The sequence below is a fragment of the Trachurus trachurus genome, assembly GCF_905171665.1.
Source record: "Trachurus trachurus genome assembly, chromosome: 13".
Taxonomy (NCBI): Eukaryota; Metazoa; Chordata; class Actinopteri; order Carangiformes; family Carangidae; genus Trachurus; species Trachurus trachurus.
The window spans coordinates 22,728,987-22,789,048 of NC_139892.1; the positions used below are offsets into that span (position 1 = coordinate 22,728,987).

Below are 60,062 nucleotides of genomic sequence, written 5' to 3' on the forward strand. Positions count from 1 at the left end.
CCTCAAAGAACCTCATATTATGATTCTTACTTTTCTCTTTGTGCTGATTAACCAAAAACACTACATATTATAATCTGTGATTTTTAGGTGTTGACAGGTGTGTTTTTTTTGTTGGGGCTAGCCGTTCCCCTTTTTCCAGTGTTAATGCTAATCAAAGATTTACAGATCATGACTCCGGCTCTGTTCTGAACCCTTCAGCAGTATTTACAAAAACAACTTGTGTTGTTTGCATTTACATTAGCTCAGGCTTCAAGTCTTAAAAACAGCCTCAAAAAGTCTCAACATGAAGAGTTCAAAAGATCCATAACAGAATATGTTTCCTCTGTAAAAAGTGTTTCTTTTTTATCTTATAAGGGCTTAAAAAGAGAATAGAAAAACATAATATTCTTTTAAAACCAGCAGACACCTGCTTGCGTTGTTTTCGCGTGAATAACAGCTTCCTGTCAGCAGCATGAGAAGCAGCAGGTTCAGGTTCTTACGAGTGCTGCATCAGCACATCACTGGGACCTGAAGCATGTAGAAGATTTACAGGCTGGTGGTGTGTGTGAGTGTTGGCTGCGACACACTGGTGCAGTGGAAAAGGTTTCCTGTTGATCCTTTGTTCCTGTTGATGTTCAGTCCTGTGCACCGACTGTTTAAATGCTTCTTACTGCGTAATGTTTGAATGTGCATAATAAAAAGAGTAAATGATCACTGTGCTGAGACTGTTCTGTTCTTAGGGTCAGGCGTTGGCAAATGTCTTTACTTTGACACAAAGAACTCTGTCAAGAAAACGCAGCATTCATCTGTCCATTACTGCATATTTAAAAAATTGACATGAATTGACATAGTGACACATTGGAGGGTAAAGACCTTGCTTCAACTAGTCTCAATTAATACTGGACATTTAAAATATACAGCATCAATTACAAAATCGATCTTTCTAAGGTTTTTGAGATAAAGAATGTTTGTGTTCCCTATAGGTAAGAATAATTTCAGTCACTCTTGATACTCTATAAACTAAATCAAAGAAATTGAAGGGCTCAGATTTTCCTACCAGTCAAACTCAGGCCATCTTGTGTATGATGTGTTCACAAATCAGTGTCGTCACAGAACCATGACGCTGGTATAGTAGCTGCAGAACTGAATCCATCAGAATCTTTTTGTTTTAAGTTTCCCTCTGTTTCACAACGATCCAGTGATGGTACATCCATACATCATTATACATAGCAGCCAGGAACAGATGACTAAACTGCCACTTTTCTGGAGAGTTGACAGGTGTCAGGTACAATAAAATGCAGCTTTTCTTTGTCTCATGTGACAGTAAACTAAATATCTGGGGGCGTGGGGTGAAAAAATGTAAGATATCACCTTTGTTTCGAGGAAACTAATGGTAATTTGTTGCCATTTTTTAGAGAAACACAATCTTAATGACATTTTCTAGATACAAACATGAATTGATCATGTAAATCACTATTGGTGCAGCTCTAAATCATTAGTGCCCATAATTTGCACCCTGACAGCAAAGATTGTAGTTTAGAGAAGATCAATGGAAAAGTAGATTTTTATTTCCACTGAACTTCAACAGAACAAAAGAGTTCAGAGAGCAGAGGTAAGTTTGTGTCGAGTCTTTAATACGAAAACTATTATCTGATCCAGAACAGTGCAGACAGATGGGCTGATTCACACAGTCAGTAAAACTGACTCGGATGAATCAGATCTCACATTTTCACTACAAAGTCCTGGTGTCTGTTTAATGTAGAGACTGATCCAAATCAAACAGCAACAGTGTGACCTGTGTGAACACAGTCCTAGAGAGATTACACCTGTACAGGAGCAACAGGAGCAGAGAGGGCACAAAACAGACTGAGGGGTAGTTCTGGCCGGCCTGTTAGCAAAATACAAACACCTTCACATTCAGAGTCAAAGAGGGTTATGGGGGAATTTTGTTCTTATATCCAGTATCAGAATGAACCTGGGAATTTCATTCATCTCAAACTACCAGGACCATCACAGGGCAACCTGATGTTTAGTATTACCTCCTTCTATCTGTCATTGTTCTTTTCATTTTCACCGTTACTGGTGTTGGCTGGTTAATCTTACCTTTACCTGCATATTGGTGGCACTACTGAAGTCATGTTGTCTGGTTGTGAATAACATTGAGTCCTGTGTACTCAGAGACCGCTTTTGATCTTCATGGAAAACAACAGCTGCGAGAAAACCTTACATTGGCTATATAAATTAGCTGCAGTCTTAATATTCAGAGTTTGGTTTTTACAGTTTTATTTTCTTAAAACAAAAAGAGAAAACTGCCAATAAAGTGAGAATTGTAATTCAATTTTGATATTCAATATGACCAAAGCACATAAACATGATTAAATCGTTTTGTATCGAGACAAATTCTTAGAAATGTCTAAGTGGGTGAGCAGATCTTTGTCTTCAGCTGAAAAATATTTCAAGGAATCAATGGTCAGAAATTAAGATGAGTGTGTAATGTGTAATGGTTTGCAGAAAATTTAGCCACCTGCTTATTTGAACTAATGTTCCAGACCTTGATAAACATATAAAGATCATTTAACTGAACAATAAGCAGAAATTATGAATATTAGTTACATTAGTTTTCACTCCAATACACTAACCAAGCTAACTAATGTAACTGTAGTTAACCTAGTTGGCTAGAAGGTAAAGCTAACGCACTGCTAAACCAGTCATTTCTGTGATAGAGCTGAACATTGGCTAACTTAACTAGCTTATTGGGAAAGCCACCATAGTGTTCATTAGTTAATTATCAACACTTTATAACCAGTTAGCAGGTTAGCTTGCATGCCCTCACTTCTGGCATTATTTCATATTATTGACTTGACTATAGCACAAAGGCTAATTAGCTGGCTTGGGGTAAAACTAGCATTGTGCTAACATTCATTGACATGGAGGATTCAGTTGGTTTTGGAGCAAATGTAGAGGTAGTTGATTGCCAACACAAGTTTATGTTATGGATCCGGCTTGTTCTGCAAGACCTGGATAGCTCCGAGATATTGCTAACAAAGCTAAGTGATAACATAAGCTAATGTTATAGATTTTGCAAAGTTTGGGATAACTAATCTAGCTGACAGCTAACATTAGCTAATATGATGGAGATCAATGTTAGTTTATTCCTGATTTGTGACTTTTAGGTAAAGCAGAAATGCCAGCACCATGGATACAGTTAGTTTTGAGTTAAAGCTAATGTAACTAATGTTTGGAGATACAATGACCAAAGCTGACTGCCAACTTTAGTCCAAGGATGATTCTTGATCATGTTAATGTGTTTTGGCCAGGCACAGGTGTGTGTCTCTGTAGATGTTCACACTTTGACCTCGGCTCTTAGTAAGCCAGAGCTGGACCTGAGGAGGGGGGAGGGGGGGTTGTTCAGGAACAAAACATTAAAAAAGAAAAAAGTGAATAAATCCTATGGAGGTTAAAATCAGAGTGGCATCCGGTTGCCTTCAACACTGATTTTAACAGCGTGACCCGTCTTCGTCAGGCGGCGGATGTCAGCAAATCTACGCATCTGTTTATCAACGCGGGACATTCCTTTCTTGACTGGACCCTGAGGGAAGAAACAGACACAGAAACAATAAATTAGAAACACATTGATTAGAGTATAATTTCTTTATGCATCTCTGCTTTAGACATTCTATTGAATTTGACACATGACATCTTTTAAAATTTGGAAGCAGTGATGAAAAGCAGTGTACTTTCTACCCAGTGTTTCATCACTCTTAAGCCCATGTTACTTCTCCAGAGACATGCAGTGGGAGTTGCATCCTCAACGAAGCCTCCGAGCTTCCTGTCATCTCTCTGTTACATGATCAATCATCACTGGAAAATATTCTGGTTTCCCAAAATATATAAACTCAATTAAACCTTAAAATGTCAAATAAAATCACAGAACTTCAAACAACAACAAAAAGGCCAGGTATAAAAACATGGAACTGTGATCACATGATAAATTCATTACACAATGGATTGAGTGATTATTGCAGGTCTGCTGCTCAAATTTGTCTGTTTTTGTTAAAAGTTTTGGTTTCATCCTCTCAAACATGAACGGCTTTTTAAAATGTGTTTTCTTTAACAGTTCAAGAACTGTTAAAAGAAGAAAGAAAGAAAAAGCAACATTTCCTCATACTGGAGAAGCTGAAACCTTCCAATGCACTTTTTCCACAGAAATGATTGATTGATCTTCAGCTCTAGCATCATCCCTTTCAACGGCCGTGTCAGTTGAGCTGTTAGATGATTGATCATTCCAAAACAAACCAGGCTGATGGCTCAGGGAAACCTCTCGTCACCTGGACACTCAGAATTATAGGTAAAACGTGTAACGTGTCCTGCTTCATAACATGAACAAGGGGTCTCCATCAGACTCATCACAGGTTCATGACTCCACACCGTGCCGTGTGATCACAGGTGAGTCATGTTACTGGCTAAAACGGCTGCTTCCCCCACAGTCAGATGCACCACTCTGACTTTTATCTGGAAACTTTTTTCAAGGGAAACACCACACACAGCTGCACCATCACTGCACACCATGCAGAAGGACTTACTGCCCCCCACAGGCCAGCTGCAGGAACTACAGGGGCATTCTGTTTCCCTCTATGCTGATCTTGACAGCTCCCTGTGGGCGACCCATTTTCCTCTCCTCAGCAAAGCGCCGCTTGTGCTTCTCCAGCAGGCTGAGGCCTTTCTTATAGCCGCTCTACAGAGGACCAATCACAGCTAAGCTCCTGAACACAAACCTCCACCGACAGAAAGTAACTGATCATCAAGACCATTCTTACCATTTTTACTAGGGGTGTCATGATTTCGATTTTTTATCGAAATCGATCGAAATTACGTCATGGTCTCGAGCATCGAAGTCAAAGAGAGGATCGACGACTTTTTGTCCATGTATTATTTGCGGGGGCTTTCGGAGGATCTGGTGACGGTGGAGGATCCGGGACTGATTGACTGTGGGCCACCGCCAGTCTGATCAGGTCCTCTGTCTGTCACATGACTCTCCGTATCAGCGCAATCTCGTTTACATTACAGTACATTAAGTCGACATCAGGAGTTGACGCAACGGTAAATTAATGAAAATAAAATGATGATAATGTACAGATATAAATATATTTGTTTCAAAACCTTGGGGGCAATTTTGGCCCCTGGATCATGATTTTTGGGGGCATTCTTGGTAAAATTGTTACCTTTATATTGTAACTAAATTATTTAAATGTGACCATAGTGCCTAATGTGATACATTATGGAAATTGGTGAATAAAACCAATGATCGTAGACTAGACTAGTCTGAAAATGGCATAGGCCTCTGTGCTGTAAGAAAAAGAAAAAAAAAATCGAAAATCAAATCGAATCGAGGATTTGGAGAATCGTGACACCCCTAATTTTTACCCAGTTTACTGTGTTTTCAGCCTAAAACCACTCCCAGCTGCTTCATCGTCATCATAAAAACTCAGAACTCAATGTGGTTAAAATGTGATGTGTGACAACCAATGTTATGTAAATTATTCTAGTAATAAAATTGTTTTTTATGCTACAACTGTCAACCATAATTTACTAAAAAGTCATACTAGTTATACTTTGACAGTGTATTTGTTATGACATGCCTGCATAAACAAACATAAGAGCTCTGAAAAACATTACATAACATTTTACTTGACAATCGTGTACTATTGTCAGGTATTCTCTGATGATGTTGACGTCCCTTACACTCTGATGATTTTTTAATCTTATTTTTTAATGACTGTCACCTTCTACAGGTGACTGAGCACCTGGTGGGCTTCCCCTTCAGACTCTTGAACATGAAAACTGAGTCAACTCGACAACCCTCCCTCCATGTACTCACTCTGCTGGACTCCATCTCTACATTCCACTTGGGTCGTACAACGTAGTCTTTGTTGGAGGGCATCGGGACTCGGGCCCTGGCACAGAACCCGGGATCACCGGGTCTCAGAGCTCTGCAGGGAGAAGGACCCAGTAACAGCGGAGTTAAGTGTTTGTCTTATCTTTATTGTTAAAGTTCATATTTTCATCTGCAGCCTCAATTTATATAAGCATGATCATATTGCCATTATTTTAAGAATCAGCAGCTCTGACAGCACCACATCTGTCTCTTTAGGCAGAATCCAGACAGAAGATCCACACGTCCATAACTTTTCATTAATAATATGTATCATAATTATTGCCATGATGAACAATGTACTTGTGTATCTCTTAGAGCATTTGCAACACCAGTAGCAGAGTCAACATGTCTTCTGCGTTTTTTTCTATGACATCTGGGCTTTGGTTTGGATCCAACTCCTAGTTGTCAATTCCCTAGATAATACACTTAGACCATTTTAAATGACTAATTAATGACCAATTAATGTTAATTCAAACAACCAGGTTGTGTAACTCTGACACTTACTTTTCCTCTCCAGTCAGCTGCTTCTCCAGGTCTCTGCGAGGCGTCTGACCCCCTGAACTAAGGAGGGGAGGTGAAAGAGAGAGAGAGGGAGAGAGAGAGAGAGAGAGAGAGAGACAGTGGGTTTATATCACAGTGAATGAGCAGGAAATGACTGACCAGGGTGGCAAACAGGCAGATTACACACCTGAATGTTTTAGCACAGCAGGACGTCCAGTCTGCCGACATGCAGGATGAACGTCCTGCTGAGCAGCACCACCAGCAGAGTCTCCATGCTATTGTTAGAGTTGTCCACCTCACAGCAGTTAGTCGACGGGTCAGTGCTACAATCTGTGACCTGTGGCCCTCGAGCCATCTTGGGAACCTTACCTGAGTTTCTACCAGAGTCCAATTTTAGTTCCTGATGCCTGAACATTCGTATGGCACAGGAATAAGCTGCTACATGGTGTGTACAGTGTCACTCACACAGTAAACTGGTAGCTCTTTATGTGTACCAATGCTGGGACAATGCTCAGACAGCCCTGCTATGATGTGTAAAAAAAAAAACGTTTGTCATCAACTTGGTCCCTTACACGGCTGTGTAAGGAAGTTCAGTCCCTCTCTGTGTTTGGATTCACACTTTGAATTCCTGGCAAAATCTCAGCCTAGAGGCTTTGCAGTGAAACCATGCAATTGTATGACTGAACCTGATTGGTGGAGAGAAGACATCAGGTTCCTCCGCCCTCTCCACCTTCTGAGGCTGACTGGGGGAGGCGGAAGTGGGGGGTTGGGGTGATATGGAAGGATGAAGAGGAGTAAAAGAGGAAAACTGAGTAAAGAACCAAAAAAAAAAAAAAAGACAGGACAGGACAGGAGAGGCTGAAGAGGACGAGCACAAAATGACGATGAGGAGAGCAGAGAATGAAAAGAACATGAGACATTAAAAAGAAGGAGAGACGGGTCATGTAGGATGAAAACAACTAGAGGAGCTGGGAGATGTGACCTGAAACCCACCGAGACCTGAGCAAGAATCACTGTCACGTCCACGCAGACTAAGACAACATGTGGGTGGTTTTCATACTTATGACACATCATAAACCTGCATTATATTGTGCTCAGAAGGGAGCGACCACAGAGGCTGGCATCAGCACAGAGGGTTTGGAGGTTTGTCAGTGTGCCAGCATCACAACCTGCAGGATCCAGCCATTAACATTTCCATGTGTACAGATTTAAATGTGTGTGTGCGAGGAGGTGTAGTTATGTATGTAAATATGGTGTGGAGATTGTGATAAGTAATAACTGCTCTGTGTTGGAGTGAGGAAAGAAAGTTTGTGTCAAAATGTTTATATAACAACTAATGTGTAATGTTGCATTCACATTTGTGGCACAATAAAGAATAAAAGAATATTTCCGGGAACATACTCAGGGTCATTCACGTGACATTGAACACTTCCCCTCAGTGAATGTGTTTGGTCTCCGTTCGTCCCTTCATATATAGTCTGTCAATACAGTGTGATGATGATGAGTGCTGTGTAATGGTGTGGAGCTCAGTACCTCAGTCGTCGTCTCTGAGGCATCTGCTGGTCCAGGTCTCTCTGCTGCCGCTCCTCTCTCGTCATTCCCTTGTAGTTTGACGTCAAGCCAAAGATTGGCCGCGACCACTCATCTAGACACAGCACACATCCACTGGTCAGTCTGAGCTCAGTGCAGGTCACAGTTCAAGCTCTCTTTGATGTGATTCACAAGCTCACACACATTTAAATACCAAGTGTCTGAATTGCAATTTAATTTTTGCCGAAGCAAGACCTAGGACATGTGGAGTTTCAAACCCACGACTTCAGTGTCACCAGAGAATGTGCTACCTCACACAAACTGAGACCATGGAGTCACATGTGCAAAACTGGTTCTGATTGTTTCAGGAGAATCATCAAATATTTTGGTGACTTTGGATCAAATTCCAAGAGGAAAATGTTGCACATGTGTTGTGTTTGTGTGAGAGATGGCAAAAGAGAGCAAGACAGACGGATAGAGAAAGAGAGAGACACACACAGAGAGTGAGAAAGAGATGCAGATTATATGGCTAGCCCTGCTGCTGCAGTTGCCAACACGCAGCACTAAGTGTGGTGAGGCGAGAGGTCCTTACTGATGAGTTTGAGAGCGAGGTCTTTGTTGGATCGAGACTCTTTGGGATGTTTGTACAGGAACATGACGGATCGGCCGATCCCACTGTGCTTCAGAGTCTCCTGACTCACACTGGGCAGCTGCAGGAGACACACAGTCAAAACACTACAAAACCAACAGTCCACCTGCCGTGACCACCTGTACTCACCTCATGAAGGATCCTGAGCAGCTCCTCTCTGATCCTGAGAGCAGGCAGTGATTTATCTGGAAGAGGACTGATCCACTCTTTAATGGCGGACATCACTCCGCTGTCAATAAACGTATCCTTCAAGTCCTGTCTGAGGGACAAACGCCACAAAGGCACCATAAAGTAGAGCTCCAGGGGAAGTTAAAGACCTGAGTGATGGAGGTGTGAAGAGGTGAGGTAGTAAATGTAGTGAGTTCTTACTTCTTCAGGTGCATCACGACCTGTGGCAGTAGAGTGAGTTTCTTCAGTGCTGGTTTCTTCTGACTGTTCAGAGTTCGATCCTCCTGTTGAAACAACACCGTCAGTCAAGTGCTGAGAAAAACAACAACACCACGGCTGAAGGTTTGATTTTGACGAGCAGACCTCTGCAGCCTCGGTCATCTTCATGATCATGGCGCTGACAACATCATCGGCGTCGCTGATGAACGTCCCTCCATCTCGGTGTCTTCTCTTCCTGCTGTTCATAGCTTTCCTCTTTGCAAGCATGACGTCGAAGTCCGACATGAAGCTGGTGCTACACACACACACACACACACACACACAGATCACAATTTGTTCTGCAATTACGACTTTTAGATAAACTAAAAAAAAAAAAAATTGTACTGTGCTGTTTGTGGCCTGACATGGTAATGACTCTGTATCTGCAGCCAGTTAACACAGCTCCATCAGTGTGTGAGAGCTGAACTGATTCGAACTAAAACTGTTTGGTTGTTATTTTGAACGACTGTCATTATTTCTATGCAGGTGTCAGCCAGGGGCAGGAAGTAAATAATACTATACCATAACATTTACTCAAGAACTTAAGTATTATTTTGAGGTACTTTCACTTTGCTTGAATCTTTCAAAAGTATACTATTGTGTACTCATCCATTACATTTGTCTGACAGCTGAAATCACAAGTTACTTCTGACTACCTGAATGGGATCAATTTATACAATTTAAGCAATACAAAATGTATGTTTATAGTTCAGGTTCAACACTTACATATTGCTATATCAAAAATAACAAGGTCATAATCTAAGAGTATAACATGTTGGATTGTACCTTTTTAGTGTGGTACAGTATTAGTCACTGCTGATAAAAAGTAACGTAACATAATATAAATGTAATATATTACAGTTAAACTGGTGTTTCTTACTCATGTCCGCTGCGGTCAACTCCCTCATCAGAGTCGGAGTCCTCCTGCTGCTGCTGCTGCTTCCCGCCTGCCTCTTTCTTGTCCGCATCCAGGTCCTCCTGGTTGAAACCCTGCAGCAGGAAACAGAAGCCCATTAAAGATCTAGTATACAAAATAAAATGCATTTCCATCAATTAATTTCATATCCAGAAATTGATCAGGATAGTTAACCAGGCTGTTTGACACATCTCTTGAGCTTCCTTGTGTTTTTTTTTTTTTTTTTTTAAATCAGTGAGGTCTACCATTATGAATATGGTGTTTTATATGTTGCAACCATGAATTATTTATATATAGTTAGATGTATAAGCAACAGTCTCTGAGGCTATTCATCATATATTCTCTTTTTCCAGATGTAAAGCACCTGAATCCCACTGAAATCATCAGAATGTAAAAACACCATTAGCATGAGAGCACCCATTGGCATGAGAGAAGTACACTGAAGGCGTCACAGACAACATTGTGCACTCACCGTGAACTCCTCCCCTTCCTCGTCCCCAGACTCTCCAAAGATGTCTGCGATCATTTTCCTGCAACAAACAGAGGGGTCAAAGGTCGCACCAGCAGCTCTCCATTTGGACTTGGTGGTTGAGAGTTTGTTACAGCAACAGTCACTTCACTATGTGTGCTGATTAATAAACACTTTCCCCCACAAACGCCCACGTGTGGTTTCAGGCTGAAATGACAGGCAGTTTTCATATTTAACATTCAGATGCAGTGTTGCCAGATCTCGCGAGAGAAACGAGCAACAGGAACTATGAAAACATCCCATTGATTTCGAGGAAGAGTTCTGTGTTGTGTGTGTGTACTGGTGTCCAGTACTCACTCCTCCTCGTCTTCTCCAGAGTCGCTGTCGCTGCCGAACAGCGCCTTCTCATCCTTCTTCCCCGCCTCGGCCTTCGATGCCTCGTCGTCACTCCCGCTGTCCGAGCCCAGCTCTCTCAGTTTGGCTGCCATACTCTTATCAGGACCGCCTGAGGCCTCGTCGCTGTCTGAGTTCTCATCGTCCGACACCGCCCGACTCCTCTTCGCTGCTGACACAGGGACCACAAGGAGAAACACGTGAGCCTGACATGTGCATAGAGCTGATATCAGAGTCTTTTATATGCTCCAGATTTTTGTATCTTATGATACACTTTATTATATTAAACCAGCATTGTCTACTACCATCTAATCTGAGAGATCTGCCATAACATGACATCCCCCCTCTGCTCATAATGCTCACTTCTTATTGACAATTGAGTGCCGAAGCGGAAGCAGGAAGTAGCGGCGCCATGGGTCCTTAAAGCAGAAGTAAGCGGAATGTTTGTGTTAAAGGGATAGTTCAACATTTTGGCAAAATGGCCCATCGCCATAATCGCTATAGTCATAGCAGTAGGTTCGTTACCTTTATTTGTCGGTGCAAGCTATTTTTAGAACGGAGGAGCGGAGCGTCTGGCTGCTCAGAGCTACGCTACGGAGGCTAATGGGATTTCTTGGTTTCCCTCATCAAACTCATCAAATACAAAATCCCAAAACTCCAAAACGCTTTTGTGGACAAGTTGTGACCTGCACAACCACCACGCTATGAGATAATAATGGAACGTTACGAAACGGAGCCGTTTTCGAGGTAAATACAGGGTAAATACAGAGACTGCTTGCTGAAAAACTGTCCCTGAACGCAACGCGCATCAGCGGTTTTGCATGAATTTACCTCTAAAACAGCTCCGTCTCGTAACATTCCATTATTATCTCATAGCGTGGTGATTGTGCAGCTCACAACTTGTCCACGACAGCATTTTGGAGTTGTTGGGTTGTGTATTTGATGAGTTTGATGAGGGAAACCAAGAAATTCCCTTAGCCTCCATAGCGTAGCCCTGAGCAGCCTTCTGCTCCGCTCCTCCGTTCTAAGAATAGCTTACACCGACAATTAAAGGTAACGAACCTACTGCTATGACTATAGCGATTATGGCAATAGGCCAATTTGCCAAAATGTTGAACTATCCCTTTAATATAAGTCTTAAATAGTTGTATCTTTCGACAGCAATCACTTATATAGAGTGTTTGGTCTGAAACACGGGTCTGTCAGTCACTCTGCTCTGCTGTAAGCCGAGGAGAAAACTTTTCTTGTATCCTACAACCTTTATCCAATGAGGAGAGAGAACGACATAAAGGGGCAGTCCTCTCTGTGTGTGCAGCCAAGGGATGCGCGTGAATGTGGTGACGTAGGGACGAGGGCGGGGACTGCTAACTCCATCCGCTGACAGGAAGTTAGCCAAAACGACCGGATCGCTTACTTCTGCTTTAACTCGGAAAAGGTCTCCATGTAAGTGAACGGGAGTCAAAGTTTTATTTCATGATCCGATTGAATTGTGTCATGAGAAAAAATATGACCTCTACCTGTTTTAAACATCACGTTTCATGCCAAGAAATCAGCAGTTTATCGTAAAACGAATGGATGTATTTTGTGTGAGGACACTCTACGGACTACAGATCTGGTGTCCCATAAAAAAATACGTCACCAACTGACACGGGAAAGGGCGGCATTTGGTGTGTGACGTCACCTACACGACCTGTAGTCTTTCTGGTTACGGATTCTTCAGAATTTTATTAGTTTTTAATAGTTTTACAACAAACTGCTGATTTCTCCGCATGAAACGTGATGTTTTAAACAGGTAGAGGTCATATTTTCTTCTCATGGCACAATTTAATCAGATCACGAAATAAAACTTTGACTCCCGTTCACTTACATGGAGACTTTTTCCGAGTTAAGGACCCATGTCACTGTTACTTCCTGCTTCCGCTTAGGCTCTAGGAAAGATGTATAAACGGGGTGCGGGGGGTCAAAATAGAATCTCCTCTCGTAATGTAGTCAGGTACAAGATCATCACTACAACCTCAATGCGAGAACATGTCAGTGATTTTACACTTATAACAGTGGCAAAAACTGTACATTATAAACCTGATAAAAACATAAGATTGTATTATATTGTCAGGTCTGTAAACTAGCAGTTCAATAACACGAGAAAGATCAAAATGAGGTGAAAAGAGTTGAGCTTTGATTTCACTGATTGTGCCTATTACTGTAAAATCATCACAGAGAGAAAGTTAGAAGAGATGGACCATATTCCTGTTTCTGAGTTAGAGAGGAAGAGATTTGTAAAAACTAAGACCAAATGTCAGTTTTCCACCAGGAGAGCCAGCAGGGACTGTCTTTCTGTTTTTCCGTCACACAACTCACGGCCTCCATCTGGATCTACAATTTACTGCAGAACACCCAAACCCAGAGCCTGACAGACTTTTATTGGAAACAGCTCTCTTTATTAGAAGCAGCACTGTGCTGACCACTAGTTGAAACATCAGTCATTCAGTCAGTGGGTGTCAATCTAGATTTATAGCCGTCTCGTAACGTTCCGTTATAATTTCATAGCGTGGTGAATGTGCAGGTCACAACTTGTCCACGAGGGTGTTTTAGAGTTGGTGGATTGTGTATTTCATGAGTTTGATGAGGGAAACCAAGAAATCCCATTAGCCTCTGTAGCGTAGCTCTGAGCAGCTTGCGGCTCTGCCGTTCTAAAAATAGCTTGCACCAACATCAACAAACCTACTCCTAAAACTAAAGGGATTGTGGCAATGGGCCAATTTATTCTGTTCATCTCTTTAACACAGATGCACAATAACATTTAATTAGAAACTGGACGTCACTGTGTGATAACACAGATTAGTGGGAACTGTTGGAAAGAGAGTTTAACATGTGAAGACAGATAAAAGTCTCCCACTCTGTCTGCTCCAGTGCTCCACACTTTCTTTTGTTTCTTTTTTCCCCATTTCCTATTTCTTCCTAATGAGAAAACATTGTTGAGTCAACAGTACATCTTGCACCAACCTTCACCTGTCCTCACACCACACCCACCACTGGTTTTATACTCTGTTTATCTTTACTAGGCTCTCAGTGGAGGGCTCCCATGGGAGTCTGGGCTCCAGCATGGGCGCCTCAGCCTCCCTGAGGGTTTTACAGTTAAACTCATCCATGAGTCACAGCTGCTGCTCTGTGAGTCCCACACCACCGTTACTGATGTCACCACAGCTGTTTACTGCAGCGGCACAGATGTTGAACCATGCATTCAGAGGAGAGAGATTGTAGAAGTCTAAGGTAAAAGCCAACAGCACCTACCTGGTTTATCCTCCTTCTCCTCATCCTCATCCTCACTGTCTGAGAGGATGGCCTTCTTCCGCTTCACTGCAAAGTAACACACACACACACACACACACACAAATTAACAAAGTGCTGAAGGAATATTTCAATATGCTTTCTCAGCCACAAGTCACTGCTCTTATAGTTCTCTTAAAATCAAGACCCTTGTGGAACCGCTAGGATCTAAGACTCCAGTGCGAGGTCAGAGCTTTAATACTGAGAAGCTGAAGATGCTTCAAGGGAATATTTGTGACCATTGTTAAACACAAACAGATAGACTGGTGAATCTGAAAGTTATAATCTGTAACGATTACATATCAAACCGACTAAAAACAATTAGAATTTATGATGACCTGACTTGATGTTCTACATGTAAGTGAATCTCTGACTTTTACAGTGAAACAAATTCAGCTGCTGGTAGAAACCTGCTGACCAGCAGACGCTGCAGGACTCCACACCATGCTAGTAACAGCAGTGAGGACAACAACTCCCATGAACCCTCACTATTTCACAACAACACTAAACACAGTCTTTTGTAATTGCTTCGACTGAGAGAAGCCTACAGACTGTGTGTTTAAAAGCCAATGTCATTACCTTTATGTTCTCCTCTGTTCCACCTCTGAATACACTAAATACACTGAGCATACGCAATCAAACTACGTCATTTTTGTTGAGAAGAAAGTTCTGGTGAGGTCAGTACCTGGCTTCTCATCATCGCCGCTGTCTCTCTGCTCCCTCTCCTCGTCCTGTTGTTCTCCATCACTTCCTGCAGCAGCTTTTCTCCTTCCTCCGTCCACCTCCTCTTCGCTGTCGGACTGCATCACAGCCTTCCACTTCTTTCCTCCTCTGCCCTCCCCCTCATCCTCCTCCTGCTGCTGCTGCTGCTGCTTCCCCCCCTCCTCCTCCTCCTCGTCCGAGTCTATCTGTGCTGCCTTCCGTCTGGCAGGTGTCTCTGTGTCAGAGTCACTGTCGGCGTTTGACCTGTTGGACGCCACAGGTTTGTTGCCCTCGTTCTCCGAGTCGCTGTCTGCAGCTGCTTTGTGCCGGTCCTCCCCCTCCTCCACGTCGGAGCTGCTGCCCCTCCTGCGTCTCACAGGGGACGACCCCTCCTCCTCGTGATCTGAGGCTCCGTGTTTGACCGGCGACTCCTCCTCACCGTCCGATCCGCTCATCCTGCGCTTGACCGGAGAGTCGTCGTCACTGTCGGCGGGACGAGGAGCCTCCGCGTCCGAGTCGCTCTTGTCCCCGTCATGGCCGCGCCTGGGGGCCTCACCCTCGGAGTCGCTGTTGGCTCCTTGGCCGCCCTCGTTGTCGGAGCCACTGGCAGCCCCGCCGGTCTCCATGGCGCGAGGAGCATCCCCGTCATTGCTGCCCTCGTCCTGTTGAGACAAACAGCGGTGGGTGAGTGTGACGGAAACGACAGCGGCTGCACTTACGAAACTGTGCAAGTGATTGTTTCATCAGCTAATGTGGTTGAGATGAAAATCAAATCATGCGGCGCCATCCTCCTGACTGAGCTCCGACGGTTTCCAGAATGTGGAGATGAACTCATAGTTAAAAAAGCAATGATGAACACAGACGTAAATGGCTCAGATCTTTTATGACAAAAACAACCACACTGTAACCCAGCTGATCTGAATGGTGATCATATTGTGGAAACGTAAATTTTTTTCATTTTATTCAGGTGAAATTAAACCAGTGAAAATGTAATAATTAAATCTAGCTTCAGATCTTCTTCACCATGTTTGTTGTATGCATGGATTAGAGTTTCTGCGCCAGTCGACACAATGAACACAACATGTTTGTCTTTTATAAATCTGGTCTGTTCAGTGGGAAGTTGTGTACCCATATTTCAAACCCCCGATTTGATTTGTGTACAAAATGGGTCTGCGTTTCCACATCAATCCAATCAAAGAAGCAAAAGACAGTCAAGTGTCAGAGAGCTGCAGGGTCAGTATCTGTGCTGCTGTTGTGTAGGATCTCAGCAGCTTCACAGAGGCAGGCGCAACCACGTTTTCTGCCTAATACTAATATTTCTGATTGACGTACAAGAGGGTGATTCAGTTTATGGATTTGAATTTGATGGGAAAATACTTTCACTTCCACACTATTTGGGCCATTTACAAACAAATTATAATTAATCTGACATGAAACATCGAGGCCTCAGTCTGACCTCAGATTGATGTCTGTCGCTCTTCATGTCCTCACCATCCGACCCGTGGTGTTCGTCCTGGACCGGAGTGCCACCGCCGTCATCTACAGAGCACACAACAGATCAGAACCAAAACATCCCATCAGTACCTTAACATTTCTGCAGAAGGCCACAGAGGACCATACACACACAGACCTGAACCTGGCTCGGTCCTACAACAGTGTAACTGGCTTAGATTCACTTTCATGGTCACACATTAAAACAGAAAGATTTCAGGATCCTCTACAGTCTGCAGGTCCATGCACAAAACACACATTTAAAGGTTCCCTGGTAAATTACCAAATACAATATATTACACATTCTGACAAAAATAATTAAGAAAAATTTCTGCATCAAGCCCTTTTTTCTTGGTACACATCTACAACTTTCAACATCAGCGTCACATCATATTGTCACCATTACATATAAGACTCATTTTTGAAGTATACGTTACTTTCAAATAAATAAAAACATGTTAAAATGTCAGGGCACCATACAAAGGCAGGAAGCACTTGTGCCTCAAAACCAGCAACATCTTAGGATCTTCTACAGTCTGTTAACCACAACAGATATCTTTCAGTTTCACTACCATAATGTCCAATAATATCACAAAATCGCCTCTTCTTGATGTCAATAACTGTATGTAGCCTAATCAACACTGAAGCCGTGAGTTCAGCGCGATGCTGACTGATAAGAGGCGTCAGATCAATTATGAAATACAAAACATCGTCGTTTATCTAAGACTTTAAAGGTAAGTACGTACGACGGTGGCTGACGATGTGATGTTGTTCATCAAGCTAAAACGAAACGTTTCCTGGTTGCCATGAGCTGATCACAGACCACCGTGTAGTTAGGGGAATAATTAAATAAATACCTTCTGTTACTCGTTTTTATCAAGTTAAACTTAACCTAGGCCTCTCTGTTGGTGAGTTAACAGTCACCGTTAGTTAACGTGGGTTTGTTGTTTAAAATAGGAAACAAAGCAGGAGGACGTTGTTTACCGGAGCGGCTCCCGGACATGAAGTCGTCCTCTTCTCCGTCCATTTCTCAGACGAAGACGGATTGAGGTTGAGACCTGAACACGGATGCGATTCTCCGTTTACTCAACTTTACTACCGAAGCGAGAAAAACAACCACGAACTAAATAAGGACGCGTTTCGACAGCTATCAGCTACAGCTAACAGCCAACCGCAGCAGCCTCAGACCCAAAATGGCGTCACTGCGGCGCCTGCGCATGCGGTCGCTTCGTAATAAGGTAACAGCTTCTTTTTTTTTTAAATAACCTTTATTATAAACACAGTGGTTTACAAGAAACTGTATGGTACCAAACAACAGTTCAAGTTTTATCGAATCAAATTATCAAATGACTTCACTAGCTGGAAAAACGAGAGCTCCTGTAGCGAAAGTTGTAATTTAAACTTTAAAAAAAAAGAGAAAAAAAAAACTAGTTTTTGTGAAAAAACCCTTTTAAAAAATCCAAAAAGTATAATTCTAAAAGAAGCTACCGGCAGATAAAAGGGGATGGCTTCTGAATGTTGTTGTTTTTTTTTATTTATAAATATTGATCAATTAGGACACATTGGCAGAGAGTGACAGGGAGAGAGAGAAGAGGAAAGGGAGAAAGACTAAACACTGGCTTGCAGTGTTTATTTTTGTGATGTGGTGGTTCTCCCCATGTCTGTGTGGGTTTTCTCCAGGTTCTTCAGCTTCCTCCCACAGTCCAAAAATGTGCACAGTATAGGTTGGATGGATGGGTGGATCCCACACCACAGCAGCACCTAATAATTAATTTTTTGAAACCTATGGGAATAAAATGTGTGTCATGGGCAACGGGGTTTCTTTGTTATACACAGACCCATACGGTATGTACAAGATTTATATAATATTTTCATCCTATTACCATGTAAAAAAAGACAGCCATTAGACTGCCTGAGTAAAGTCAGACTCAGTTTACAGGTCACTTATCATTTCAGGCCAAAGAAGAGTGAACTCCTGACTGCAACAAGTTTACTGAAAGAGCTCATCAGGAACCAAACTCAGACTGTGATAGGAGAAGAACAAATATGGGATATCAATACATCAAGTTAACAGCCAGTCCAACACCACTGATGAAAAAAAAAAAGAATCACAAAGGTCTTACAGAAAGTCACATTTAAAAACCCTAATATTTAAGTCAAAGAAATCTGGTCAGACAAAGGGACAACACACCTGAAATAGAGAGGGTTGCATTTCATTTTATTTCTACAGAGTTTCTATAGGACTCAGACCTTTTTAATACCACATAAAATGTAATACTTGTGTTACCAACTTAATTGTGGACAATGCAAACAGTAGGAACAATATGACTTACGACTATTTAGTGACAATTTTGGCACTTCAGCTTTCATTAGAATTCATTAATTGATGATCAAACACAAGTAAAAAAAAAAATCTAATATTTCATGTAACACCAGCAACATGGCACTGGAGAAGTTTGTCCTAAAATCAAATAGAAACCATGACTAAGAGGGGCAGGATATTAAAACATATTTACCTTTGCAAATAAAAAGTCAAATATTTTTTACACCTTTACAGGGTTTTCTTTTTTTCAGAAAATGGAAATCAATCCTGACGCAAAGAGACCCAGTTGAAGAACAGGACAATGTTTGCCCAGCCTGACATAAAAACTAGAAGGGAAAACAGTGCTGACCATAATGCTTACCAAATGAGCAGATGTACATACAGCGGTGCAGATGTGTACATGTACTTTGCAAGGATGAAGTCTGATTTGAACCCTGTTACTACCCTTAACTGTTTGTATCAGAATCAGCCCAACATTTCTGCCTTTTTCTGCTCTCCTCAGACTCTGGGTTGATGTCTGGACATGCTCTGGTGACTTTCCAAATCTCAGTAAACAGTGGTTAATTACAGGTGTTTCTATTGTTTTTTCCACTGCATTTATATCACCGAGGCTGTCCAAATTACAGAACTCTTCTCTCTGCACATGCAGTTCAACAACACCATAGACTGCAGCCTCCAAAATTACCACCTCCCCAAAACAGTCTCTACACAAACTAAACATAATGTGTTAGGTTTGGTAAGGTGTACCTAATAAACCACCAACTGCGTATATTAAATGCAGCTAATGCCACAATGGAAGACTTCTGCCAATAGCTTGCTGTGTGTAAAGATGATGTTATACTACTTGGCAAGGACAGTTTATCTACACAGGTTGTTTCTACATAAAAAGCACTGAGAAAAGATAGAAAAGACAATATAAAAGGCACACAGGTTTAAATAAGCTAAAAAAAAAAAGGGCAAAAGAAAAAATAAGATCAAATAGAGTAAGACATTTTTAAACAGAAGAATGAGATTTCCACAAGTAGCTGCTGAAAGACCTAACATGTGGTCCATTGGGAAGAATAGATAATCTGTAAACAATATTCATAAAGTGGCTAACAATCATTAAAAATGTAATGTTTTCTGGATATTTAGATACACAATACAGGAGCTGTAAATGTAATGAGCACGAAGCTGTAGTAAAGCATTAGGTTAGTTGTTTGCCATTCAACTTGTGATGCTCTCCGGCCGACCTCCTGCTGCACGTGCACTTTTCTGTGAAGGTACTTGAGTGAAAAGTAAACCCCCCATTCGACTCAATATTCAACGTCACAGACAAAGACACTGTGGTAAACTGGTGGTTTAGTAAACTTTGGGTCGGCTGAACCCCGTCCTGACTGGACGCTTTGGTAGCCGGTCTCAGATGTTGGTGAGCATAGTGCTGCTCACTACAGTGACAGTGAGGGTACCAGGGAGGTCGTTGTCACGGCGATCGCCCTTGTCCCTCAGGTGAAGGGTTTGCTGGAATTCACCTTGCTCAGCTGGCAACGTCACCTGACCCATGAAGGCATCCATCAACACGTTATGGTTGTAGATCTGTGAGACACGGTAAGAGAGGAGTTCACTGACTAATGCCACTCTGTGTCGGCCTGACAGCCTGACAGGCCCACACACACACACACAGGCCCACACACACACACACAAACCTCAATGGTGATTGGCTTTTTGGATTTCTTCCTGTAGAAGAGTCCCTTGGTGTCGAAGACGGGGCTGCGTGTGTTTTTATGGACTGGAGAGCGAACTTTATCTCCTTCACAGCGAATGATCACGTAGGGATCTGATACTGGAGACACACACACACACACACACACACACACACACACACACATTGCTCAGTTTATGGTAATCAATTCAGATTAATTTAGTTTATATTATCTGTGTCTTTACAACTTAATCAAATCATATCCACACTGGTTAGCTTCAGTAATGGTTACATCAGGCACAGTGGTGTGTGTTACATATAGGCTACTACATAAGGCTACTGATCAACTGTTGACTAAAGTTACAGGTATTTTTTAAAAACACCAGTCACCTTCATCTACCAAAAATATATCCCCCAAAAAATAAAGGTTGTGGAGGAAGATGATGAAGGTATTAAGCAAATATCCAGTAAAGTATCTTTCTCTCAGAAGAAGAAAAAGGTCAAACCTACCTCCATCAGAGTCTTGTCCTGCGAGTCCATCAGCCCTCAGTATGTGGACCTGAGTGACCATGGAGGGATAACCACACAGGCCAGACCAGCAGGTCTCTGGAGGCTGGTGCACCGTCAGCTCCCTGCAGGATGGACAGAGGGAGTCACGTGAAGTGAGTCTTGTGTTTGGTCTTGTGTTCATGCTCACGGCTTTAGCTTATGTCTATGTTGACTTTCTGTTGCCTCCAGCGCCAAGTGGAAAAACCTTGCTGCTTCAGAGGTTCTTGTTATAGTATATCTGCAGCCTTTTTTCAGTGGAAATTATTTCTAGTCTTTTCTGTTCTAGTTTGTGCACATTTCACCTTGTTGAATTTAGACATAGCTGTAACAGGATTATCCACAGATATCAGTGTTTCTTTCCATATCGTATCAAGAACTTTATTCATGGTTCTGTTTGGTAATTAGTGATGGGATCGACAGTTCTTTTGACTGTACTGAATCACTAGAATCAGTTCCTTAAAATGAGTCGTTCAAAAAATTCGTTCACCGACTGTCAGTGAACGATGCGCACAGAGAGTGAACTGGAGCCCTCAGCCCCGACTGTCAGTGAACGCATCACTGAACATGCACCGTTCCCTCGCAATTGAGAGTCTCCGCCACCAGATTCACAGGTCATTCAGTGATTCACAGACCACACAGCAGTTCCACTGTCGGCCTGCACGCTCGCTGCTGAGCTCAACTACTGAACTGAGAAATGAACGAATCAGGTCAGGAAGTGATTCTACTCAGTACGTTCACTTAAATAATTCGTTCCTTCGAACGAATCACTCGCGAACGACACAACACTATTGGTAATTGCTCCACCTCTTTCACATGAACACTCTGGTAGCCAGACAGGTGAGCCAGGACTAGTTCATTACCAGCTACATAGCACACGTTATCAGGACAGCCAATGATCGGATTAGTGAAGCTTGATAATGAAAACTTATCCTGTGTAAGCTGAATTTGCTTCACAGTACAGGCCTCCGGTGCTGTCAAACAAAATACTGAGTTGATCTAAATTATGGTATTTTCTTTTTACTGCACTCTGTAAGTCAATTACTGAGAGATCACAACTTGGTTGGTGTCATTTTGACAGGGGGAAACCAAGGGGGCAGTTGTCGGTCTGAGAAGTGAAGCTCACTTCCGCGTTCAAAAACCTGCAATCCCCTCGGCTGCCACTGGGGGCTGGTGTCAGAAAGCAGCATTCTCCATAGACCCCCATGTTAAAATCGCAGATTTTACATCCTCAATAAACATGATCAAAGCCTGGTGTCAGCACGTTTTTTGGTCTCAACTCTGAGGGGGGTGAATTTTTTTTTAACTCTACCGTTTTACTATTATTAGGTTAAAATTCTCGCCAATTAGGGCGCGGAAACGTTGAGTGACAGGTCCGGAGCGGTCCGTGGACAGCTGCTTCGAGGCCAGTGGGCGGGTTCTCGGCCAGTAAATCCAACATGGCGCTGTTCAGGCCGCCATATTTGAGTCACAAAAACGACTCCCCAAAACCAATGGGTGACGTCACGGATGCTACGTCCATATTTTTTACAGTTCATGGGGGAAACACAACATATCCTTACTTGCAGTCTGACGACACATCAGAGAAGATGCGGAGCAGAAAGTCTCCTTCCAGGCCGGGGTCAAAGGTCGTGGGTATGATGACATACCGGCCCTCAGTCAGCTCAATGCGGAGGAACACGGACCTCGAGTTGATGTAGGTGCTTCCACCAACCTTCTGCTGGGTGGCATGCATTCGGTATGTCCTGTTCAACTCCACCTGTACACAGAGACACAGCAGCTTTTTGACTCTGTGTTCATAAGACTGCTCACACTGTTGTACACAATCACAGCCAAGCACACCTGTCATACACACAGACACACAGACACACACACACACAGACACACACACACTCAGCTGACTCTGTGGATGTCGAAGCCAATGGCCAGGTTTTCTCCTCGCCCCTCTCTCAGGTTTGCTCTGCGGTCTCTCTGCTGCAGACAGATCAGGATCTCGTCTTCCGGCTTCTTCACATCAAACACGTACTACGCCACAGAGAGAAGAAATATTTATATGTCGTTAGAGCCCATGACTTCTGGGTGCAATGTTTTACACCAGAGAAAATCAGGAAATTAAGAGTGAAAAATACCTGCGGGTTCTGGAGGAAGGAGTCCTTGTTGTTGGTACAGCCCCCGGCTCGGTTGAGGAGTGGATCGTCGTGGCGACGCCAGGAGCCTCGCATTACAGCTTCCTCCCAGGTCTTATGGAAACTCAGGTAGGATGTGTTGATGAGACGACAGAGGATGAGGTCTGTGTAGTTCGCAATAAAATCATCAAACGTCATCCTGCAGAAAGGGAGAGAAAGAGGAACAGATGAGTAGAAATATTTTGTTGTGAGATCACGATGATGTTTGACAAGACAGAGAATAAGGAAAAACAAAACAGGAATAAATAACTCACTGGATCCTTCTTTACTAAAGGAAAGATAATGCCAATTTCAACTCAGCAGATAAAAGTAAATGTGGAAACAACAGAGCAGCTGTTTATATTTGTGACTTGATCCATAACTTCATCATCTGAGCTCAAAATCAATAAATATACATTTATTTTCCTGCGAATCATGGAGAACAACTGTATTGAATTTTTGGTGAAAAATATTGTCATCGTAACAAAATAATACATAAAATATCTGTATAAACTGAAAACATCCTGTCCAAACGAGCACCTTCCTCACACGATTAGATGAACCTTCTGAGCATTCTGGACTTTCTTTTTGTCTGAAAACATCCTGTCTTAGGAGGTTGATTGACAGGAAACTGTTTTTGAATTAATGGTCAGATTACAGCATTGAGTTTGTTGCTGTTTTTCCATTGAGGAGAACTTTTTCTGTAAGTCACAAATTGTCACATGCAAGTACCTGGTATCTGCCAGCAGAGAGCAGCATTGCTCTGAAACTCACCAGAACTCTCCGTCATCCTGCACCGTGACGCCGATGTTCTCCCTCTCACTCTTGCTGACCTTCTGCCACTCCTCAGAGCTGCAAACAGCCAGACACATGTCACCTGCGCTGTTAGTCATCAGTGAAGCTAGTGATTTTTACAAATGAATAAAAACAATTTAGTAAAAAAGAATTGAACAAAGCAAATATTAGGCAGGCATGGAAAAATGAGCTGAATGTAGAATTGGAAAATTAATTATGGGATGAATGTCTGAAAAGTATACATGACTGTTCTGTGAATGTCAGGCATTGCCTTAACTTCTTCGCAATTCCAAATAGGATAGCCTTTTTCATATATTTATTGGCAGAAGACAAAGGGGTAGTAGTTGCCCCGAGAATGGCTACAAGTGGATCAGGCTCCCAACGTTTCCCATAAGCCAGATAGGGAAGCAAGCATAATTTTCCAGTACATTTTACTGCATAATCAAAAAGAATGTACTAAATTTTAGAATAATAGAGTCTATGTAATGTCCTAATCCTCCGGGCATGGAGGGCGGACATTGCACCCACATACGATCTGTGGTTAAGAGAAATATGCTTCACCTGGAGAGACTGAGACTTTATAATGAAGACAGGGAAGACATGTTTAAAAAGATGTGGGACCCTGTACTGCAATTGTTTCAAGGAAAGGACTAATGTGTCAATCACTGTGAAACACCTTGCTGTGTGTACTTCTCATTTTACTTTTCACTTTGTATAGTTTTCTTTAAATATGTATGCTTAGTATATTGTCATGACTGTGGCCTTTATTATTTCCTTACACGATGAGCTGATCCTGTTCATGTTTTATTTGTTAGTTTTGGTGTGGGGGTGAGGGTCTTTTTTCTTTATTTTATCTGTTTGTCCTGTGTTCCTCTTCCATTTTGAAAAGCAATAAACATATATTTAAAAAAATAAACATGGGTTAACATTAGGAAAATGACATTAAACGTACTGTTTCTGTGTGCTTTTTACACTTTTGCAGTCCAATATTTTCGAACTACAAATGTCACAACTGACTCAATGTTGTCTGTCTCTGTCAAACAGCCAGGCTGCACTTAAGATCAACGTCTGTCCCAACTCAAATTGTACATAGTGAAGCTTTGGATGGATTACATAAAAAGTATTTTAAGTCTTTTCAATCATAATTAGTGAATGAATTGGTGAGTTATGGCCAGAAAGGTAACAATGACCTCTGATTATCAAATTTTTGTTAGTTTAACCATGAACCAGTTCCCTCAGAAATGTTGTGTTGATGTGAGTGGGACAGACGGATGGTCTCGACTGTTGCTGGCATGAAATCCCAACATCGTCTCAGACATAAAAACCAGCTCTGAACATAATAACTTGCAATAAATAAATACATTTTCATAATGTTGTGCCAGTACTTTTACTTCAACAGAAGGTCTAACGACTTCTTCCACCATTACCTGTGACTTCACCACAGTTAAACCAGATTTCTGCACCGTCACAGTTAATAGTCTTTCCCCTCCTCCTCCTCCTCCTCCTCCTCCTCCTCCTCCTCCTCCTCCTCCTCCTCCTCCTCCTCCTCCTCCTCCTCCTCCTCCTCCTCCTCCTCTTCCTCACCTGTCGCTCCAGGGCCCGTTCCACTCTCTCTGTCCCCAGGGGTTTCTCATGCGGATCATGGTGAGTTTGTCTGACCTGAAATAGGCCAGCAGGCCGTGACCCAGTCTCACCCTGCGGACATCTGTCACAGCGTAGGCGTGACCCTTCACGAGGCCACAGTCCAGCCTGGCCTCCATGTCTGCAGCACTGGTTGCCTGGAGTGACACAGTGGCTTGGTTCAGTCGGTGGATTCAGTTGTTTCTAAATGAATTAACTTACTCATTCGGCAGGTGTGTGGTTTGGTGTTAGCCCCTCCTCACCCGGATGGAGCAGCTGATGAGGCCTCCTCTGTTGTGGACCTTGAGGACTCTCTCAAACAGCTCGCTGCGTTTCTCTTCGTCTTCTTTGATACCGTTCTCCATCAAGTCCATTGGCTCTGACACGCCCCCAGTGAAATCCACCAGAGCGTCGGCAGTGTTGCCCCCGTCCAGCGCCTCATAGCATCCAGACATTCTACAAAACACACACAGGCCATCAATGTTTACATACACTTGTACAGATATGTTGTGTTATTCAAACCTAATGCATTTGTCTCAGATGTCACTAATGACTCAACATAATGTTTACTCAATTTATATAATTGAAAATATACATCAACACAGATGAAATTAAATATGAAAAACTGAGTTTTTTTTTAATAATGTGATTTCTCTTGTTCCACTTAAAATAATATCAAGCCTAAACATGGGGCACTAATGTGAACTTGGCTACCTGAGGCCAGAAACAGCCCAGATCAGAGTAGAACAATGAATCAAAAACACCAAACAATAGGCTACATTAAGCTGAAGGACACTTCAACTACCTGGAGATCTGCCCTTTTTTTCCCAGTTTGATCTAGTCTTGACTTAAGAATATTTATTAGAGCAGCTTTAAATAGCAACTGTGACATTAGCAATACTTCTCCATGAAATCATACTGCCATATTTCTAAACCAACACTGAACTGATAACAAGAGGAGTAAATTAACAGGCATGTGTAATGCCTTGCTTGCTTTCCTTAAATAAGGCTAAGGGTTTATTTCCACTCTGGTAGTCAAATGGTTTGGGCAAATTACACAACAAGGTCAACAAGACACACACACACACACACACACACACACACACACACACACACACACACACACACACACACACACACGCACAAACTAAGTGCTTACTTGGCATAGGCCTTCTCCACCAGGGCGCTCCAGAACTCATTGCTGTCATTGGAGTGGCAGTATACCAGCTCTCCGTTAACGGTGGGCAGCCGGTCATCGATCACCACGTCCACCCACTCACCAAACCGCCAGAACCGGAAGTGAAAGATCCCAGCGTACGACTCAGGTTTTTCTTTGTCCCACTCCTGGTCCTTCCAGTCAGGAATCACCTGGGAAAACAGAAAGACCATGAGTGTGTGGTCATCATCTCATCAAAGCTCAGGTCTGATATTTGTATAATGACTGTTAACTGTTATACATGTGTAGCCTCCATGTGTCTCCACCCCCTTTTAATCCAATTTCAAGCCCATTGTCACATTTTTACAAGTAACCAAATTTAATTTTAAATAATATTCAATTAACATACAAAAACAGATGGGAGTCACACAAAAAGTAAATATGTATGTGTATGTGTACACACATGTGTTGCTTCCTGAAGAGTTGAAAAACATCAGGTTTCCCCCTTAATTAACCTTCAGTATCTATAATTAACACAAGCAACTGAGGATTCAGTAAGTTTTTAACAAGGGAGTGACATCTACCCATATCCTGCCACAAGATCCCCAGTGACAACACATTAGTACTGACATACACACACACGCAACGACAAGCCTCACTGAAGTGAATGATATAAATAAATAACTGATCCATTGAGCCAAGACCAGCCAACATCCCAGAAGCCCACAGGAAACTCCCAGAGTTCCCTCTTGTACGTCATCATGGCCATCTGTTGCTTAGCACCCTCACACATCACCCACCTGCTTAACATCCTTTAAAAAAGTGGTTAAAAAGTGGTTTTATTTGATATTCAAACATTGCAAAGCTTTCCCTAAGATTCCTACAGATTATTATTCAGTGTTGGTGGTTTCAGTAATGTTCATGATCCACAGTGAGACTGCAAACATTTATATCAACTGCATATTATAAACACCGAGAGAAATCATGTAAATCTCAGTATGTGCTATGTGTGGTTAAGACATGTCATGTCTCAGGTTTTAAAGGACTGATACAAGCTTAGCAGGGCTGAATCTGCCAAAAGACGAATTATTCTAACTGAGACTGTTTTCACATTGATCTATTTCCCAATGCTCACCCCTCCCCTCTCCAACTCTGTGTGGCATGCCAATCAATGTGTCCTAACCCAACTACCCTGTAGGCAAAAGAGACACTGCTACACTGTGATGGAAATAGTTGAAAAGGGGAGGGAAGGCAGAGACAGAGAAGGCATATAAGCCTATTGGAAAAGAGAAACAGAGATAGGAAGCGGGAGAGAGAGGTTGGAATCAGACAGTCTACCAGAGCTCTCTATCCATCACAGCACCCATCAGTCAGGCAAGCCCTGCTCGTTTTTTAACCCAGGATTAAAACCTTGATGTCAGACATGGAGAAGGCCACAGCTCCCTCCAACACCATGGTGCTGCCATTCAAAGAAGACACTGCATTGACAGAGGTGAGACTCTCACTTTGACAACTTCCAACATAACACGAACAGTGTTGTCTGTTATCATGATATGTGTGGGTGCAATTTTTGATTCCAGAGAAAATGTAACTGGATGCATAAGTCATAAATCTAATTGGTTTGTGCACATCAGTAAAAATGTCAACAGTGCAGTGTTGACAGCTAATGAAATGTTACACAGAAATATTTAAAAGTCATACTTGTACAATCCTCTATATACACCAAGTCTATTTCAATTTTTAGCAGTGTCAAACATTTCAAAGTTCACGTTTTTTGTTGTATATAATCAGCTGCCTTCAGGAATTACTTATATACTTGAACTATGGTTACATGGACAAAATCATCTTCTTAACATGTTCCTGGCGTTTTGAATGTCTACAGTCTAATGATCAGTGGGTCTGTTCATCAGATCAGAAGAGATGTAACACTGACTGGCACTCAGCATGATGAGACCGGTCACTGTCTAGGTCAACAGCTCCAGGGCTTTTGTGACTGTCATCAATTGTAAATTTTCACTACTGAAGCACAGAGAAGGGAGATTTGGAGCTACAATAACAACTGAAAAATTGATCAGTGAAAGCAGTGACTCAAAAGTGTATTAATCACCAACATGTAGATTAGTGATACAATCATCTTGCAACAGGTTTAAAAGAACACAAAAGTGCTTAAAACTCAAGCTCTATCTCTTGAATCTCTTGAGTCCAACTAGTGGAAAGGATACGCAGACAGTATACAAGGGTTTAATTTTCAAGAATTGAACTTGTGTTTTGACAAATTGGGGAATGAGGTGTTATTATTCTTACAATTTTTGTTGTTATTTATTGATAAAGGATGGTGCCATTAAACAATGCTAATTACGTCACACTAATACAGGGTTAGAAATATACAAAAGTAACAAGATCAGATCAGTTCTTGATTCAAAACTTAAATGAATGGATGCAATTTAGGCCTGATTTCTTCTTTGTATTTTATTTTCCTTTGCACATTTGCTTTTGGAGTAACCTGGTATAAGAATGTCATATCTAATCTATCTAATCTAATCTAATCTAAGATAAATTAACACCCATGCATCTTTCGGTTCCGGATTAGGCAACGACAATGGTGTGAGTTGACTGAGAGTAAGATGACTGATAAAATATCAATACATGTCAGACAGCACAATATCAGTTTGAGACATGGCAGGTTGATGCGATGGGTGTGTGTGATTAATGTACAGGTATACCTGTGCAGAGACGTGTCATCAGCTCGTACATACTCCTCAGCCCTGCAAGCCTTTCTTCTTTACACAAACTTCATGTCATGCAGCTTTGTAGGAAATAGTAGGCTACAGGAGCAAAGGGAAAGTGCTGTGACCTTGTAGAGAGAGACAAAGTCCACTTGAGGAGGAGGTCGTGGTAGATCAATGGATCGACAATACGCAGCAAAGAACGTCTGATCTTGTCAAAGTGCACTATTTCATTCTAAACCAAGCAGAGTCATGACTGTTATAATGGTAACCATGGCAATGTAGGTACGCATGTCACTCTAGGTCGCTCTTAGCACAGCCCAATAATAGAGTAACCATGACAACCAAAGTCTGGTAGCTGCTATTCAGGAGAAACTCCTATGGGTCGTGTCCATAGACTGTATGGTCGTGTCAGAAGACTGAGAAAAATGTCCCGTCTGGTTGTTCAGTTCAGATGACTGGTTGACTGGGGAACTGGTGAACTGGTTGACTGGTGAACTGGTTGACTGGTGAACTGGTTGACTGGTGAACTGGTTGACTGGTCGACTAGTTGACTGGTGAACTGGTTGACTGGTGAACTGGTTGACTGGTTGACTGGTCGACTGGTGAACTGGTTGACTGATGAACTGGTTGACTGGTCGACTGGTGAACTGGTTGACTGGTGAACTGGTTGACTGGTGAACTGGTTGACTGGTCGACTAGTTGACTGGTGAACTGGTTGACTGGTGAACTGGTGAACTGGTTGACTGGTGAACTGGTTGACTGGTGAACTGGTGAACTGGTTGACTGGTGAACTGGTTGACTGGTGAACTGGTGAACTGGTGAACTGGTTGACTGGTTGACTGGTTGACTGGTGAACTGGTCGACTGGTGAACTGGTGAACTGGTTGACTGGTGAACTGGTTGACTGGTCGACTGGTTGACTGGTGAACTGGTCGACTGGTTGACTTGTTGACTGGTGAACTGGTTGACTGGTGAACTGGTGAACTGGTTGACTGGTGAACTGGTTGACTGGTGAACTGGTTGACTGGTCGACTGGTTGACTGGTGAACTGGTGAACTTCGCTCACAGTGAGATGAGGGACCATGCCTCATGTTTCTCTCTCAACCATCATCTCAGACAACATCTCAACATGTAACAGGGTTTAACTCCTCCTCCAAGCCTTTCATCCACAGTGCTGTCTCCTTTGTTCCTTTATATCCACTGCAGATGATGCGTATGCGAGTGTCGTCTTTGCAGCGGACGGGCCAAAAGCGCCAGGACGGTGAACGTCTGCTTCTTCCCCATGAGGCCGTGTACCGGCTAGACTTCAACACCCAGGAACTGAACTTCTCCCAATGGTACTTCTCCCTCTCTGGCCACGGTCGGGTCACCATCACTGGTATTTCTCAGCACTGGACCCCTGATCTCACCCACCTGATGACCCGTCAGCTACTGGAACCAATTGGAACATTTTGGCGCAACGCCAACGACCCAGACGATTTGCCGCTCAAATGTCTGGAGGCAGACATGCAAGAGTTCGGTGAAAGGATCGCTGAGCTGGCCAAGGTCAGGAAGGTCATGTACTTCCTGTTTGCTTTCAGGGAGGGGGCAGAGGCCGCAAATCTCAGCTGCTCAGTGGAGTTCACACCTGAGAAATGACTGTTCACCTTTTGCCAGTGCATACCTGCTAGATTATTGGAAAAGCATTACAATATATTGTGTAGCCTTTGACCTTTAAAACATTGCACTAGAGCAGAAAGACCCCGTATCTCCTTTTCAAGCCCTCAGTAACCAATACCTCAAAACCTCAGCATAAATATTCTCCCGCCCGAATCTCAAAACTCATTCCTTCTCACCTTTGAGTTATCTACAGTTAGGAAAACGCATTTTAGCACAAATAACGTTTTAATGTCAAAAGCCAAATCAAAATTTTATAGGCATTAATCACAAGCAAGTTTTAGGGAAAGTAAATAAAGTATTTTTCACTAAATAAAGCATACATATTTAGTAAAAAGCAAAAAACCTTAAAGCAGAAGTAAGCGGAATGTTTGTGTTAATATAAGTCTTAAATAGTTATATCTTCCGACGGCAATCACTTACATAGAGTGTTTGGTCCGAAACACGGGTCTGTCAGTCACTCTGCTCTGCTGTAAACCGAGGAGAAAACGTCTTGTATACTTCCTTGTATCCTACAAGCTTTATCCAATGAGGAGAGAGAACGGCATGAAGGGCTGTGTGTGCAGCCAAGGGATGCGCGTGAATGTGGTGACGTAGGGACGAGGACCAATAGATCCATGACGAGGGCGGGGGCTGCTAACTCCATCGGCTGACAAAAAGTGAAAAAATGACCGGATTGCTTACTTCTGCTTTAACAAAAGGTAACACAAGTATGAAGGTACTTTATTTAAACTGAATATGGAACTAATTCTCTTGAAATTTCCCTGGTGCTACTTAAAAGATCAATGTATCATCAACATGAATCATCAAAATAAAAAAGAGTCCAAATCATGCAAAAGTGTGAGCATTCAAAAAATGTCTATTCACAATATTAATTTATAATTAACAATTCATAATCACCTGAGGTTTTCAATTTTTTATAATGAAATGATCTATGTTTGAACATTAAACTTATCACACACAAACTAAGAGTTAGAGGATTCCTCTTGTAAATAAAACCTGCCTTTACTGTTCAGCTGATCACTGTGATCATATATGTAATGACTGATTTGTTTCGAGTCTTTGCTGTTGTTGCTTTTTTGTTTCTGAATTCTTTTACTGCTCACAGACATGAAGTGACAGCTGGATGCAAAACAACTGGCAGTGAATATCAAATATTCACATTGCATGACTGTCGGCCTGACACAAAACTGATCAATGGAGTGACATCTATTAAATATTGACTGAAAGCTTTTTGTGTGCTCTCATTGGTGCTGACTGTTATTGGCGTTATTGGACAGAGAGGGAGGAGGGAGGGGACAGAAACAGAGAAGATGACAGACGGTGAGGGATAATGGACCAGCACGAGCACAGTCTGTGGTGTTGTTTTGGAGCTGTAGTTAACATTTTGTTTTCCTTTTTGGTTATTTGGGCAGTCTGCCTTCTGTCTTGCCATGAGCTCCATGACAAAAGAACAAACACTACATGCTATCAGTGCAGTGTTTCTCTCTGCCATCATGTGGTGTTCTTGAGTTATTGTGTTACATAGAAAAGCTTGTTTCCTCTAAAAATCAAACCAGCTCAGCAATCAATAATCAGTTTTTTCATCCAACATGTTTGTCTGAATGTGCTATATAGTAATTTGAATGTGTTATGTTAGCGCTAAAGAGTTAGAAAAATATCCAATAAATCAGTGTTTTCTCATTAATATGCAAATGTGTGCAGTAAGCCCCACTCATATCCGAGTGGGGCACCTGTGGAGGAAGTGTGGAGTTTGCACTATGTATTGTTCTCAAGTTATGGTGTTAGCAACAGTGGATCTACAGATAAACAGTCACAGACACCAGTGTGACCACATATTGTCTCACAGATAGCACCATATACAGTACTGTACTACAGTGCAGTGTTAATACATCCTGTAAGAAGTCTGTACTATAAATTGTGACATCTCATTTCATTGTCTTTAAAAGCATTTTCAACATGCTATTCACACACATGCCATTGTGATTTAACGCTTTTAGTCTAATAACAACGTTACTACCAGTTCTCTTCACCTTGGAACAACAAAATGTTGTTGTAATCTTTATCAGGCTGACTGTGTAGTTTGCCTTCAACCCACCAGAGGCCTAACAAGCGTTTTAGGAACAGTGTTTGTCTTTGCACCATTGACGGGTGTCAAGACAACGGGCTGCTCCACTGAGGCAGTCCCACTAAAACAGACTTTAATTTCCCTCCAGCTGATGGAAAAGTGAGCGCTGCAGAGGAGCTCTGAGACCAGACAGGAGGACTGAGGTAACCAACAGTGGAAAAAAACGAGGACACACACAATTCACAATACACCGCACATACACACAAACACACACATTGATGAAACTCTGGTAACACATTGTGACACATGTTTATAATAAGTGCATTTAAGTGGCTGCAGGGCCTCAGGGTCCGAAAGGTGGTCAGGTTCGGTCCTGAACCACCTGTAGATTCTGACCTTAAAGTTAACATCTGCCTCAGGTGCAGATATTAAGCAATGATAGGTCTGAACATGGCTTTTGAACAGATTAGTAAGAACGTCTTCAAAATGGCAACCTGCCTGCCATTACACCTTGGATAAAAAAATCTTGGTGTTGTCCTTTTGCTTTAAGACTACACCTTCTCACTCATATTGTATGTAGTATGTTGTCAGGATGTGGTTCGCGCCTTGCATGGTAGCTTCCGCCATCAGTGTGTGAATGTGTGTGTGAATGGGTGAATGTGATGTACTGTAAAGCGCTTTGGGTATCGTTGAGATGGAAAAGCGCTATATAAATACAAGACCATTTACCATAAAACCCAGATCATCTCAGAGAAGGGCGGCATGGTTTACATGTTCTTTCTGTGACTGTGGGTTCCCTCCAGGTTCTCCAGCTTCCTCCCACAGTCCAAAAACATGCACTGTAGATGGATTGGCGACTCTAAATTGCCAGTAGGTGTGGATTTGTGTGTGTTGTTTGTCCTGATGTGTCGGCCGTGTGATTGACTGGTGACCTGTCCAGGCTGTACCCCACCCTCACACTATGTCAGCTGGGATTGGCTCCAGACCCCCCATGAGCCTACATGGTATAGAGAGTGGGTGGATGGATGTAAGAATGGATGGATGGATAAGCTTCATGGACGCACCTGTCATTTTGTGTACACACACACACACACACACACACACACACACACACACACACACACACACACACACACACACACACACACACACACACACACACACACACACACACACACACACACGTATGGTGTCTTGCTGCCATCTATCTGTGAATGTGTCACTGGATGAAACTTGGATAAAGGTGTAATAATGTTGTCTGTTTACACACAGACATAATATCACAGTGCTGACAGTAATGACTAAAAGAGTCGTCTAATCGTCTAAGTGTTTTGCCAAACATGTGTTTTGCCTTCCTCAGGAAAAAGAGTGTTTGCTTTGGTAAAACCGACATAACAACTGCACAGCTGTAACTACAAAAAAAACTGGGGATGGTCTCTTTGCATTTGTCTCACCTTCTGCCATAGAGCCTCTCTGGAGGCCAGGCTGGAGCAGGCTGCTACAAACCAGCAGTTTCCCAGCTGGCCTTGGTGCAGGTCGTGGGCACTGATGCCATCCACAAACAGATGAGGGTCGCTGCTCAACTCCTGGAGGGATAAAGATGATCACAATCAGTGTTAATCATGTAATTAAACATTTTGATGTTAACCCATATTATGTTTTACAAGTGTTGTATAATCATGATTGTGATATGTGGTACTTAGTTAATCCCTTTGAAGACAGACAGCAGAGAGTTTCACTCAGGAAAGGTTAAAGGTTAGGAGCCAGAGAGGCTCCCACGATAGAGTGTCCTGTGGAAATTTACAAGGGATTGTTGTGTCCTGGCGGTGAGGCGAGGCAGAACCACCGGAGGTGCCATATTTTGTCTATTGGTATATGTTTGGGAACTATAAAGATAGTGAGCCTGTGAACATCTTCAGTTCACTCACCCACTGACCGTGTGCTGTTCAGTTGTACGAGTGTGACTCCATTCATGAATGTTTTTAACTCAAGAAAGACAGCCGACGTGTTAAGCTTTTCTTTTTAATTCTTCATTGAACCAAGAGAACTAATGTTTGCCACCACAATCATTAATACACAAAGTCAACAGAGTGAGAATCTTTATACTATAATACAGCATAAAATGATTTTCTATGTAAAGATATGGTGGACTAATGACATCCTGAGCAAACTCACAGCATATGCCTAGTAGCCAGTCCGGCTGTGACAATCGGCATCCACTGAATGATTTTACTAAGAATATAAAAAAAAAAAAAAAAAAAACCTGTTCAGGCCAGTAAGATCATAGAGTCAGTGAAAATAAAGAATGAGTCATTAATTACTTAGTTCACAATATATATTGAGCTTCTACGGAGAACTTCTCTTTCAGAGACAGAAACTAGGTCCACCAGCTCAGTGACAGTTCTATAACACAGTCCACTATTTTAGTCCTTCTCTACTGTTTTTCTACTGCTGTTGTGTGTGGACTGACAGTAGAAGAATGTGTTCCAGGTGTGGATGAATGTGGAGCAGGGTGTAGCCTGGGTACTCAGTCAACCATCATAAGGTAAACAGGAGTAGAAACGCCCTCAGATTAAAGCAAAGCCAACCACAGAGACAGGATGGAGGCCAAATGAGAGGGCTGTGATAAACCACACACCCCCAGTCAGATCTATGTCCTTTACTTAACTACATACAAGACAGACGTATAGATGGCTTACATAAAGCTTACTTATTCACAAGGCATATCTGCTTTGAAACACATAAAAAGTACAAAATATAATGTACAGTTTTGGACATGGCCGGGTGTTTCCCTGCTTCCAGACTTTGTAGTTACACAGTACGAGTAACAGAGTATGAGCTCCTTCCTTTTCATTTAGTAAAGTCACATGACAAGAAACCGAAGCGGATCTCAAAGGTTCCTCGCTGGGTGTCCAGTCTTTAAATTAAAAGCCATGATTCTAAGTATAATGTACAGTACACACCCACATACAGCACCATAAATATCCTCGTCTGTTCAACCACCAGGTCAGGTCTATAGCCTGGTGACTGTCCTCCTTCATCCTCTTCATATATCTGGGTTATGTTTATAATGAATAAGTCATGTCATAATCATTGAACATATTATTCCTGTTATTATCTCTCTCTACCTCCTGACTTGAATATTAACTGTTGTTGATTGAGTCCACCATTGTCTACGTGTAAATACAATAACTGCAGGCTGTCACATCAACCACTTCCCCTGTCGTGTCCTTATCTTTCTGTGACATTCGTCCTGAATGCTCATCAACTCACACCAGCCTTAATTACTGCCAGAGCATAAATACACTTACAACACATCGGTGAACTCTGAACATTATAGACCCTTTCAGAGAGTATAAACAAATACAGGTGTTACCAAGGATACTAATTAAGGCTCCATTCCATTTAGTGTAGCAAGGGTTTTCTAATGAGCCACACCTGTCTTTGTTTATACTCTCTGAAAGGGTCTATAGCATCTGTCCCCGAAGTCACACTGAGGGTTCACTAAAATCCTCCTTCTTTGTCATCTATCAGTGACAGGTAAAAGGTCAGATTTTTAAACACACCCACACACACGGTGTTGTCACACTGATATTTCCTCTCTCACACCACTCCCTGGACAAATCAATAATATTGATCGATTAGAATGTTTTAGTTTCCTGTTTAATTATTTAACTGCTCAGATCATGAATCATTGACGAGAGAAGTAGACTGTAGGCCTACACACAGAGTTCAGACTTCAGCTGAGTGCTTTTTTTACAGGCTGATGTTGAACTTCAAATTGAGGAACTAAAATCACCTTGAATTCAAATCTAACTAATAAAAACATCAAGGCTTTGTTTTGCGATCAGTCTGTCATCTTTTCTGTCTCACTGCAGTTTTTGGTCTAGGATTGCTTTGGAAAGCACATCAACGTTTTCAATGAAGCAACAGGACAAACCAACAAATGAAAGCTGATTTTCACTGACTGCAGGATGCATGTTATCAAACAAATTCAAGGGTTATTCTAGACCGATGTCATTTGTTGGAGTTCTGCATGTGACAACAGCTTAAAATGATTCATGACATACATTTCCAGACAGAAATAGGCTGTGATAGTTTTGTTGGGCCAGTTCCTCAATAATCCAACTGGAATAATAGTCTGGGATTAAGGACGAAAAAAAACTTGCACAGCTACATTTGAAGTAACTCCCCTACAATAAATAATTTTAGTTTACAAATTCTTGAAAAAAAACAAAAACAAAAATGAGACCAGAAAACTCTCCAGGTATGCTCTGGGCTATAATAATTTTCAGTCACACGTTTGCTGCAGCCCTGATTCAAACACAAATATTTTCTATTATTGTTATTGTAAAGTGCCTTGGGTGTTATTATTATTATTCATTAAATTTCCTCAGAAACTATGAGGGAGAGACCTCGAGGTGTAGATCTGTCCTCCAGATATTTGCTCAAATACTTGTTCTGAGAACAAACACAACATACATTACACACACACACACACACACACACACATGCAGATAAAGATAAAACAAGATTTCTGGTTGTGTGAGTGTCAATTCAGTGGAGTAAATTCCACAAATTCCTCTGCCTATTCCCTCCACTCCTGTCTTTAAATGAACAATCTGCTCTGTCTCCACTAGCAGCCCCTTCTCCCACCTACTGTTTCATGTCTCTATGGCCTCACGAACCATCAGCTGATCGGTGGTGCAGCTGTGTGTGTGTCTCTGTGTGAATGTGAGCGACTGTTTAAGGACTAATCTCTTGCCTAATTGGCGTGACAGTGCTCATACTTTGCTGAACATGATTCCTGTTGTTTGTCTAATTCCCATCTTACATCAATGGGAAGTGTGGCTACAGGAGGTCAAGCTACCGTCATCATTCAAGGCTGAGCGAAAGAAAAACTTTGGTAACCCCATGCAGCCAACTGCATCACTTTGCAGATGCCAGCAAATATGGCTATGGGACTGTAAGCTACATCAGACTGAAGAAATCAAGAGATGATGTTGTTACCTTACTTTTGGGTAAAGCTAGAGTCACACCTCTGAAAGAAACTATTCCACAATTGGAACTGACTGCTTGCGTCCTAGCTGCCAGAGTGGATGCTATAATAAAAGCAGAGCTTCAGATCCATTTGGGCGAGTCTATGTTTTGGACAGACAGTACATCAGTTTTGAAATACATTAATAATGAAGACAAGCAGTTCCACACATTCATCGCAAACAGGCCATAAGAGAAGTCAGAGAGAAAGGATTTGAATGCCTCCCTCACAGCTGCATTGGCATTGGTAATCCAATATTTCCTCCTGAGTGTGGGTAATATATGGTTTCACCCACTGTGTCCCAGCAGTTGGTGAATGTTCCTGTATAAGATGTAAGCAGTATAAGCTGGGTCACCCCAGGACCCCAGGAAGAATAGCTGCTGTCTTGTACAGCAGCTAATGGGGATCTAATAAACAAACAAACAAACAAACTAAATCTGCATTTTTATATGTTAATATCTTGCTCTTATTGTTGTTGTTTGTATTGAATTGTCATGTCTGCCGGCCATGACAATTAGAGGCCGGTGTGTAAAAGCAGATTATGAGGAAATTAATGTTGATTGGATCACAAAGTGATTGACAGCATAACCTATTTAGCCTGTCTTTACACTGCACGGTTCAAGTGGCCCAATTCCGATTTTTTTCCTCTCGTGGCTCAGATCGGATCTGTAACATGAACGTGTAAACGGGACAAATGCACATTGAATCAGATATTGTCAGATCAGATTCAGGCCCCGTTATATGTGGAAATAAATCAGATACAAATCGGATATCTGCCAATGCGTCTGTAGTCTAAACAGACAGATCGGATCTCTCCTGGCAATGCGTGTCATACATCATCAATGATAATATAAATTCACGTGCTCACGCGTCTCGCTGAACCTCTGTAGCCCGTGATTGACACGTGGGCTGACCTGGACTACCGGTCAGCTGTGGTCAGCTGTGGTCAGCTGTAATCACCGTCACAGGCGTTATACAGTGTTTAATTTTTGTGGTGTCCGCGCGTCTGTTTTTTTCCCCCTCACTAGTTATTGTTTTCATATCGCCTACAGTAACATTCATTTCTATGCGGATCGATACGAGGGCAAACGAGGGAGTGTGAAAAAAGAGAGCGCGCGAGATAAACAACAGATTTCACGTTTTCCTTCCGGCAAAAACTGAACCGAGCCGATAAGAAATCAAGAGAGGAAAAACAAACATTGTATACAAATGTGTGAGGCTGTCCCATCCTCACGACGTGAGCGACGGAGGATCGATCGGTGGCACAACTGTCACCGTCACTGTCAGCTGCTCATCTCACAGCAGCTCCGCTCCACGCAGCCACTACGTTATTTTGTAACGTTCACTTTAAGTGACGTGTTGTATATAAACTCTGAACACCAGACTCACCTTTGTTTAAAAATATTATTATATTATTACGTGACAATCTCCTGAAATCACTAGTTTATTTCCAGCGGGTTGTTTCATGCAGGCACAGCAGGTGTAAATGCAGATTATCAGATATGGGTCACTTCTGATGTAAATCAGAATCAAATCTTCTCATGTAAATAGACAGTCAAAAAAATCGGATATAGGCAACAAATCGGAATTGGGCATCAAGGCCTGCAGTGTAAAGACAGGTGTTTCAAACCACAAGGTGAAACAGTTTTTGACTGCCATGCAGTAGGCTACCATGCACCGTGCTGATGTGTGTGTGAGAAGATATTTGATTTTGAAAGTGTGAATGTAAAATTAATTAATTTTGTGCATCGTAACAAGAATCGAAGTGGCCTTTCATTCATCTGGCACCTGGCATCGGGCAAACTAAGCATGTCAAATAGGTTTCCTGTCAAGACTCCTCAGTGGCTTAAAGCGTTGGCTTAGCCTGCAGGTTATCAGGTACAGTGCTGACATTTCTTTACATTCACTAGCTGTAACAAAGACATGTCCTGCTTCTTTTTTCTTTGTTCTCACCTTAGGCCTTTTCCAGGTGACCCGGCCGATGCGGTTGCTCTGGTAGAACAAAGACTGGTCAGTGGTGGGAAACAGAGGGTCTTCAAACAGAACTCCATTCTGTTGGCACTGCCTCCTCAGTGCAGAGAAAGACTGGCCTTCGTATGGAGCCACCATCCTCCTAAAACACACAGAGACACACTGTAGAGCTTTTCATGAAGCATCACACGTCACACTCCACTGCAACACCGTCACTTTGCTTCAAAAAACACATGATCTTGCTTTTTTTAGGAGACAACACACAAGTATGTTAATAAGTGTTAACAACTGAGAGTGCATTTAGTTATGGAATATGGAGTTATGTTGGAGTTATGCATTTAGTTGTTAGTTACAGTTATGGATAAAACAACACAACCCCAAAGTGCTGTGCAGAATAAATGAAATCGGAGGAAGGACTACAGATAATATGGCACAAAGATCAGTGACAAGGTTAAGAAGAGTAACTTGAATCACCATCTCACAGTTGTCTGCCTCCATCACTCAGACTAGTTTCAGATTTCGATTTATCCAAAGTCATACACAATATGAACCATTTGTGTGAAATCTAGTCACAATTTCTGTGAGAAGTGTTTGTGAGGTCAGACTGATATTGACCTATATCACCAACACCTACTTTGTTCATTCATGACTCTTATTGGATGTTTGTGCCACATATGAAGGGATTCCCTTGAAGAGTTTGAGTTGTTTTGTGAGGTCACTGAACTTGAACTTTGACCCGCTAAATCGAGTCAGTTCAATCAAGTCCAAATGATTGTCTGCGTTAAATTTGAAGAAGTTGTGTCATTACAGACATATCCTGTCTGTTCTCTGCATGCTGCTCCACAGTCTGGAGTGGGTTGGCCAGGAGCCCTGAATAAGATACACTTATGTTATGACTAGGGCTGGGACTCGATTAAAAAAATTAATCGAATTAATCAGAGGCTTTGTAATTAATTAATCGCAATTAATCGCATTTTAATCACATATAAATATTTGGCCTGAGAACAGTGAGAAGCATTTTTTTTCAACATGGATTTTAGTATACCATTGAATGACTTAATACATAAGCTTAAGCATTCAAGGTGGTACTTAACCAAGACCAACAGACTAGGGATGCAAATTATCGATTAATTCATTAATCGATATTTGATACATACAGATTGAATGGTCTTTCCTTCCAATACACTATGATGATTACTGTAGTATTTAACTAGGCTACTTAAATCACAGTAGCATAAACTGATTTGTTGAACTCAGCCTGATGTAAACATTAATAAAACTCAGTAACCAATCACACAGCTCCATGTTGTCCCTGTGTGATGTTCAGGGACAGGTCAGGACAGTCTGAAGACAGACAGCTCTGAGGGTGAAGTCCTGTCATAATGAGATGAGATGCACCTGTGACAGTGACAGGTCATAGATATAGCGCTGCAGCTGAGCAATTAGCACGATATAGCGCATTTAGCGTGCGCCCATGTCTGTGTATCTATGTGCAGGCAGAGATCAGAGATGGTGTTTTAAATAACCATGCTAGCGTTTCACCAGCTCTCATCTCTGCCAGTCAGCCTCTCAAACTGCCGCCTCTCTCGCGTGCGGGCGCACCGCACGTAGACACACGTGAGAAAAAAAAAAATAATTTAATAAGTGCGATTAAAATGCGTTAATTTTTTTAACGCGTTAATTTCTGTGTAGTTAATTAATCGTAATTAATGCGTTAAAGTCCCGGTCCTAGTTATGACCAAACTATGTTTCTTAAACTGTATATCAGCGGATTGGAGGAAAATCAAAGGCTGCTGCTCTCCTGACACTGAGTCACACTGAGTCACACGCACTGCACTGTAGCCAAGGCAGAGAGGAAACTCAGAGATTAAAACACTGTTTGTTATTCTGGAGAATAAGTTTGTAGACATAGCTTTGGAGCAGACTTGGCTGCAGATAAGGATTAGTAACAAGGATATCCTTCCCTTTTAGAAACTCTTAACACTTTTCAACACTCCCAAAACATACACAAACACGCACCCATACAGAAAGAGAGGAATGCAACTTCCATCATGTGTTTGCTTTGCTGATGATCCATAGTCAAACACGACTGTCCGAGTTTCTGTTTGTCCTCCTGTCACATGGCTGATGGCGAAGTTTGTGTGTGTGTTTGTCCATCTTGTGTGAGTGCAGCAGCACTAAGCACCAAACTCCTAGTAGCCTCTAGGTCTCAAATATCAAATGTAGTGAGACAATTAACAAAAAGAGGAAGCTGCACGTCTCTGTGTGTGTCAGTGTGTGTGGGTGTGGTGTGGTTGTATGAGGCCTGTTAAGGACTAAAATTAGCCAAAAGCACAGCAAACACATGTCCCTCTTTATTTCTCTTCCATTTTGTAAGTGGCCACGAAGTAAAGATACAACGCTGACAATAACCAACTCCACCTCCCATGTGGCGCAAACACACTTTCAATTTAGTTACAGTTCGTACAGTAGTTAATCATTTCATTTTCTGATGTGACATGCTATGAGTTCAGATAATATTAAAAAAAACATTTTCACGTAATGTTCACCAACAGGGCGTCTTGGTGGCTCACCTGGAAGAGTCCTCTCCAGCCATGGCTTCAAATCTGACCACTCTCTCTACCTAACCCTCCTGTTTCTCTCCACGGTCACTTCACAGTTAAAGACAGGACAGCACAGGTGTGTCATATCAAGATGCTGATTACACACAGTATCATGCCGTGGGCTGACCACAATAACAGACCACTGTAAAAAAAAAAAAAAAAAAAAAAGTAGCCATATAGCCAATGCATGGATGGATCCAACTGGCCTCACATGCACAGACCACACATGTTACTATTCATGTGTTTGTGCCCCATTTACAGCCCCATTGCTGTACATTCATTTAACTGGCAACAGCTCAACAGGTCAACATCCAACATAACACATATGTCACTGTGTGCACATTTTTTACAGTGGTATTTTATGGTGACCAGCCCATAATCATTATCTTGTTATGACACACCTGTGCTATACTGTCCATATAATCCTGGTAGTCACAATTAGAGAGGGAGGCACCTCCTGTGTGATTAGAATACGTTTTAGATATCACATTTCATCTCATAAACATGGGTGTAAAGGTATTTGCTCACTGTATTTTGATTGGCTGTCAAGGTTTTTATCTCTCTGAAAGTGATACCAACAACATCATGTTGTTGTTGTTACCGGTATGGTTTATTCAGTTATTTTTATTTGTATCATCCTTGTTGTAGACATCTCTTCAGTCTTACACTATTGTCAGGATGCTGGTTCGGTTTCCATGGATACTTTTAATGGGACTCATCAAGCCAGTCTATAATCATATCAGTGTCACTTAAAGGCCCAACACACAGAGAGGACGCTGAACAGAGCAGATAAAAGAAAATGTGTGCTTCTCTAACAGGGACCAACTAGAAGACTGACAACAGAAAGACTTGTTTTGTTTTCCTCAGCAGATCTGCTCAATGGTCTGTCTGAGTAAATACTTCCATTCACTGGCATGAGAACAGATTTTCCTTTGAGATGCTGAAAACATTGGAAAAGTACAGCTGGTAACTGTAACTGCACTACATGACAATGGTTTCCAGAGTGTGGGAGCCTTAATGTGTAGTTTGCCTGTTTTGCCTGTTGAACATTTGTTTAGGCTGCACATGTTTGTTTTGGTTAATGCACTGGCATTGGTTTTTCGTATTATTAAGCACTGTGTTATGGAAACTTTGAAACACCCTTCAAATACATATGAAAAGAAGATCTCTTCAGAAAACTTCAGATTAGAGATCCGTTAAGCAAACAAATGTAAAGTAGCAGACCTAAACTGATCAAGATATTGATGCCTATAAGATTCAAGATGACAAACATCCAAAACAAAACTACTGTCCCATGTCAACCAGATATGTGAAAAAAGACTCAGGCCTGTAACTGTAAGAGGAAACTAAAATAATATATAGGAAAACCCAACTTAGACCACCAAGTTTCCAGTGAGTTTTGTTGGAAGGTTTGGTTGGTTACAGAAAATAAATTTAATTAAAGGTGTAACTCCTTACACAAAAGACCCCATTTAAGGTAGTGTTGACCCCTGTCAACCGTCTCACCAACTCAACAACAATAAAATTACCAAAAGAGGAAGAACAAAACAACTAGCCTAGTCTTTCCACAGACAAAGCCTGATCATTAATAATCCATCCATAGACTTCACAACCTATGCTTCACAACAAGACCACTTAGCGTAAATATGGTCTCACATCCTGTGTAGAGAAGATTCTTTAAAAAAATAAAAATAAAAAAGCCCTGTGGGTTTTGTAACCAAAGAAAAGAGCATCCAGTGAAGAGGGTGGTAAGCATTAGAAAACCACCTCTGATATATTTTTTGAGTCATGTGTCCAGAGACACGTGAAGCACTGACCACAAAGTAAAGCTGCATATTTCTTAAGTACAATATGTGGCCTCTGAGAGGAACAAGCACACTAAAAGAAACTAAACTGACTTCTTCTGACCCAGCATGACTGGGAAATGACTCATCCTCAGACGGGAGAGGGGGGTTGTGTTTTTCTGTGTAGCCTACTTTGGCTAAAGTGTTTACCTGAACCAGTTTACAGTCACCTCAGCGATTATCACACTAACAAATACATTCATCGCGTGTAGACTCTCCGCTCAGGCAGATGGTTTCTTCTTTGAACTAATAATAAAGATGACGTGCTGACATTTTACTGCATATTGAAAGTGAAATCCATTCATCCATTTCCTGTTCTCACTCTGCTATTGTTCTGTTCACAAACATTGGTTTGTGTTTCACAGAGGATGATGGAGCATGACTTTATCTCCCTGCTACAAACACCAAGTCGTTTTCACTTTGCAGAGCAGGGCGATCAAGATTATTGTGATTTTATTTCATCTTGAACTGCAGGGATTAGTTGACTGATCATTAGTAGGGAGTTGCAAAGGGAAGGAAAATTTCCTGTAATAGCCTATTCCAGGAACTTTCCATGGGACGTTAAACTGGGGGATTTTTTTTTAAATATTCCAAATATGAAACTTTCCTTGGGAATTATGGGAATGTATGGGAATTAATAGGACTTTATGGGAATTAGCTGGAAATTGTGGGTTATTAAAACTAACTGCATCATATCAACAAAAACATGAATGTTAAGTAGAATATAATTAGTTTTGCAACCCCAATCATTAGTAGGTCAACAGAAGGTAAATTGTATTAAGTTAACTATTGCTTCGGTCATCATGCAAAAATTCAGACTATTTACCCACTAAATGTTTTCAAATGTGATGATGTGCTGCTCTTCTTTGTCATAACTCACTGTAGACTGAATGTTTTGTATTTTAGACTGGTGAATAAAACAAGCAGCATGAATAATACATCACCTTTGTGTTGGTAAACTATAGGTGGAACATTCAAAGATCTTTGAATCCTTGGTCAAGACCCATTGTCCAAAGAGAGGAGCTGCCTGGCACCAGAGCATTTCTCTAGATTACAAAGCTGTCAACTGACTCATCTATCGATTTAATCATTTACTGGTCAAATGATACTTGAGTTCATCAGTTATTCATTGGATAGAAAACTACTCAAAATCAAAAAGCATTTTTCAGCAAAATTAGTCACAGACAGACCCCTACTTCACATTAGTGTTAGTGGAAGTTCAGCTTTGGATAGCAACACAAACCCTGGACATTATAGATTTTTCAAGCCCATGTCAATATTTTAGAGCTTAAAAGATTTGTTATTGATATGCTGACCAACTCTAAGGGTTAGGGTTGTATCAAAGCTTCAATCCACAGGTAAAGGCATACAGCCTGCATCAGAAACAGAAAATGTAGGCTAATTGTGCTTTGTTGTGATGTCCCCCCAAAAAGCACAACTTACAGAAATGTTATTATTATAATTAGAGGTTGTGAAAGTAAACTAAAAAACAATGTGACTTCTTAATTACCTCCCATGTCAACTACATTTCACCATCACCCTGATCTATCAGCTGATAAAGGCTCCTATCCAATTATCAACACCAAATACACAACAGGGCAGTAACGTCATTATCTTTTAACTACATTTTATCTATCAAATGTCAGAAACCGTGCCTGCTATAGTTACACAAATCTCTTGATAATGTACTAAAATCCAAACAATCCAAACCCCAAAAATGTTCCGTTTAAAATCAGGCGTGAAAAGAAAAGCAGCATAATGCTCAATCAGGGAGGGAAAACCGTGTTGGCAGCTGTTGAGGAACAGGCAGTTATACTGAAGTCACCTGTTCACAACAGTCTGCTGTCAGCAGCTTTAACACATTTACTTCTGATCCTGGCTGTGTGATAGCTTCTGAATATGCTCAGTCTTGAAAGGTATGAGATACACACTCTCACTTTTCATTCATTTCATTTGGGAATATAACATCCTGTGTTTCAGACAGATGGATTACAGCTAAAAGTCTACAGGCCACATTATCTGCAGCCACAGAGATTTGACTATGGCGCAAGTAAGATCAGATGAATACCAGCCAAACATGGGTGTGGTTTCATGTGGGCACACTAGGCTACAACAGATGTGAGACAAAACACAAATGGCCCTAGGCTGTGCAGATGTTGAAAAGTCACATGTTGACGTTTTAATGACGTCGTAGATTAAACATAGTGCACAACGATGCGGCTTTGACAGACAGTCTAGTATTCTCTTTTTAGCAAAGTGAACTTTATGGCACGTTTTGTAGTGTTTTTATTTGTGTTAAGTCGCCCAGAGTAAGCCAAAAATGTACACCGGAAATATGAAGACATTCCTTCAAAATAAAAGTAGGAAATGCCTGCCAAAAAAGAACCTTTGAAAAATGACAATGTACAAAATTAAATGATCATAAATTTAAATGTTGAGCTGTCACAATTAAGGTTTAGTTAATAGGATGTAAGCCATTGGTCAGATGCCTTACCTACTTGTCTCAAGTGGAGGAGGCATAGTCACTTGTTGCAAAATACAATTGTGGAAAATAGTGATATCAAATGAATTATTGAATTATGGAATTAATTGATCATTGTATAAAAACATGTTTCTACTTTATATCATAGTATTTTGTTTTGATTTGATTTGATTGACTGATTTTTAAAGCTGCATTGCCCTTCCCCTCACTTGTGGTATTATTCGTATTTTATTTTGAAGGCTGCGACAGGACGTGTGTCTGTATCATTGACTGTAAAGGTCTGAATGTGGGGTCTGGCTTGGAAGATAAAGACTTTATTTTCCATCTTGTCTCAAGTCGACGCTGCTCAGTGATGTCCTGTATCACAACACTATTCAATCCAGATCAATATCGACACTTGCCTCTCGCCACCACCGACAAACTTTAAAAAATGCACATTGTTCATTGTGGATTAAATTGGTCATTACGGTGGTTTTATCTAATACTACTCTGTTCAACTTCACTGAGAAGCTCTTAAATAACTCCCCAGTGGGACTTCCTCAGTTTTACATTTACATGAAGCTGTTTTAATTCAACTTAAACGTTACCTGATGGGTTTAGTTCACCAGCGGCTCTCTCTTCTCCGGGAGGACTTCGGTGCTCTCCCCGGTGCTCTCCTCTCCTCTCCCTGCGCTGTCAGCTCGATGATGTCCGGAGCTTCTCGGTCAGGTCCCTTGTTTTCACGACACTCAGTAAAAGAAAAGCACAGAGACAGGAGGAGCTCTGGCTCCCGGATTCAAACCGCCCTCCTCACTCATCTCACGGCTCCACCAGATTATGTGATGCCTTCAAGTGCGACACGGACAAACGAGAATTGGCGCGCTGAGGCTGTTTCTCATTCAATCGAGCAACTGCAGCAGGATAATCAGGGTTTCCCGCAGCGCTTTCCTGTTAAGGCGGCCGCCTTAACAACAAAGAGCTGCCGCCTAAACTAACGTCTTAAAAAAATAAAAATGTAGCGATATTCCCCGCCGCCGCGACCCCCCCCCCGTCGGACGAGCGCCTTCATTCATATCCGCATCTTCTCACACACATACACACCACAGAGAAGCGCGCGTAACAGCAGCGCGCGGGACGAAACTTAATACGGCGCGCCGAATCCCCCCCCCCCCCCCCCCCCCGGACGATCGATCGATCCGCTCGCGCACAACCCCCCCCCCCCTGCGCCAACAGGACAGACACCACCTTAACTAACACATTTTCTGGGGGAAACACTGATAATTATAATAATACGGGTGAAAATTAAATATAAAAGTGCAAAAAACAAAACAAAACAAAAGCAAAACAACACCAAATAGTAGCCTAACAGAGAAGATGAACATCAGACATTTTAATTCAACATAAAACAGCAGTGAAATAAAAAATAAAATAAAATAAAAATAAAAAAAGAGCTATAAATTAGAGTAACAAAAGCTATTTTTATGACTATTCAAGGGAGGGAACACTTTCAGGTTAACTCTGCTATTCAGGACATTTCATGTTCACAACAATTTATGGTTAGGCCTACTATATCAAGACTGACATGTGGACTGTGAGTTTGCCACAGCACCTGGACAACTTTGTCAAAGGTCTGTCATACAAAGCAGAGTGACCATACCCAGGATAACTGATCTGGGTTAACTAAATTTAACCTGCAATTTGACGCTGGTTATCAGCTGGCTCAGAAAACTGAGAACCAAATAAAGCTCTTGATATGATATAGGAAACACGTCCTAAAGTGATATGACAATGTGAGATGAAGATGACATGAAATGGTTTCTCAATATGAGGTCAGACTAAGAAGTTTTTTGTTGTTGTATCATCATGAACAAAGTGTTATGAACATGCAAATAAAAAAATGTCCAAGGTAATGTCAGACTGTTTCTGTCAGAGCAGAGTAGTTCATGCCTGACTCTGATGAATCAGTCTAACTGAAATGTTTAAAATTTCACAATTTATGATATTGAAAAGTGTTGTTCTAAACAAAGTCATTCAGAGGTTTAGTTTTTATTATAGGCCTACCCAGTTAGGTCACAGAGTCTCCTTGTGTTATTCTGATGACGATAAGCTTCATCACTGTCATCATGATCCTAAAGAAGAATCTTTGTTCAGTTGAAATGAAGCTATAATAGTTAACACAGTGTGATCAACTCTCTGTGTAGGTCTGTTTTAAAACAGAGTTGTCACATGCAAAGTCTGGAGCAGCTAAACAATTCAAATGATTTATGTAAATGTTCCACTCACTATTTTATTCCTGTTAGTCTCCCATAGGAATGAAGACTCAAGAAGGCTCTTTTTCTCAGGGATCTGATTGGTCAGTAGTTTTGATCTGATCCAGTGTTTACCTTTCACCATGGTGATTTACCCCAGTGAAAAAGTGAACCACTGTGGTAGGATAACATCAAATCTTTCTATGTAGCACAGGCCTTTGGAGCTCTCTGACAGAAACCAGGATACTAAGGCAAGTAAACACGTTGTCCATGTTTCCAAACAGTCTCTGTAGCACATGGAGGCTGGGATACTGAGAAATAAAGACACAACCAGAAACCTGAGGCTGTTATGAATACAGAAAGATAAATTACCAGGTCTTTCATGTTGTTCCAGTCTGCATAACAGTGCTTTGGAGCATCTATTAGTGTTAGCTAATTGTCTAGATAACATTGCATGGGTATTGGAATTGGTTTGGGAGGCTGACATTATAAACATTCCCAGCAGGAGACAACATTAGGCTAACTGCCTCAAGTGAAGAAACAACATATTTATAGCAAAGGAGGAGTTTCTCTCCACAGGTGGAGGTCGGTGCTCTCAGGGAGGACCAGAAACTTGAAGATTATTTTTATTCTTCAACATCTTTATAGCATTTGGCAAAGAACAGCTGTTTCACAGAACTGGGTTATGCCTGTGCTTAGGCAAGGAATGTAGGAAATACAATGATATAAATGTAAACCTCGAAATAAAGGAAGTCTACATGTTAAATGAGACCTGGAAGGAATTCACTTACATTTTATCCTGTGTTGGGTGCTGTAGTAATAGCAGATGGTTCTAATGCTTTGATACAGGTGGTGTGGGTGTGGTTCAGTGCGTGGAGTTTGCATGTTCTCCCTGTGTATGTGTGGGGTTTCATCAGCTTCCTCCTACAGTCCAAAGACACACACACAAGGTTAACTGGTGACTCTGAAGTGCTTGTAGGTGTGAATGTATGTGAAAGACCAGCAACCTGTCCACAGGGTTCCCCACCTCCACCTTATGCCATCTGGGATATGTATTGGATTGGCTCCACCCCACCTCAAACAACAGAGTGAATCAGTTCCCCGATTAAAACAATCTTTCATAAACGCTAGTGCCCCTCAGCCACCTAGTGGTGGGTCAAACTGGCTCCAACAGTTGGACCTTCTTGTTGCCCCATGGGTAAAGAGCGGGTTAAACCTGCTTCAACACAATCCACATTGAGTTGAAGGAGTTAAAGGCTCAGGGAGGAGGAGGACTAACAAGAAAGCTGAACTTCCAGTTTGAAACACATGTTCTGGCAAATGTATCACCTCCTTCATTTATAGTGAGATGTAATAAATCCCTAATGAGGAGCACAACGTGGTTATTTCAGTCTGGGCCAGAAAAGCGATGAGATGAGCAGTAATACATGTTTTACCTTTGGCTATACCAGCTTCCCCGCTACAGGACATCACCATTTGAGTTCACACCGACAGCCAGAGAACCAATAACCAGTTAACTCCGGTGACAACATACAGGATTTGCAGTCCGTCAGTGATCAGAGGTATGAAGCTCACCAACCAAAGGAAACAACCTATACAATGTCACTTACACCATCTTACACAACATCCTACGGTCATCTCAAGAGGGCAGTTCACTATGAGACAGGTGCACACAGGTAACATCAGAGCCTTTATGCGATACAACTGTAGGGGGGATGTCACCTCTAGCTGTCCACAGATTGTACCAATGACGAAGCTTGTCACACTTCCATTTCCTTTTTATTACTGTCAAAACATCTATAAACGAGACACAACATGGGAAAAAAAAATAATTATCAAGAAAACATAAATTCCACAACTCATTATTCTCTTTTTGTTTTCTTATTTTAGGAACTTTCCCCCACGTTTCTTTTCTCAAAATAACACTATAAAAAAAAACTACTCGGTGAGAGAAAGGCCTCTTGACAACAGTTGGCTGACACAGAGACAACCTCTGATGGGATGTGAGTGTACCCAGAGTCCACAGGGATGATTCTGTAGTCCATAAATGTGTGTGTTTTTCCTTTTTCTTAAACAATAAGGAGATTCCTCGTGTATTTGTGTTTTTTGTTTTGTTTGCTTTCTCTCCCTCCTCCTTTTTGGTGTTGCAACGTTGTCTGCTATGACGCTGACCATGTCTTCCGCCATTCCACAAACTCATCTAGCAGCACTGGCCCTGCAGACAAAACAAGGAGAAAAGTCAGTGAAACACAGACAAACTTCAATCAAAACAAAAAGGTACAAATGTTAATAAAACAGTTCAACTTTGGTTTTGTTTTTTAGTTATTTATGTTGATGTCAGTTAAGTCAGTGAGGGTTCAGGGCCTGAGTGTGAGAGGCTGTGAGGATCAAAACGTTGTTGACTCGGTCCGGTCTGGGACGGATAATTTACCGTTTACTTTCAACGCGCACAAGGTGTGTGAGGGACAGACTCAAAACAACTGTTCTCGGGGGGCGGTGCGTGGCGCAGTGGTTAAAGCGGCCGTCCCATGTAGAGGCTACAGTCCTCAACGCAGGCGTCCCCGGTTCGAATTCCGCGTCGGGCAGACCTTTCCTGCATGTCATTCCACCTCTCTCTGCCTCCCCCTTTCCTGTCTATCTCACTGTGCTATCAAATAAAGGCAAAAAAAGCCAAAAAATATACTTAAAAAAACAACTGTTCTTGGATCAGATCTGATCAAATCATCAATAATCACAAACTACACACAGTTGTGACGAGCAACATAATACTGACAGTAAACGTCTTTTTTTTCTATGCTTCGTCCATTAACAATAAAGATACATGGGAGCTCTGTCTACGTTTGTTTACTGTTTTCCTTCCTTTTTTTTTTTTTTTACACTCGCGTTCTGACAGCATCTCATATATTTGACTTCACAATGCTATGAACTTCCCGTGAACGTGCCGCTAAGGTGTCAGATTGGAATTGGGCCATAGTCGCTAAGCTTGAAGCATCACTCGTTTTCCAGGAACTCCTTTCACTGATACTGAGCTGTGACTAAAGCTTTACTGTGGGATGGCTGGAAAATCCACTCACAGGCTCCATCTTCATCGTAGTTACTGAGGTCTGTGTTGATGGTCCTGCTGAACTCCAGAACGTTATACCACTGGTCCTTATTCATCCCCTTGTACTTGGACTGCTGTGGGAGAGAGAAGAAAAACAGAGTGGCAGTGAAGAAATAACAGAGAGGGGCGAGAGAAATTACTGTTCTTCAGCCCATCCCCCCAAAAAACGAGAGCTTCAAGTTACCTCCAGGAACTGGTTAAAGACTGGGAAGAGAGGCCATGTTCTGCCCAGCAGTAAGGCCAGCATGGATTTAGCTGTGTCCATGTCCAAACTTCTCTGGTCCTTATCCTGATGACAAAACGGGGACAAAGACAGCAGGTTGAGGTGACAGAAATGGTGAATTTCAGTCTTTTTGGGTCCTGTGAATGACTCCTGCTGGTGGAAACGTTTCCAGAGCTCTAGATTGATATTCAATATGATTATTATTTTATTTTATTTTTTGGGGGGTGACGATTCAGAGACCAGTGAAGGAAGACTGCTAACCGGTCGACAGTCGGAGGTGGAAACACTGCAGAAGACTCTGAAATGATCAGGGACATTACTTCTCATTCTATCTTTGGTTTCCTTGTGGTAAACAGTAGAAGAGCTGTGTTTACTGAGCAGCTGACCAGGAATGTGCTTCGACTTGCCACCAGGCAATTCAAGTGTTTCACTGTCCTCCCTGATTATTCTCTATGACAGTTAGTAGCTTGTCATCAGTCGTTTGCCTTGTTGTTCCTGGAAACACACCCAAAAATGATGTCATGCTGTCCTGGGATACACCTGTACTCACAACAGCCAGGTGAATGGTTTAACCGCTAGAGGTCAGCAAAGACAACATCTTCATGTGGTGTTTGGTGTACTTTTAAACACAAACTAAAATGAAGAAAGCAAACTCACCCTGGCGAAGTCAAAGGCGTATCTGTAGATGTTTTTGAAGGCTGCAGAGTCGTTGAGCTCACTGCGAAGGTAATCCAGTTTGCCCTGTAACCTTTCCGTGCAGTCACACCTGCAAGTAGGTGAAGGACCATATGTATGACACATGCACACCATTCACTAGATTTTTTTTTTACAAGTCTACTGACAACTAAATCCAGTGAGGTAAGATTGCATCAGTGTGTGAGTGTGTGTACATTCGTCTGGGATGACCTGTGTGAGTTTTGCACTTAGGGAGTCAAGACATTTAGGCATTCAGAGAGCAGAAGACTCAGGCTCAGGGCAAGGTCAGAGGTTCTGGTTGTGATAGTAAAGGTTAGTCCGCCAAAGATAAAAGTACATGTATGTGAGCGTGTATGTTAATCATAGATGATCATACTGAACATCATGTGAAGCTTATTTTGATAGGATATAAAATAAATGTGGGAGACAAGGACAAAACAAAGTCTTATATTTAACCTCCATTTAGAGAAGAGATAGTTACAATAAAAGGTTTCTTACTGTAATAATGTCATTCCCTTGAGCCACTCCTCTTTCGTGAAGAACCCCATATTTACTGCCTCTAGGTGCCAGGCTAAAACTAACATGATAATCTGCAAGAAAGAGACAAACTTTCATTCTAGCTGTCATTTAAATCCACATCGGTACATATGCACAGGGTCTTCATTCCCTCTGTCTTCACACTGTGAACTGTCTGCTTTCCTGAGGCTGTAAACATATTCCCAAGCAGTGAAACTTGAAGGGGAGCTGGCAAAAAACAAGCAAACAAGGGTAAAATGGCAACAGACATACATATATCTGATCTGTGTAAAATGCCTAATGGGATTTCATGCAGCTGAAAACTAACTTGTATTAAAAAATAACTATTTCAATCTTTAATCTGCCAGTGTTAGTGTGTACCGTATGTTTTAGGGTTGGTAAATAGGTGCCAATTAGTAGACAAGTTATTAGCCTAATATCTCCAAACTGCTGCCGTCTACAACAACAATGTCTCCCCTCTTTAAGAGGAGCATCCTTCATAACCTCAAACTGAGAAATCAGAGCGTTAACCAACACTGAAGACCACTAAGAGCAGCACTGATGAGTGTTAGATGCCGGATAAGCATGGGCCACAGCCAGGAACTCACATTCTCTGGTTCCACACCAATGTCTTCGCAGAACTTTTCCATGGCCTCTGGACCGACCACCTTGTCGGGGCCGGCATACTCCAGGAACCAGGCCAGGCACTTCTTATTGGAGAACGCTTTCTCAGAGCTGATGAGCTTCGCACCACGGATCTGAGGTCGAGTGAAACTGCAACAAAGGGCTCAGTTTTAAAACCAACTCGGCTCAAGTTGAGTTTTCATTTCCAGAACAGCTGATCTCAGTCAGTTCAGTCAACCCCGAGTATGTTCACTCAGACCATAGGAATATAAAAAGCCATTATGAGTGGATATTCAACAATTCACCATGGCAACGAGTAAATAAACAGCAAAGCCACCATTTTAAATGAGTGATTCATGTGCGACATTGAAGCACATTTATCATTAAAATAGCAGCAGCAGTGAAAGAGTCTGAGATGGAGAAAATAATCAATTAGTTCAAACTATTACATTTTATTCAGTTTCGTCTACTAGATCACGATATTCAGCTTTACATTTCTGTAACGTTCATTAAATCTGCTGTTTGTTAGGGTTAAATGTTGAAATATATGTATCCAGCTGTGACTTGATGGCCACAAATAAGATGAAGATAGAAATGAAACAGATCAGACACAAGTTTATTGATCTATGATTGCAACCTCAGATTGATCCGATGATTTACAGTTAAAAAAACAAGTATACAAACAACAAATACAAGTTGAAGCTGAGTTCAACTCATCAAATTGTATGATTTTAATTAACTTCCAACAAAAACCTGGCAGATGCTCTTTCAAAGTGAACTGGTGCAAACGGGTTTAATTAGCCACTGTTCCCAACCTGCAGTGCTGGCAACAACAACAAACATGTGATGCTACATGTACAGACACTTTCTGAGCCGTTGTAAAACCCCTTGAATTAAAAATGAAAAGTCTACACCCACTTTCACACCGTCTACATACTTGTAGTTGAAGTACTGACTATACTGACACTTAGACACTTCTCTCCTGCTGTGGACTGAGACTGGACCACATTCTTCCTTGCAACACACGCGGAAAATGAGAAGGTGAGGGGGATCAGTGCGCCCACTGCCAGGTGAAAGCCAACCCTGCCAGTCCTTTTTCAGCCTACTGCAGGTTCAACCAATGACTGTCCTCGCCAGCAGAGCGCCTCAAGCTCTAACTAGCTTCTTATTACAGGTCAGAGCAAAGGGCTCCAGAAGCAAAAGCAGGACCAAAACTGAACCACCCACACACACACAGTTTGATGGTTTGATGATCAATGATGAGGAGGAGATTTCTTGCAGTGCAGATTGACGACTATGGTGGCATAAGTTAAAATGTAAATTGGATGTGTGTGTCTGTTTACCTTGTAATTTTACACTTGTGCCCATGATCATCTGCATCAGGGAGCTTTCTCTTCTTCTTCACAGGCATCACTGAACCTTTAACGGGCCTCACTAGCTGGACTACATGTAGCAAAAGATAAGAAAAACAAATGTCACATGTTATTAGAAGGTAGGAAAGATGACACATTCATTAACCAAAAATGTGACATCTGCATAAGGATGAGAGGTGCAGGATGCAGGTGAGGTCATACAGTACCTGTGTGCCTCTGGCTGCCTCGTCCATTCAAATCTAACCGATCCTGGAATAAAAGAAACCCAACAGTCAGGTAAAAATCGTAACTGCACATCACTTTGTAGTACAGTGGCTTAACATTTCAATTCAACCAAAGTTATCACTGTTCACTACTCACAAGCTTGTCCAGTGTTTCTGATTGCCAGGTGGCAAAGGTTGCCTCTATAAGGAAAACACATAATCAGCACATGCAAGATATCCTTACTACCATACTCAAAATATCAAGCATAAGCATAAGAAAACTGCAATCTGAAAACACAAAAGCTGGACATTTAGACATGCAAGTGACTGAGCAAATAGCAAAACTAAAAAGTGTAAATTGGCTCAAACACTGAAATTATTTAGTAGGAAAAGTCCATCAGAATAAATGATGTTGTTAGAAGAGCGGTGCAATCTCTGCAGCAGCACAGAAAGTCTGCCTGCCACCAATTTTCATGAAAACTAAATGGCAGAGGTCAACCACTGCTGTTGGTCGATGTGTCCTTATAAACCCGGCTTTGTGCACTGGGATATACAGTTGCCAAAAGTGCACACACCCTTTAACTTGAGGTGGATCTGAATCTGGACAGGTGCCTTAAAACTGTATGTTGCTGCATGTGTCGCTACTTATAGTAAAATGTTCAAAACACACTATGAGTAAAGGTTTTATTAAAATATGACATGTATATATTAAAGGTTTCCAATTTACAGTTCATAACAAGTGAGAGTCATCATGTTGCAAGAGGCAAGTTCTTTATAAGAGAAAGGGTGGCAACAGCTGGATGGCATGACTCACATCTGCCTAAATGTCAGCATGTTAATCGCCTGAGTAACTCTGAAAGAAATATGCTGAACTGCATTTCTTTTTTTTTAACAAACAAAAAACAAAAACTGGTGTGACTTAAACGCAGCCTGTGGTCAGTTCAGCTGGACTCATAAATGAATGTGTGAATGGACGGATTACTGAATGGGCCCCTGGGCCACAGCCTCTATGTAAAGCAGTATTTCTTATTTGAACGTGGCAGAGGACAACAAACCCAAATAGCCACTGATGGACAGTGAAATACTAAAGTATTCAAACACTACGCTGCAGTTTCTAAAGGAACCTGTGAGCTCAACTGTTACCAGCTGTAACAGTGCAGTGTTGAACACAATATTGCTTAATTGTAATCCAAGGACATTAAAATAATTAATGTTATTCTGAAATGGGGCATTATACATAATGTGTACACGCTGGGTATTTTAATCATGCGCCGATTTACACCTGGCACCGTTTAGGACAAGATGGTAGGCTATTTATCGCGTCTTCCGTAAACAGGTTATCTGCATCAGGACACTTTGCAAGTAAGGGAAACGCAAATTGTAAATGTCTTACAAAATGACCCTGCTGCTTTAAACACAAAAAGATTAAGACAATTGAGAAAACAATCGTCAAATTTAGAGACTGCCTTTAACAGTCAAATACTAACAACAGTGCTACGTCTAACGTTACTGATAACAATAATAAAACCATCCATTGAATAAGCGGTAAACAGGATGACCAGACACCGAGCCGCTTATGCTAACTGAACATGGCTAACGAGGCTCGGACGACTGGTGTTACAAACAGCGATTAGATCCCGTACGTTAACTGCTGGCCGATAAATTACCGGAGAAAGTTGGACGTGGATAACAGACGGACTGATAGTTTGACAGTGGTCCGGGCTGCGGGGACTCCTTTTGTTTGTTGGCTCGGCGGGTGTCACAGCTACACAGCTAGCGTTAGCTAATCTGTCAACACGCTCACTGCATCTTCATGAACACAGGCCACACGCAGTATAACATTTTGACTCTTTGTTTTTCGATTAACGACAAAATAAGGTCACATTAAACCTTCTAAACACTTACTTTATTTTCAGTTTTTCCAACTCTGCGTCTGATAAATTAGCTCCACCTGCTTCTGGCACCGTGGTTTCTGTAGTCGCCGGTGTTTCCGGGGGAATGGGCGGAACCATTAACTTTATAGGGGTGTGATGCGTCACAGACGGTCCCACACTGAGGGGAAACGTTTGCCCGCACTGGATTTTACGATGACGGGTTAAGAGAAAATGTTTATTTTTATTTTGTATAAATGACGAATATATTGCTTCATTGAGGCTGCAGTAAATTTAGGAAGAAAAACGACTAATTATAACACCCCGCCCCCCCTCTGGAGCAATAAAGGTGATGAACTACTTTCTTTCTTTCTCATTTTTTAAAGGACCCCGTATGGTTTTACATGATGATAGGAGACAATTTTTTTTTTTTTACCAACATCAGTCTTAGCTTGGTGTGCCTAATAAACTGATAACTTAATGTTTAAATGGACAATTATATATTCACTGGGTCTCAAACCCACCAGAATTCTTGTATGTCACAGCCCAGGACAGGTAATGTTACAACCACTGTAGTTTCTGAGGCTGAAACTTTCATTGTGTTCATGCTGAATTCATGTGGCATGATCTTCCCTTACCATTGCACCTAAACATAATCCGAAAGTGATTTTGTTTAATATAACCTATTTTTATGTAAATGCTTATATATATCATATTGTTGTCCTTCCCACCGAAATTTGACTTATATCAGCCTTCTATGAATAACATCTTGCTTGTTTTTGCTTTCAGTGACAATTGTTGAAATGAAGGAACGAAAGGAAATGTCTTTACAGTTGATTTTATTTTGCCAGGAAATAAATTATTCAACTTAAAAAAAAATTGAAACAAGCAAAACAATATAGCACACAAAAGTGGTTGAACAACTCTTTCCTCCCTGCCCCAACAACACAACGTTTGATGTCTTTACTTGATGTAGTGGCAAACATTCAGCTGGTTTAGGCTGTGACTGATTGTGTTTAGCTCAAGTTTTATCACAGGGCTTCAGGTGTGACATCACCCCCACCCCATCCCTTCTCCTTGTTGTCTGAGCTGATGGGTGAGTTCAGGATTTCACAAAACCAAAGTAAACATGCCGACTCCACAGTCTTCTCCCACCTCCTTTAACCTCAACTGAAGAAGTTATACCAGACATCTCTGACCATTAAGGATCAAATGACTGGAAAGTGTTATGAAAACAAGCTTCACCAGCTATACCGATTATTGATTGGACTAAGAATAGCACATTCAACTATTGTTTAACATAGTTTAAAATGCTGAATGTCTAATACAAAGGATGGTAAAATAAGACCATTGTCTTTATTTTAAAAAGGTTACCATGGAGGGAAGTGACACCTTTGTATGCTGAAAACACAAAATATATTGGTTTCTGTTTGTTATGGGTTTAAATTGTGTTTCATAAGACACAGAAGTTTGTTTGTGCTGTTGCACAAAAGTCTCTGAAGCTGTAGACAACAGCATTATTCAATATCATGACAGGACTATACAAAACTGAAACATTCACTAATTAATACCTGGATGTTGTATGATATATTTTTTTAACACTGAGGTTATAGTGATGAAGTTATACTGGACTGCAAGTAGGGAGGATGAAAAAATATAAAATTTGGTGTTTTGCAAATTGAATTGCTGCCCAGCACAATACAAGTTTTTTTGTTTGTTTTTTTACTAAAACCTCGGTTATCAATATGTTATCCAATTAAAAAATTTCCAACAAAATTTAAAAAACAAAAACAAATGTTGAGTCAGGGCTGTTGTGACAGATTTAATTGGACTGGATAAGTGCAGGTCTCTTGTTAAAATGGAAAAGTTTAAAGTTCTTGAGGGCAAATGACATTAAACAGATCTGATACAAATCCGTTGTAAATGGGAAATATGGGCTAAAGAGAAGCTGACTAAGTGTCAGAGGTTGTGAGATGATATTTAGAAATAACCTTCACTCTGTGTGAATCTGTGAAAACCCTTGCATGAGAAGTTTTACAACCTGACTAAAGACTACAGTACCGGCTCAGTGAAGCTAAAATAAGTGTTTTTTCTGAACATCTGAGTACACACTCAGAGCAGCCTGACAGACACACAAACGTTCGTGTTTTGTGCTTCAAATCCTGGATGTCTTTGTGTAAATTCACTTTTGACTTTTATACTTTTTCCTCCTTCAACTACTGATTAATCCT

At 41.6% G+C, this 60,062-nt stretch overlaps 4 protein-coding genes across 10 annotated transcripts; 1 reads left to right on the forward strand and 3 right to left on the reverse strand.

Moving 5' to 3' along the window:
• Positions 1 to 1,856: 1,856 nt before the first annotated feature.
• iws1 (interacts with SUPT6H, CTD assembly factor 1) lies at positions 1,857 to 17,534 on the reverse strand. 7 transcript variants are annotated; one of them, XM_083984918.1, is made up of 17 exons: positions 17,303 to 17,534; positions 16,284 to 16,366; positions 14,811 to 15,489; positions 14,090 to 14,155; positions 10,763 to 10,967; positions 10,409 to 10,466; positions 9,901 to 10,010; positions 9,126 to 9,276; positions 8,964 to 9,046; positions 8,724 to 8,853; positions 8,538 to 8,655; positions 7,949 to 8,060; positions 7,102 to 7,158; positions 6,419 to 6,475; positions 5,858 to 5,969; positions 4,563 to 4,714; positions 1,857 to 3,568 (listed from the first exon to the last, which is right to left on the reverse strand). In XM_083984918.1, the coding sequence occupies exons 1-16, from the start codon at positions 17,343 to 17,345 to the stop codon at positions 4,589 to 4,591; spliced, it is 2,190 nt and encodes a 729-aa protein (XP_083841044.1). In that variant the 5' UTR covers positions 17,346 to 17,534; the 3' UTR covers positions 1,857 to 3,568; positions 4,563 to 4,588. The 7 variants fall into 7 exon arrangements, with proteins under 7 accessions (XP_083841044.1, XP_083841042.1, XP_083841045.1 ...); XM_083984916.1 differs by having other exon boundaries at positions 10,763 to 10,970; XM_083984919.1 differs by lacking the exon at positions 4,563 to 4,714.
• Positions 17,535 to 18,513: 979 nt separating this feature from the next.
• Positions 18,514 to 47,750, reverse strand: LOC310995642 (calpain-5-like). Its single transcript, XM_083984748.1, has 13 exons — positions 47,582 to 47,750; positions 40,048 to 40,207; positions 34,511 to 34,642; positions 26,608 to 26,816; positions 25,712 to 25,904; positions 25,413 to 25,606; positions 23,808 to 23,885; positions 22,998 to 23,193; positions 22,771 to 22,893; positions 22,431 to 22,627; positions 20,833 to 20,954; positions 20,327 to 20,463; positions 18,514 to 20,216 (listed from the first exon to the last, which is right to left on the reverse strand). The coding sequence occupies exons 2-13, from the start codon at positions 40,201 to 40,203 to the stop codon at positions 20,040 to 20,042; spliced, it is 1,914 nt and encodes a 637-aa protein (XP_083840874.1). The 5' UTR covers positions 40,204 to 40,207; positions 47,582 to 47,750; the 3' UTR covers positions 18,514 to 20,039.
• LOC310995643 (olfactory marker protein-like) lies at positions 28,028 to 31,214 on the forward strand (the record flags this gene model as incomplete). The annotated part of the gene is made up of 2 exons (XM_083984749.1): positions 28,028 to 28,096; positions 30,539 to 31,214. The coding sequence occupies 2 exons, from the start codon at positions 28,028 to 28,030 to the stop codon at positions 30,968 to 30,970; spliced, it is 501 nt and encodes a 166-aa protein (XP_083840875.1). The 3' UTR covers positions 30,971 to 31,214.
• A 3,254-nt stretch (positions 47,751 to 51,004) lies between the features above and the next one.
• On the reverse strand, positions 51,005 to 57,941 carry dcun1d5 (DCN1, defective in cullin neddylation 1, domain containing 5). The gene is made up of 10 exons (XM_083985793.1): positions 57,866 to 57,941; positions 56,118 to 56,161; positions 55,964 to 56,006; positions 55,728 to 55,827; positions 54,369 to 54,534; positions 53,743 to 53,834; positions 53,206 to 53,314; positions 52,510 to 52,614; positions 52,297 to 52,399; positions 51,005 to 51,437 (listed from the first exon to the last, which is right to left on the reverse strand). The coding sequence occupies exons 4-10, from the start codon at positions 55,793 to 55,795 to the stop codon at positions 51,382 to 51,384; spliced, it is 699 nt and encodes a 232-aa protein (XP_083841919.1). The 5' UTR covers positions 55,796 to 55,827; positions 55,964 to 56,006; positions 56,118 to 56,161; positions 57,866 to 57,941; the 3' UTR covers positions 51,005 to 51,381.
• Positions 57,942 to 60,062: the final 2,121 nt, after the last annotated feature.

Excerpts from the sequence above, each read along its gene's own strand:
- dcun1d5 (XM_083985793.1), bottom strand. The coding sequence starts at position 55,795 with ATGCCTGTGAAGAAGAAGAGAAAGCTCCCTGATGCAGATGATCATGGG. Across the intron at positions 53,835-54,368 it reads TTGGTGTGGAACCAGAGAAT|ATTATCATGTTAGTTTTAGC; the intron begins GTGAGTTCCTGG and ends TCTTTCTTGCAG. Across the intron at positions 51,438-52,296 it reads CTACGATGAAGATGGAGCCT|GGCCAGTGCTGCTAGATGAG; the intron begins GTGAGTGGATTT and ends TTTTGTCTGCAG.
- iws1 (XM_083984917.1), bottom strand. The coding sequence starts at position 17,345 with ATGGACGGAGAAGAGGACGACTTCATGTCCGGGAGCCGCTCCG. Across the intron at positions 16,367-17,302 it reads CATGTCCGGGAGCCGCTCCG|ATGACGGCGGTGGCACTCCG; the intron begins GTAAACAACGTC and ends TGTGCTCTGTAG. Across the intron at positions 8,854-8,963 it reads GTCGTGATGCACCTGAAGAA|ACAGGACTTGAAGGATACGT; the intron begins GTAAGAACTCAC and ends TTTGTCCCTCAG.
- LOC310995642 (XM_083984748.1), bottom strand. The coding sequence starts at position 40,203 with ATGGTGGCTCCATACGAAGGCCAGTCTTTCTCTGCACTGAGGAGGCAG. Across the intron at positions 34,643-40,047 it reads TCACCTGGAAAAGGCCTAAG|GAGTTGAGCAGCGACCCTCA; the intron begins GTGAGAACAAAG and ends TTATCCCTCCAG. Across the intron at positions 26,817-34,510 it reads GAGAGGCTCTATGGCAGAAG|GTGATTCCTGACTGGAAGGA; the intron begins GTGAGACAAATG and ends CTGTTTTCCCAG.